The sequence below is a fragment of the Rattus rattus genome, chromosome 12 (assembly GCF_011064425.1).
Source record: "Rattus rattus isolate New Zealand chromosome 12, Rrattus_CSIRO_v1, whole genome shotgun sequence".
Classification (NCBI taxonomy): domain Eukaryota; kingdom Metazoa; phylum Chordata; class Mammalia; order Rodentia; family Muridae; genus Rattus; species Rattus rattus.
In genome coordinates, this window is record NC_046165.1 from 71869581 (window position 1) to 71939421 (window position 69841).

Genomic DNA, 69841 nt, shown 5'->3' on the forward strand with positions numbered 1-69841 from the left:
GGCTAAAGTCCCTGACTAGCATGGCAGCAGGCAGGCAGGCATGGCACTAGAGCTGCAGTTGAGGGCTTACATCTGATCCACAAGCAAGAGGCAGAGAGCTAACGAGGAAAGACATGAATCTTTTGAAACTTCAAAGTCATCCCCCAGGGACCCACCTCCTTCAACAAGGCCATACTGTTGTGTTTTATAGTGAGACAGGCACACCTGGCTGTTGCCGCTGGGTAACTGTGGGGCGGAGCCCAAGCTAAATGCCAACACATACTTCCTCGTCCTTCCCAAACAGTTCCACCAACCTGGCCAAGTGTTCAAACCAACAAGCTTATTGGGGCCATTCTCATTTGCAGGGTACCCAATACAGTGTCTGGCCTCCTTAGACATTGTATGCACACAGTACATAGGCTCACATGCAGGCAAACACACGCATAATTAAATCTAAAAAATGAAGTGGAAACTTAAGGGTTCTTTGGAAAGCTGTTGGATAGTGTTTTGCTGGGGCAAACATGTGAAGGAGTATTTTCCTGAAGCGGACACAGATGAAAGACTAAGACAGACTCGGGAAGGAACGTTTAGCTGAAGTAGACAGACACAGGTGAAAGGATGTTCTGCTAAAGCAAGCGTGTGAAGGGATAAGGGTGAAGGATTCTTTGCTAACAATAACAATATCAACACATGTATTGATCTGCCTTACACTGCGCAGTTGAACTGCACTGGTCGGGACTCCATAGAGAGAAATGCACCAAAAAAACTTCTGGTGATGTGCTGCAGTTTCTTGTGGATTTGGACTGAATGGCAGAGTGATGTCAGCTGAGACAGATGTGAGCCTGGCTTGCATATAGAGCTTGCCATGCAATGCTTATGGGTCTCACATCTTTGCTTCGCTGAGAGAGGCACAGCCTAGAACTTCTGCTGTTCCTCCTGGTCTCTCCTGCTAACTCGAGCCCAGCTGAGGTCTGGCTGTCTCTGCTATATTGTGCCACTACTCTGATTCACGTTTGTTATCCCAGACACTACAGAACTGGACTACTGGTGTATCCATGAAGTGTCCGCTGCTAACCTGTGAACTGAACTGCTGGTTTCCAGACAACACAGATGGGAGTTGCTCCAAAGAACCATTCTAAACAGGTCCACTTCCAAGTATCATTTCTTTCCCACTCCCTCTGGTGGATGATGGCCTAGAAGGGAGGTTAAAGCATTTAAGAGCCATTATTGAAAATAAGGTTTTGAGAAATATTTTTTTTTCTTTTTTTCGGAGCTGGGGACCGAACCCAGGGCCTTGCGCTTGCTAGGCAAGCGCTCTACCACTGAGCTAAATCCCCAACCCCGGTTTTGAGAAATACTAACGTTACAAGGAAATTAATCTTTAAAATGAAAAATGAGGAAGCATTGAGGGTGAAGAAGGAAAAGGTGTAGTAATAAGAAAAGTATGTGATGTATATGAAGTATAAGAAAGCATTCAATGTACTGGAGAGATGGCTCAGTGGTTAAGAGCACTGATTGCTCTTCCAGAGGTCCTGAGTTCAAATCCCTGCAACCACATGGCGGCTCACAACCATCTGTAATGAGATCTGATGCCCAATTCTGGTGAGCCTGAAGACAGCTACAGTGTATTATAAATAATAAATAGAAAAAGGAGAAAGCACTCCAATGCATGGGTGGAAAAGGTGGTGAAGCATGGTTTGTTGAGGCTGTGTGAAGACACATGCACGGCGGTCCTAAAAGCGAAGTGAGCAGTATACAGACAAAAGCCAAGGCATCCCCAGACATATGGGCAGATGTGGAAATGAAATAAACCGAAAATAAGAAATTAGAAGAATTCTTATGGAGTGGGCAGCTAGCACAGCTTCTCGGTGTTGAAAGGTGAAGTTCTCAATCTCTTTGGATCCAGCAAGCTTCCGAGGTGCTGGGAGGGGTGAGTTGGAGCTGTTCCTGGCTGAGTTGTGGCCTGTGGGGGAAGGGAGGGGCGTCAGCAAGTTCTTTCCTGGTAATTCCTTAGGATTCCGTACAACGCCACTGGGCCTGTTCCAGTGCAGCCAGTGCGGTGTGTGGGAGGCTTTCTCCTGGGCAGCTTAATTCAGCAAGAGCTCGGTTGTGGGTGTGTCCTGCTGTGCCCGACTCAGCCATCAGATGCTGGACAAAAGAAAAAGGTCAACATCTTTAACGAATGATACAGAGGAAACTGGATATTTACATACAGAAGAGCTAAAATAGGTCCCTCTTGCCCTGTACAAAACCAAATCGAATACTTATCAAAGCCCTTAGTGTAGGAACTGGGACTTGAGAAAACTGGAGGAGAACTGAAGAGCTAGCCATAGGCATGGTTGTGAATGGAGCTCCAACCGTTTCTGAAATAGCATAGGCATTGACAGAGGGCATCACATCAAACTTAAAAGCTTCTTGTAATGAAGAAAACAACTGCAGCCCTTTGAGTGGGAGGAAATCTTTGTCTGCTCTTCAACATTTAAGAACTGGAAACACTAAATACAAACAACAACAACAACAGCAACAGCAACAACAAAATGGCAAACAAGACAGTTCTCAAAAAAACTGGGTGTGGTAACAATGTATGTCTGCAATTTAAGAAACATAATCTGTTCCTAGGCCTGAAAGCACAAGTCTACAATGTAGCATCAGGGAGGCGGAAACAGAAGACTTAGAGGCCAGTCTAGTTACATGGTGATTTACAAGGCAGTCTTAGCTACATAGCAAAACCTTGTCTCAAACACAAAACCCAGGGCTAAGGAGATGGCTCAGTTGATAAAGTGCTTGCCACACAAGCATAAAGACTTGAGTTCAAATTCCCAGCACCCACATCAAAGACTGGACAAGGGCCTCTAATTCGAGTGCTGGAAAGGTGGGCACAGGAGGATTCCTGAGACACCCTACCCAGCCAGCCTAGCCAAACTGGTGAGTTCCAGTGAGAGGCCCTGTCTGACAAAACAAAGTGGAGGGCAATTGAAGGAGACACCAGATGCACCTCTGTCCTTCATACTCATACATGCACAGATGCACATACACACTAGAACACATATGCAAACAGCACACTCATTACCTACTACTATACCTAACAATTCTGCTTTTTAGGAATTCTTTTCAGAAATAGCCTTGAACATATACATGAAGAATTGGGAGGACCTGGAGGCCAGGTCCACTTTGAGATGTTAAATAGGTACCTCAGCCTTTTGTCCTGGGTTTAAAACTTAACACTTGGGGTTGGGGATTTAGCTCAGTGGTAGAGCACTTGCCTAGCAAGCGCAAGGCCCTGGGTTCGGTCCCCAGCTCCGAAAAAAAGAAAAAAAAAACACTTAATACTGTAGGTATAAATAACTTTATAGATTATTGAGTATTTTAATTTCTTTTTTGATAAATTTAACCTTTTTAAAAAAATACTTATTTTATTTATAAGTACACCGTCACCATCTTCAGACACACCAGAAGAGGGCATCAGATCCCATTACAGATGGTCGTGAGTCACCAATGCTGGGAATTGAACTCAGGACTTCTGGAAGAGCCATCTCTCCAGCCCCTCTTTTAAGCTTTTTAAAATGTGTTGTATGTAGAGGAGTGTTTTGCCTACCTCTATGTGCACCATGTGATTGCCCGGTGCCTGCAGAGACCCGAAGAGATCCTTGGATTCCCTAGAACTGCATCTAGGAAAGGTTGTGAGCCACCCACCACGTGGGTGCCCGGAAGTAGATCCAGGCTGTCTGTAGAACAGGTAATCCCAGAGCCACCTCTCCAGCCCCAGCTGCTGTACCCATTGTTCCCACTCTCATCAATAGAAGATTAGCTATCTCCTTGCTGTATGCTAGCCTTTGTCATCCCGCCTTACATAATCACTGGAGTGCGGGGTAGGTCTGTTGTTTGTGTTGTTGCTATCTCTTTTAAAGAATGTCTCAGAATGTAGCCTTGGCTAACCTGGAAACTGTGTTGACCAGGCTGGCCTTCAACACATGTTGATCCTCCTGCCTCTGCCTCCCAAGTGCCAGGGTTACAGGTGTGTGCCAACACCCCTTGGCCTTACTGAATTTTTTATTTGCATTTGTGAACTTTAATTCTTTTGGTGTGGGGAATCAAATGACTACTTATTTGATTGTTTATTTTGAGACATGGTCTCAGTATGTTGGCCAGGCTGGTCATGAAGTTAAGGGCTTTTTACATCAGCTTCCCCTGAGCCTGGATTACATACAGCCTGTGCCAGCATGAAGATTTAAGTGTGGAGTCTCCCGTGTTCACTACCACCACTAACCTTAGAAAGCCCTCATCCACTCCCAGATTACGTATTTTATCAACGCCTCTTATATCTTGTGGGTTTTTTTTTTTTCTTTTTTTTTTTCGGAGCTCGGGACCGAACCCAGTGCCTTGCACTTGCTAGGCAAGCGCTCTACCACTGAGCTAAATCCCCAACCCCATATCTTGTGGGTTTGATATTTCATTTAAACATCTAGAACTTGCTAGTGCAGGATTTGTGAGAGTGCCACTGGCTATTCCCACATGACTCATTACTTTTAAAAATGAACCTATCATTAACTGTAGGAAAGAGTTCCATTAAATGTATCAGAGCTCCTGTTGGATTCTGGTCGTTTTTCTTTTTTTTTGTTCTTTCAGTTTTTTGAAACAGGGTCTCACTTTGTAACTTTGTCTGCTTTGTCTGGCCTAGAACTTGCTACATAGACCAGACTGGTCTTAAACTCACAGATCTCCCTTTCCCTCCCTCTCCCTCTCCCCTCCCCCTCTCCCTCCCTCCCCTCTCCCTCCCCCCCCCCCTCTCCCTCCCTCCCTCCCTCCCTCTCCCTCCCTCTCCCTCTCCTCTCCCTCCCTCTCCCTCTTCCTCCCTCCCTCCCTCTCCCCCTCCCCTTTCCCTCTCCCCTCACCTCTCCTCTCTCTCTCATACACACACACACACACACACACACACATATACATATACATATATAATAGCCTGGCTATTCTGGAACTTGCTCCGTAGATATGACATATACCTATAACATATAGATAGATTTTTGTTTGATTTTGGTCAACTTGATGCAAGCTAGAGTCATTTGAGTGGAAACCTCAGTTGAGAAAAATGCCTAAATAAGATCAGTCTGTAGGCAAAACTGGAGGCATTGTCTTGAAGAATGGTTGTGTGGAAGGGTCCAGCTCACTGTGGGCGGTGCTACCCCTAGAAAGGTAGTCCTAAGTTACCTAAGAAAGCAGGCTGAGGAAGACATGGGGAGCAAGCCAGGGAGCAGCACTCCTCCATGGCCTCAGCTTCAGTTCCTGCCTCCAGGTTCCTGCCTTGAGTTCCTGCCCTGACTTACTTTCTAAGACACTGTTACTGGCTTGCTTTGTTTGATTCAATTGTTTTCCACTAACTGTTGAGAACAGGTTGAGCCTCGAAGCAGCTGTTAGGGCAACTGAGAGCTGGTAACATCCATCCATTCTAGTGAAGCTTTTCTGTCCTGATGCAACCAGCTGCTGCTTGAATATTTTTCTCTAGTGGTGTCACTATTACCAATGTTTAGGCATATTCTTTTTTTTTTTTTTTACTTTTCTATTTTTCGGAGCTGGGGACCGAACCCAGGGCCTTGCTCTTGCTAGGCAAGCGCTCTACCACTGAGCTAAATCCCAGCCTTTTTTTTTTTTTTTCTTTTTTATTTGTTTTATGTAAGTACACTCTGCTGTCTTCAGACACACCAGAAGGGGGTGTCAGATCTCATTACAGATGAGAGCCACCCTGTGGTTGCTGGGAATTAAACTTAGAACCTCTGGAAGAGTGGCCAGTGCTCTTAACCACTGAGCCATCTCTCCAGCCCCAGGCATATTCTTGATAATAGGATTTTACACAAGAATTTTTATTTGTTTTGTGTTTTAAGACGGAGTCTCTTTATTCCTTGCTGGTTGTCCTGGAACTCACTGTATGTAGACCAGCCTGGCCTCAAACTCACAGAGGTCTACTGCCTCCTTCTCCCAAGTCTGGTATTAAAGGAGTATATCACTATGCCTGACCATCTGAGGTATATGTCTAATACGGTTCTGTCTGAGTTTGTTTTACTATTATAAAATGCTGAGTAATCTATATAACAGTGATTTACTTCTCATTGTTCTGGAAGCTGGAGGACCCAAGATCAAGTAGCTGGCAGGCTGGGTGTCTGGTGTGGGCTTGCACTCTGCTTCCAAAATGACATCTTTTTGGTGTGTCTTCCAGAGAGGACGAACACTGTGTCCTCACATGGCAGAAGCAAAGAGAAGAAAAATATGGCTGCAGAGAGCTCCGTGGCTAAGCACCCATGTGGAGGGTCTCTGTTACTCTTTATAGCTTGTTCCAGGGAATCCCATACCCTCTTCTGGCCTCTTTGGACAGCAGGCACACACATCTACACATCATCACACACACACACACACACACACACACACACACACACACACACACACAGTACTCTCTTGGTTATCCTCCAGTGTGTGACAGTAAGGCCCTACTTCTGACAACACGACAGACTGGAGTCCTGGCAGAAAAATCAAGCTGGTACTGACCTTCAATTTTTTTAAAACATATTTATTTATTGTAAATGAGTACACTGTCTTCAGACACACCAGAAGAGGGCATCAGATCCCATTGCAGATGGTTGTGAGCCATCATGTGGGTGCTGGGAATTGAACTCAGGACCTCTGGAAGAGCAAGCAGTCAGTGCTTTTAACCATTGGGCCATCTCTCCAGCCCCTGACCTTGAAGTTTCATGGCTACAGCTTAGAAGCCAGAAGATGCTATCACCTCCTGGAGGAGGAAAATAATCCTCAGTCATATCCAGACATGAACCCTAGACAATAATGGCTGGCCTAGCAAAACATGCTCACTGATGTCATAGCGGCGTGAACATCAGGAGAGTAACCATCCACTTTCGGATCAGATTTAAGTCCTATTCCATCAGATGAAACCCATGCGTGGCACCACTATAAGGGCCAAGAACCCATGGCTAGGCAGATCACAAGCCTTAGGGGAGAACCTACTCTTATTACAGTGCTAAATGGACAATGTGTTTAATTGGCTCCTAATGACTTATCATTGTTCCTGCAAATGGATGCAGCTCTCACCTGAGAAGCTTCGATTTGCAGTATACAGTGACCAACACAGAGATGCCCAGTGACGAAGGCTCAGAACTGAGAGACCGCAGAATCCTCAGCTCTAAATGGAACATGCATACCTCTCTCCCTCCTCCCAAGATGCAGGGATCATTGCAGAAGAGAGGGCAAAAAGTGTGTAAGAACCAGAGCTGGTATATAACCACAGGGAGACATTATGTTCTCAATCCAGCAGGGCAACTGTACACACAAACACACGGTGGTTTCGACAGTATGAACGAAGCCTGTGCAAGCCCAACTAAAGTCCCAGCCAGAAGAGAGGAGGTCAGGCACACATACCACCCTAGCCAGGAGGCTATTGGCAATTACTAACTTCTGGGAGGGGGAGAAATAGTTCTCACTAAGCATATAGCCTCTGATAAGTTGATCACCGCCCAGTAAAAGACTATACAAGCAATTGGCTGGCACAAATTGGTCTTGATGGGTAAAGGAAGAAAAAGGATACAAACGTAGGTGGATATTGAAGTGGGTGGATTGGGGAATGGGGGATGGATGTCATCAAACCATGTGCGAAACTCTCAAAGAACTAATAAAAATCAGAAGTAATAGGTAAGCCAGGCATGATAGCACACACCTTTAGTACAGTACTGCCACATGGGTGCTGGGAATCAAACCGAGGTCCTCTGGAAGGGTATCAAGTCTTCTCAGTCGCTGGACCATCTCTCCATCTCTCTGGCCTTGAACTCTTTTTTTTTTTAAAGATTTATTCATTTACTATATATAAGTACACTGTAGCTGTCTTCAGACACACCAGAAGAGGGCATCAGATCTCATTACTGATGGTTGTGAGCCACCATGTGGTTGCTGGGAATTGAACTCAGGACCTGTGGAAGAGTAGTCAGTGCTCTTAACCGCTGAGCCATCTCTCCAGCCCTGGCCTTGAACTCTTAAAGGTTGGTGTGCACATGCTTTTAATCCCAGCCCTTGGGAGGCAGAAGCAGGTGGTCTAGCCTGGTCTGCAGAGAGGGTTGCAGGACAGCCAATGCTATGCAGAGAAACCCTGTCTCCCATAAAACCAGAACTAAATTAAAAATAAATAAAAGGTAAAGTTGGCACCGTCGAGCCAGCTTGAGCCATACACAAAGCTCCTGTCTCAAAATAAGCAAACAGTCCTTTGTTTCTGTCAGTACATAACGGGGAATTTTCATAAAATGCTGATTTAGGACTGTATATGGAACACCAAGGAGACTTGAATAACACAATCATGGTGGTACAAGAGGCCAAGGGAGCTTCCCCAAGAGGATGAGGGCTGAACAGATGGAAACTTGAAGGATAGAAAACAGCAACTGCTAACTGGCTAGGACTGGATACAACAGCTTGAGTAAGGCTGGAAAGTAAACATATATGCAAAGTGAGAATGTTTGAGTCAGCTATTTTGACATGATTTGACTTCCCACCAGTAATTTGTTTTAACATCTCAGTAACATAAGCAACAAATGGTCCTGACCCTACCTCAGACTGTGGCCAAGTCATTTCTGTTGTCAGCATCATCGCTGGGCTAATCAGGAGGGGAGGATGAGGTAGGGGTATTTGGTGTGTGTGTGTGTGTGTGTGTGTGGGTGTGTGTGTGTGTGGGTGTGTGTGTGTGTGATTTTTTTTAACATTTTAATTTTATTTTTATGAGTCCATTTGTGTGTTTGTGTGTTTGTCTGCCTATGAGTGAGGGCAGGAGCCACCAGAGATTGCTAGATCCCCTGGAGCTGGAAGCTAGAGATAATCGCAGTACCAGTGAGTTGCTGTGTGGGTGCTGGGAGCTGAGCAGGGGTCCTCTGTGAGAGAAATTCATGCTCTTAACCACTGAGCTATCTCTCTAGCACCCGATTTTTTTTTTTTTTTTAATGATTTAAGGTTCTACATTAATGTTACCTTCTTCAAGTCACCAGATTGTGACATGCAGGTAAAGGGACACAAGAGACGACGACGGAGGAAGTTAGGGGGGAGCCAGATCACAAAAGGCGGTGCCCCATTTTAAAACGGTTGAACTTGACTTTTTGGATGAGAGGGAGGACTAAAGGACTTTTAAGCATGGCCACACTTATGTTGGTAACGTGAAAGCATAGAAACCGGTCTAGAATTTTAATGCCGCAAGAGAGAAAAGCACAGCTTCCACAAGAGGAAAATGCTACAAAATGTGCTTGTGCTTGGCTATTGTACATGAAGGCACAGTGTGTAACACTGAGCTTGGTAACTAAGTTGCAAAAAAACTCAGGAGGAGGGACTGGCTCAGCAGTTAAGAGCACTTGCTGCTCTTGCAAAGGAGCTGGGTTTGATTATTAGCACCTACAAGAGGATGGAATGGTGGATAACTCCAGTTCTAGGAGAAGCAGTGCCCTCTTCCAGACTCTAGGTGCAGTAGGCGGGCATGCAGTACAGAATATATATATAATCCTAAAGGGGGGCAGGCAGGAACCAGAGAGCTGGACAGCGCTTAAGAGCACTGGCTGCTCTTCTAGAGGACCCATGTTCGATTCCCATTACCCAAATGACAGCTCTTTACTGTCTACAACTCCGGTTTTAGGGCACCAGATTCCCTTTTCTGCTCTCTATGTGCATTTCAGTCATGTGGTGTATTTTCAAGCAGGTGTACAAAACGTATACACAAAAACCAATAAAAATGTTAAATAAAAAAACCTTGAGGGCTGGAGAGATGGCTCAGTGATTAAGAGCACTGACTGCTCAATTCCCAGCAACCACATGGTGGCCCACAACCATCTATAATGGGATCTGAAGCCCTCTTCTGGTGTGTCTGAGGATAGCTACAGTGTACTCATATAAATAAAATAAATTAATAAATCTTTAAAAAAAAAAGAATGCTTTACTTTCAAAAAAACTTTGAAAGAGGTGAAGGAGGGACAGCAGCAACGCAAGGGAGAGAAGTGCAGACGTCTGGATGTGCCTTTGTTGTCTTGGATCTTCTGTTTGTCTCTCAAATACAAGGATCTTGAGAATGTTGACATCTTCCTTCTATCCTTCTAGGGCACTGCATTTCCAGGCAGGGTGGAGTGATTTTGCTCCTTTGGGGGCTAACCAGCAAAGTTTGGAAAACATTTTTTGGTTGTCATAGTAGTGGGGAGGTCAACTAGAGGTCAGGAATGAAGGGCAGGACGGAGCAGTCTTCTACAATAAAACCCCACATGATCCAAATACCAATAATGTCAGAATGAGTGTGGTGGTTTGAATAAGTATGGTGCCCGTAGATTCATGTGTTTGAAGGCTTAGCCATAGGAAGTGGCACTATTAGGAGGTGCTACCTTATTGGAGGAGGTATAGCCTTGTTAGAGGACGTTTGCCCCATTGTGGAGGTGGGCTTTGAGGTCTTAAATGCTCAAGCGACACCCAGTGTGAATAAAAATCAAGGCGTAGAACTCTCAGCTCCTTTTCCAATACCATGTTTGCCTGGATGACGTCATGCTTCCCAGCATGATAATAGTGGATCAAACCTCCACGTCCATAAGCCAGCCCCAATTACATGTTTTCTTTTATAAGGACTGCCTTGGTCATGATGTCTCTTCACAGCAACGAAACCCTAATCCATGAGAAACTCTGTTTTTGGAATCCCAGCCATCTTACATTATAATCCTGCCCGGGGTCATTCATTCAGATTAGAGAGTATGGGTGTATCAACTAAAACATATCAAACTGGAGAGATGACTCAGCAGCTAAGAGAACTCGATGCTCCCTCAGAGGAGCCGGATTTAGTTCTGTTCCCACGATCATCCACAAAGTCGCTCACAAACATCCATAATTCCAGTTCCAAGGGATCTGAAGGACTCTTCTGACCTCAGGCACCAGGCACAGGCATGGTACACATAGGCAAAACAGTCATACATATGAAATAAATAAATTTAAAAATGTAAAAATACATAATTTACACGTATCAATGTATATATATATATATATATGTATATATGTATATGTATATATTACAAGGGACTGGAGAGCTGGTTAGAGGTTAAGAGCCCTTGCAGCTCTTGCAGAACGGACAGGCGGATTTCTGTGAGTTTGAGGGCAGCTTGGTCTATATACAGAGTTCCAGGTCAGCCAGTAATACTATAGTGGGAAAACATCTTGAAAAAAATTACTAAGTACATGTGACGGGGCACACCTATAATTCTGGCACTCAGGAGACAGAGACGGGATGATCACTGTGAATTTGAGGACAGCCTGGTCTTCAGATTGAGTTTTGAGCCAGTGACAATTTTTTTTTAAATACAGATGTGATATGAATATCATTATATAAGCACCAACTGAAAATGCTTTCCCGCCCTCAGAAACCAAGTCACTGCACAATCGTCCTGCAGTCCAGCTTAGAGCAACCCCCCCCCCCCAGTCCTCTGGTGATAGACCTTAATCACTAGTTTGCAGACCCCTTTGTATTAACTGGCACTATAGACCACACCACTGCCATATCGCTCGGCACATCAACTGGATGTGGAATCTGCAGTAGTTGGGGCAGTCCAGATAGAGGTCACGATATAGAGCAACAATAAGCAAGCCTAGACAAGAAAATGACACCAGACACCACACGGATGATTTCTCACTAAGAGGAGAATCCTAGTTCTAGGCGAATTAATTAGGCCAAACAGGCAGGTCCACCTCCCGTTGCTGCTGGGCACACGGGTTTACTGATCTGATGGCTCCTAGCCAGGAATGTATAACAGACTGGAGAGGCCCAATGGGGTCTAGTGGCTCCTGTACCGCCCTCTATCAAGGCCAGGTTTCCCGGATGCTCAGTGACGCATTCGGTGGGGGGCGGGGCTTCACAAAGTGGAGCGGTAGATTCTTTGCTCTAACCAAGCCAGTCTCTAGTGCCATTTCTAGAAGACTTTTGTGATACCTCAACCGGGGCAACAAGAGGCCACGAGGTGGCAGCAGAGGACTCAGCCTGAGACTTAAACCCCGAGCCAAAAAAGCAGGTCGAGAAACGGAAGAGAATTCACTTGGGAAATATCGTCAGTTGTATTCAAAGTCAGAATAAATGACTGAATTTCAAAGAAACGAGATTAAAATTCACCAGAATGGGTTTTCCCCGCCCCAACTCTCACAGGCTTAAGCTGCATAGGAAGCCACCCAACGTGAACTGTCTTTTCCAAGAGAATAGAGGGGGTCGTGACCTTTAAAAACTGACGTCAGCAGGAGCCTTGTCACAATCTCTTTTTGTTAAGGTCTAATTGAAATAAAATGGGTGACCTCCATAGAGGCTGCCAGATTGGTGCAGAATGGGTCAGATGGAGTGGTCACTAGAAGCATGGTAGCAATGCAGAATTCTAGAGCGGCCAAGGACTCTGGCCAGTCAGTGTAGAGAGGGTAGTCATGAGAAACAGGTAAGACTCAGTTTTGGCTTGTAGCAGGCAAAAGGTAATGGCCAGAGGAGGAGTTCTCATAGCAATTTCCTGATTTAATGCTAATGCACCTGCCTTTCCACATTCCCTTACCAACCCCACTACCGCTGATCATCAAAACTCTCTTCCGGTATTGCAAATTATCCCTAGCAGGCAAAATGACCCTTTCCTGGAAAGCAGTGTCTAGAGGGATAACTTCATGTTTAGTCCCTCCAACACATTTCTTTTCACAAGAACTACATAGACCATACTCTATACCCCAAACCCCAAATTCTTCTAGTTGCTTTTTTGTTTTGTTTTGTTTTGGTTTTTTTTTTAAGATTTATTTATTTTATGCATATGAGTACACTATAGCTGTCTTCAGACACACCAGAAGAGGGCATCAGATCCCATTACAGATGGCTGTGAGCCATCATGTGGTTGCTGGGAGTTGAACTCACAACCTTTGGAAGAGCAGTCAGTGCTCTTACCACTGAGCCATCTCTCCAGCCCCTGATTTTTGGTTTTCAAAACAGAGTTTTCCCGTGTAGCCCCAGTCCTAGAACTAGCTCTGTAGACCAGGCTGGCCTTGAACTCCCAGTAATCCTCCTGCCTCTGCCTCCCAAGAGCTGGGATTCAACCCAAAGTTCTGACATATATTTGCATAATGCAGAACCTGACACTTCAGTCTACCGAACTATTGGCTGAATCTGACCCTTGAATTAAAACAAAATTCATTATTAATACTTTTAAAATCAGAGTGTTCTTCTTAGACAATTCATTTTCAACCTCTCAAGCACCTCGTAATTTTAAGAGTACTTTTTCGTGACTCTATTTTAGCCTTACGGTTCAGTAAGAAAATCAGGAGAAATCGGGTTTAATGGCTATGTGAAGCAAGTGTAGTTCAAAGTTTATGTGCTCAAGCAACAGAACCAGAATCTAGGTTTCCTGACACTGGGTGTGGTTTTTCTCCGATTAAGAATTTCACAGGGAAGTTCACTGAACTAAACAAGTAGAAATGGGGGATGTTCGCGAACCGACGAATTCCAACTACGGAGCAATTCAAGATTCTCCACAAATTCCTAACCTTTCCCTTAAACCATTGCCGCTTCCCCGTCTCCCCTCCCCCCATATTATCTTTCCCATGAAACTAAGTGCGGCTGTTATGACTTAATTTAACCACTGATTTGTGATGGAAGTTAACATGTATCCATTTGGGGAAGAGCACCGCAGAATTCATAACAATTCTTCATGCTTAGTTCACGATGTTGCGCGGGAGGCAAACTTCATGGTGACACAAGGTAAGGCTTGGTCAAGCACGGTGGGTGGCACATGCCTTTAACTCCAGTACTCACTCACAAACACGTGGATCATGGGCCTGACCTACATGGCGAGTTCCAGGCAGGCAAAGGTACATTGTGAGATCCCGTCTTTTAGAAAACAAAGGAAAAAAAAAAATTCGAACCTCAGCATCTTGGGGATCTTATTTACAACGAACAAAGCCCCTTGCTGGTTATTCTGGACACAAAGTAATGAGAAATAAAACCAGAGGTTTTGGCCCTGAGTGTTCAGCACTGTTAAAGAGACTCATTTATTCGGTCGTTGCGTTTCTCTTAAGATGCAGAATGCAATATCCAGGTTTCCGATTACAGCGGTAAAAGCTGGAAGACAGCTAATTGCTGGTTTCCCCCTATAGTTTCTTTGGCCACTAGGTCCTGACTTTGAAGAAAAATATTCTCTTCTCAGAGCCCTTCACACATGAGCCCTTCACTATTCCTGCAGTTTGATTGGGGGAGAGAAGAAATGGAGGAGGCCCAGATTGCGTTCTCTCCATTCCAGAGCCTGATCCCAGAACTGTCTCCACCCACTAATACTCACACGTAACTTTGTCATAGGGCGACTATTACCACTCCCAAGGTGTCACAAACAGAAAGGATCTGCAGCTGGCGCCACTGCAATGTCAAGGCAAGCCAGCCAGGCTGCGCTCTAACTTCACTGGTACCTGGGCTTGCCTGAGCCCGGAGAAGCAGCATTCTCTAGGGAAAAGAAGCCTTCTCAAGTGGGAACAAAAATGATGTGAGGCGAACACCCATCCCGGGCACTATGTGAATTTGGGGTGAGTTCTCTTAGGCCTAGTCAATCTCTACTTTTCAGCAGCCACTAAGCTGCCCCCTGGTGCTATTGGGATCCACCGTTTTCCTGGGCTTTTCCCCCAAACCACCCGAGTCTATCATCTTTGTACACTTGCAGAGGTCATAAGTGGTGTGGGCACAGTACAAAAAAGAGCTTCAGCGACCATTACCGCTGCAGGGATCAAAGGCCCGCCGAGGGCGGCCGAAAGGCTGAGCCTGCGCAGTCCTGCTCCCGCCTTGGGAAGGGTGGCGGCCACGCGGGCTGGGTCCACCAGCGTGCTCGCTAGAGGCGGGAAAGTCTTAGGTCGGTACCCCCGCCTGCCCAGCCAGCCTGTCCTCTCCAGCGCCCGGCCCAGGGGGGAGGGGGCGAGGAGGGCCGGCGCCTCTGACTCATCATCTCCAACCCCCTTCTCGCGCGCGCTCCAAGTCTCAGGACTCTGAACCTGGGCACTCGCGCGAGGGGCGCGGCGGCAGCACCTGGGGAAGCGCGGCTTGGCCAGGCGCCGACCCCCAGCCTTTGCCAGTACCCGAAGCTGCAGGCAAGAGGGCTAGAGACCCGCAGCCGGTGGCGGTGGCCTGGCCGCGGTGGCGGCGCCTCTGTGCGCGACGGCCCTCTCGGTGCCTCCCCGCACGCGGGGCCAGTGGTCGCGTCCGGGGAAACTCGGCTAGGCCCTGCTCCCAGCGCCTGGCGTCACTCAGCAGATGCACAGCGCCCCCACCGCCGAGGGAAGGCTCTTTATTTTGCAGTAGGTCACGGGGTAGCGGGGCATCCTGGGATTTGTAGTCTGGTAAATTAGGCAGGACCCGGATCCAAGGGAGACCTGGAGCACAACCGACGCAGAATCTGGGTTGGCTGGTGCAGCAGCCGGGCTTGGAGTGGATGGGATTGTGAAAGGTGAACAGTGAGATGAGGCAGATGTGAAGCTGGATGGAGAGGCAGGGAGGAAGAAGGCGAAGAATGCAAGGAAGGAAGCTGCTTGACAAGGAGTGAGGTGAGGGAGGTCTCTAGTCCAGAGATTATCTTCCTCTAATGGGGAAGAGAAGAGAAATGGGCCTGGTTTGAGGGGAAACTGAGGACACTCCTTTGGGCTTCATGCACATCTTGGGGGAGTCCAGTTATAGTCCAAGAGAGGTGCACGATGCAGAAGTGCCTGGAGATACTCCCCTTGGCGTAGGAGGACAGTGGCACCTGTCTTTCCCACTCACTCCTCCGTTCTATTTCCTGTGCTAGCCACCACGGGATCATTCTCCAAACCAGAAACCTCCTCCACCTCAGAGAGACCCTGAAAACAGATGTGAGCAAATTTTAGGGTCAGCAAAGGGGAAACCCTGGGTAGAAGCAAGTCCCTTCCAGTTTTTCCAGTCTTTGCAATGATACATTATGGCAGCTTCCTAATGTTTATGCACGGTGTAGCTCCAGTCATTAAATACCCAATTCCTTCACAAACCTCATTAGGGAACTAACGTCCAACGCCAGAAAGCCAATCAGTTTCAACCCTTCATTTCCTTACTGCGCCACTCTTGGCCCGTAAATGCACAGACTAGGCCAGCCGGATGAAAAGTTAGCTGGAAGCTAGCTGCTTCATGCTTTTCTCCCTGCACCCCTACCTCCTGTAGCTCCTGGTACTGCAGCCTTGACTTCTTGAAGGATCCAGGCTTCCTCTGGCTCAGCAAGAATAGGGCGTATGTTGAGAACAGCACTCCCCCTAGGGTGAAGGCCTCGGCGCTGAGCTCTAGCACCAGCAACCCTGTCGACTGCAGGTAGCAGGGTGAGGATGCTTTTCTGGGTTCAGCCCTTATTTTCTTCTGCCCTTTCTCCTTCATTTACCTGTACCTGGGAGGAGTCAGCAGAGGCAGTCCCCAAGGCTGTCTTGATCACCTCCATCACCACCGCGATGAAGCCCAAGATCAGGTTCAAGGTGTTGGATATCATCATGGCCCGCACCTACCAGTGAGCCAGCTCAGCCCTGACCGGCTTGGGAGACCCACTGCAAACTCAAACTCCACCTACACCCTAGCTGAAAACAGAACTCAGACACAGGACTCATGTAGGCCTGTAGTCCCTGACACTTGGGAGGCCCAGGCCGGAGGATCAAAAGTTCAAGGCCTGATTGGGCTATAGGATATGTTCAAGACCATCCTGAGCAACTTATGGGGGTGGGACTGAAGCTTTAGCCCAGGGCTAGTGTTTGCCTATTGTGTTGATGGGTTCAGTCCCCAGCACCATGCACACACAAAATGAACAAACAACTAACAGATTTCTGCTCCTCTTTTCCTGCCTTCAAGCAGGTTCATAAGCTTTCTAACATTCTCACTTTCTTGCTTCAGTCAGGGACAGACAGCTGAGAGGTTAAATCACTTTTGGGGTTGAGGGGCATGAGTGTGTGTGTATGTGTGTGTTTGCTTGTGTACTGGGAGAATGGGAGGACAGGCCTGCATTATCTTCTCTCACCTTCCAGATGCAAGGTGCTCTTCGAAATTCAAGGGTAACGATGCCAGTGAGGAGACCCTAAATGGTTAGGAGGGCTTGCTGAACCCTAGTTTTCTTAGAGAGGGGTCCCCAGGCCCTTCCTTTCACCCTTCCTTATGGTGGGTCTTACCGAGGCACCAGGCCAAAGTGGCAGCGCTGTGGCCAGGTGACAGGCAGAGTTCAAGCAGGAAACCGAGAGAGTAAAGGGGACCACAGCTATTGCCAGCCATAGTTGGCTCACCTGGAGGCCAGAGCAGGGCAGTTAGAGGGGACTATCGGAGACTTTCATCATTTAGATATCATTAATGGAGATAAATGCACGGTAGAGGAAAGTACCCAGGCTGGGGCAGTTTAAAAAGTGAAATTCAAAAACTAGATGCCGCTTTTTTTTCTTTCTGTCTCATTTTTATAGTTCACTTACCTTCACGTTTTCCCCAAAGGTAAAGAGGCAGGCTACTTGGAAATGAAGGGGTTTGCTTTGTTAATTTGTACATTTCTCCCGGCCTCCCACCAACCCCCATCCCCATCACAGTTTCTGGTGCATGGTATGTGCTCACTGAACATGAGTGGAGTTGAACTGTGTCCAGTCAGCTAAAACCTGAAGTGGGGCAACCCGGCCTCACCGCCAGCACCAGTAGATGTCCACTGTGCCTGCGTTTTGCCCAGTGTTGTAGTTTTTCCAGGCGAAGGCTGGGTTCCTCCTGCCTTGGCTCATCAACATTTTGATCCATCGCTCACTTGGCTGTAACGGGTATTTCCTGGATTGGAAAAACTCATTGTGGGACTTTTCAGGAAAGGGGGACACACAACATCTCTTTCATTGACCCCTCTGCCCACTCCTAATTCAGGGTTGAGGCCCAGAAACCTTACACCTACCTACTCTGAAGCAGTCACTCCAATGGGTTGGAACTCAGCGGGCTCACAGTATTCCTTAGGGGCCCGGTAGCTCAGAGCAGACAGTCCTTTCCTGGCACATACTCTGTCAGAGAGCTGAGGTGTGGTGGGGCAAAGGTCACCATGAGGGCCTAAAGATCCAGGGAGTTGCTTTACGTAGACATCTCGGCTCACTCCACTGGCCACTCAGCTTGCCTCAGTATTTCCACTTCCTATTACCCTATTCTACCCTTCTTCAGGGTTCTCTTACTTCATCGCTATGGACAAAATCATCCTAGACCTCTATCTCCCCTTCTTTCCATTCAGTCTTTGTTCTTTGGCTTCCTCCTCAAATTACTCACTCTGCCCTAGTGAGATTCTGTGTTGCTGTCTGGATTGCTCCACTGGGAACCCTGCTCCCAGGCCAGTTTTCATCCCCCCTCCCCTGGCTTTTCTGGGCAGTTTCTTCCCCTCACCTCTTTTTCTAAGGGTGACCCTAGGGATCCATCCCAGGGCTCTGTGAATGCTAGGCAAGCACCCACCACTGAGCTAAATCACCAGGCTTTTCTTTCTTGAAGGATCACCCCCCGCCACCCAGAACTGGACTTTGACTAGTTGATTACATGGAGGGAAAGTCTTGTATACTGGGGATTGTTTCTGACCCAGTGAAGACCAATACCTAGGTGCTAGTGTTAAAAGGATACTATACCAACAATATTTTTGAGATAAAAAAAAGATCCCCATAAACCTGGTCTAGAATCTTGGTTCTGTCACCTTTTCAGATCTATGACCCTGGCTACATTATTTTACCTAATTGAGCTCCATTTCATTCCCTGATAACCAGAACTAACAACAATATGTATGCCCCGGAAGGGAGGTTGACTCCAGGGTGAGTAGGGTGCTGAGGTCATACAGATGTGCTGTCCATATTACCACAGGGCTTACTCAGAAGCGAAGGTGAGAACATTTATTTCCACATTTAAGAAAGAGCCAGCTGGCCTGAATGTGTACTTTACAGAGCAAATATAAGAAAGGGCCTGAGGTCTCGAGATGATACTACCTGTGCGCGTCCCTGATCTATCTGGCTGACCCCAGTCAGTTACTTAATCTGTTTCCTTATCTGTAAAGGGAAATTAACAATACCGATTTCAAGGGTTGCCTTGAGCATGAAGGGAGAACGCAACGAATTAGCCTAGCCCAGTACACACCACATAAGGAGGTGGCCATTATTATTTATAACCACCGTAAATAAAAGAAACGGAGCCGGAAGATCCTTGGGAGTTGAGGCGCAGGAGGAAGGGAAGAAGCTTTCCTCATGAGCCACTTCTGCCCTACTCACTGCTGAGCCAACATCACTGGAGCACTGTATCCATGCTGATTTCCTGGGCCCCGGGAATCGAAGTTTAAAGGGAACCAGACAAATTGTTTGTGCCTGCTTCCTCTCAGTCACCACGAGAGTTGACTTTATTTTAATGGCAAGGTTGAGATATAGGCCTTGTGATGAGGACCCCTGAATTTGCAGGTCAGTGGAAGGAGAGACGTTGATCCTCCTTTTTCTGTAAATGGAGCTTATATTAGAGGATTACTGGAAAGATCTCATGCTGCTAAATACGTGAACAATCATCGGGTAAATATTGACTAAATCTGAGTATGCCACTTAGGAGTGTGCAACTACTGTTTGGGCTATAATCGTGTCGAGAGAAAGTAACAGATCCCCCTCCTCTCTGCATACCCCCAGTGTTGAGCACAGCGCCGGGTGCTTGGTAAGCACTCAGTAAATATTGTTGCATTGAAGAGCCATTAAAGTATCTTAAAGAACGGAAAATAAGAATTCGTGAAGCAGGAGCGAGAAGTGTTTATCAAGAACGGCAAAGGCGGAAGAGTAACTTTAATAATGTTTCTTGTACGGCAGACATTAACTATCTCTATAATCGCCCCTCCTCCTCTCCCAAAAGAGAGACAAATTGTAAGGGAGAGGCTTTGAGATAAAACCCCAGGAAGAACTTCCCGAGCCTGTGCATGTTGGGGCAGAAGCAGCGGCAGAGCCAACTCCTTCCCTGGTATGTCCGGGTCTAGGGTGGGAGGGGCAGCCTGCTTGGAGGCTGGGGGAAGGACAAGATGACCTTTCACAATCTCCTCCAGTCCCCTCGAGGAACGGTCTGCGCGCCCCACCCCCGCCCCCTCCTCCTCGCGCGACGCCCCCGGCCCCCCAAGGCCCGCACCCCCTGGCGGCCACCTCTTGCCGCTCCTGGGGGTCCCCCCCCGGAGCCCGAGCGCGTTGCCCGCCGCGCCGCCCCCCTGCATGCTAATGGCCGGGCCGCCTCCCGCCGCACACAATGCGGGCCGGGCCGGGGCGGAGGGCCGGGGAGGGGCGGGGCCGGGCCGGGGCGGGGGCCGGGGCCCGGCGCATCTCCCCGGCCCCACGTAACGCTGACGCCCGCGCCGCCGGCCCGCCGCCGCCGCCGCCCGCGCCGCCGCCCCGCCGGGGCTCGTGAGTAGTTGCTCCCCCGCCCCCCCCGCCGCCCTCCCCTCCCCCCTCCCGGAGGGGGCGCGCGGAGCAGGTGCAGGGGCGGGGGGGGGAGGGAGGCCGCGCGGCCCTGGCAAACTTCGCCCGCCGCTTCGGGGGCGGGGTGGGGCGGCAGGGGCGGGCGTGAGAGTTGGGGGGTCCGGGGGGGGGCCAGGTGGGGAGCCGGAGCCCCTCACGGAGGGGAGGGGAGCGGCGCGGGCGGGGCGCGCGGCTTTGTAGGGGCCGTGAGGCCGGGCGCCGCGGCCTGGGGTGCAGGGGGCCTGGGGGTGCGCGGTGGGAAAGCTGAGAACACAGTGGAGGTGCGCCCCCAGCCCAGGTGCAGCGGGGTGGGGTTGGGGGAAGGAGCCCTAACTCTCGGGGACCAGGCAGGGCTGGGGGGGAGGGGAGAGGATGGGGGTGCTTCTCTCTGTGTCCCAAACAAAGTGTCACAAAGAGCTCGGCCCGCGGCAGCCGCGGAGGCGGCTGTAACTCTGCTTTTGTTCTCCTGGCCCGGGGTAGCTGAGCTCTGGCCTCCCTATCTCCCAACCCTGCCCCCATTATCCTCCTGGATTATTTTCCACGGGTTGAGTGTGAGGTGTGCTGGTGGAGTCCCTCGTGTGAGATCACAGGGCCTGCTCTGCTTGCCTACCGGTTTTTAAGAGGGGTGTTTTCCCAGAAGGTCTCTCACCCACCTCCCAGCCTGAGAACTGAGGCTCATGCAGGCACTAACACTGACTTTTTTTTAGGGCCAGCTCTAGTCCTCTTTACCCCCCAATCGCAGGCTCCTCAGAACTTTCAGAATGGGGTCAAGTTAGGACATGCTAGAACATGGGTCTAGGATAAGAGTGTGTGTGTGTGTGTGTGTGTGTGTGTGTGTGTGTGTGTGTGTGTGTGTGCGCGCGCGCGCGCACGCGTGGTCGTCCCTCCCTCTCACCTCTTCAGTTATTTGGGGGCCAATGATGACTGAAATTTCATGTTGGGCCCCCACCTCCACCCCCCAGTCCTTTCCCAAGAACGCATTCTAAAAGGTGTCCAGGTTCAGTGTAGTGTGGATCTGAAACAGCTCTCAGAACGGCGAGGTTCAGAGAGGCGTAGAGAGACCTTACAAGTGAGTTGTTCTCATATATGTGTTCTCCAGGGGGTCTTGACTCTGAACTGTCTAATTTCCATTTGCTTTCATCTAGCGCTGTGGTTCATATTTCTTAGCTGATTTAGGAGAGGGGAGATTGCCAAGGAGAGGGGGGAAAATCATGTGTTGGGGATGACCAGAGACAGAGGCCTAATTACTGCTAGGCCCCAGAGACCCTGATCTTTTGCTACTGAATACTTGACCTTAAAAAAAAAAAATCACAAGATTTGGGGTGGGGAGGGGCTGTGTTCTTGATCCTTTATTTAGTGAATTCTTCTGTGAGTCTTTTCACCATCCGTTCATTCATCCTTGGTAAGATTTGGTGGTCCACACTTCTGCAACAGCATTCCTAGTATGCAAAAGTAATTGGCCTGTTGCTTTGGAAATATTTCTAATTTGTAACGCTGGTCCTGTATCCCTGCAAAATACAAACAGGAACAAGATAACCCCTGATTCCCACTGCGTGTGGAAAGTAGGTCAGTGCCACTTTCTGGCCAAGGCTCCGGGGCGGTGTTTAAGCCTTGAGTATAGAAAAATGTGAGGACCGTCCACAGACAATACATGTCTGACTTAGGTTCCAAACCAGGTCACAGACTCCGTCTCTGTCGGTACTTTGTCTTATTCAGAACGATTTATGAGCTCTGGTGCCTGAGACCTGGTTTGATGTAGGGATGACGGAAGCCATCTTGACTGGGCCTAAGAGGTCTCGGTGGATTTTACTGATTTTAGGCCACCTTCTGGGGAATTTCCCCTGAGGAGAAATTCGTCTTCAATTTGTGCCTTCTTCTGTGTCTGTGCTTTCCGCCCTGGAAACTGCTACATGCAGAAGTGTGGGGGTTCTTGTTTGGGTGAGGAAGCCTGGCCTTTTTCTCCTCTCTTTGCCTCAGATATTAGGCCATTCTCCTGTGACATGCTTTGCTTAGTGTTTTACAGGCAGTTTTAGAGGCCCTAGAATCTTCTCAGAATCAGAATATGTGCCCATAGGTTAGTCAGCTATGACCATGCAGTATTCACACACACACCCCTCCCAGCCATCTGCTTCCTCTGAATATACCAGATTGGCTGTACACCAGGATGTTCCGGGAATCCCCAGGAAAGCAACAGAATGTGATGGACTCAAATACGATGCCTCAGTAACCCATTCCAGGATGTACAAACTGTAACTGTTATGACATTCTGTATAGCTAATTAAATTTTTTCTAGGTGTGTGCATTTTCTATTTTCAATAAAAGGCCACAATAATTCCTCTGGTGGATATCCCTCCACTCCTGACATGGTTTCATTCATTCATATATCTACATATATGTAGATATATGAATGAATACACACACACACACACACACACACACACACTGTAATCCACTAGTTTCTGTCCTCGCTGGTGCTAAAATGGCCTACGTGGCCTCTCTAGCACTTCCTAGCTCTATCTGTGGTACTAAGGTAGCCAGAGGGCCATCTCTAGTAGCCCACTGCACTCTCCATGGTACTGAAGGAATGGCCATTTGTTTTAGCATCTCTTGGGGGCCAGAAGAGCCCCGTGACTTAAAAGCACACAACTTCATGTTGGCAGAAACTATAAGTGTAAATTCAGTATAACTCATTTCACAGACGGATTACTGAAGGCCTAGGCTTGCAATCCCAGCACTCCTTAGTTCTTCTATTCGAACTCACCTTTATGCACTTGTCAGTGAGCCTGCCCAGGCTGTTGGGCCCAGTAACAGTCTTATTTGGAAGACCCCCAAGCTAGGAAAGGGTGCCTGAGTTTGGACCCATAAAAACACACACATTAAGTGGCAGTGGTTTTCTACTGATGTTTGAACAGGACATCTTGCTAATTTATACTTAAAAGTCAGATTCTGCGTGTGACAGGTGTTTGTTTGCCCCTGCATAAAGTCTTGCTACATCCACTAAATATTGAAAATTAAAGAAGCTTTGGATCCCCAGTTTTTTCTTTGCTGATAAGCAGGGCTAACTCCTGGCCCAGTTCTCTTCAGTTAAAAATTTGTAAGTAAAGTAAAGCTTGAGTCCTCTTTGTTTTTCTTAGTAACCCATTTCAGTTTCATAATTCTCATTGTAAGGAAGTTCTTTATCGAGTATTATGTCTGAGGTTTAAAAAAAAAGAAGCTAGGCCCAAGTTCATCTAGCCTGAAAAGATACAGTTCAATATGGAAGAAGGAAGGTGGATAGAATGACTTCTGGTCATCCATCCACTGAAGCCTGAATTCCATGACCTTGCCAGCAGTTAAACAGCGGGAAAACCTCCATTACCATCCTCTTCCTCAACTCTCTTCTTCTCAGCCCCGTGCAGCGCTTGTCAGGGACAGGGAATTTTAGATGGAGAATTTTAACCCCTTCCTGCTCAGAGCTTGTGTGGATCCCCTATCTGTGCAGATGGCAAGGCCCCGCCCCCCATCCCTCACTCCAGCCTCTTGAGCTCAGAGCCAGTGTAATCCTCCTCTTGTGTGAGGAAGCCTCTCCCCTGCAGAGAGGAGGAAAGCCAGCTTCGGAACAGCTCTGGACAAAGGGGCTGAGATGCCCCGTCAAACCACAGGCTCCAAGGTTTGAAACGGGGTGAAACCTAAATGGGATTTGCAGTTTTTAACCCCTTCCCTAGGCCGGTAGTGCCCCTTAACTTCCAGGCCTCCCCCAACTCTTCATTCCCTCTGTAGCTGGCTCTCCCTTCATGCCCCTCCCCCTCTGTCTCCAGACTCTGCTGCTGGGAGGTGTTTCTCTCCCATGCATGAATGAGTCTCTGTAATGAATGGAAATGAATGGATCAGGAATCCAGGAAGGGGGAGGGGGAGGAGGAAAGACCAGAAGACTGGGTGCCGGCAGAAGCGAGGAGGAGGAACCTGGAGGGATTCTGGCTGGCTGGCCCTGGGTCTGAGAGGAGCTAGTACCGTTTGGATAACAGGAGTATGGCTAGCTCTCCACATTTGTTTATCCAGGGGCACAGCCCAACGCGAGTGGAAGAGGGGTATACTATGATGCCCTCCCACATTGTGTGCGTGTGCGTGTGCGTGTGCGCGTGCGTGTGTGTAGTGATGTTGGTTCTGGACTAGGTGTTGAAAACATCATTTGGGGGAGGAAGTCTGGATTCATCATACAAGTTGGCAGATCAAGGGATGCAAGTTTTGATATAGCAAGTAGGAAGCATGTGATACCTCAGGATCACAGTAGAAAGCAGGGATGGGCTTCAAGCATACAGGCTGCTAAGTGGGGTGACTTTACTGCTGAAAGCCAGGGCTCATCGTTCCTCCAATCACTGTCTTGTTTTAGCACCTCCGCACCTGTTGCCTTCATTAGCAGCTTTTCTTCCTCCTCCTTCCAATCCTCAGAACCAAAGAATGTGAAGGGGGTCCATGGAGGTGAGTGAAGTTCTTCCTTGACCTGCAAAGTACCTCCAACGGTACACCCTCTCCTGCCTCCAATTTTTTTTAAACTTCCTATTATTGTAACACACGTTATTATTATTAATTTGGCCCCCGTGTCTAACTTCCACTCATCCCACAGTTTCTGGAGGTGAGAGGCACCAGTGTACCTAGGTCCGGCCTCAACCTCCTAACCTACATACACACTCTTCTTTTGTTCTTCGTGCCCTTGATGCCTTTGCGTTTTCTACAAGTCGGTCCTTTCCACCCTGTCCTCTACGTGCCTCTTTCCCCACAGGGCTCACGTCCCCGCATCCTGGTCGGCCACCTAGAGCCTTCCCCACCAGCCTTCGACGGCGAGCTGGATCTTCAGCGCTACTCCAACGGACCAGGTGTCAGCGGGACCCCAGGACCTGGCTCTCCTGGGATGGGAGCAGTGGGCTGGTCTGAGACTCGTGCAGGCGAACGGCGCTTCCCCTGTCCTGTGTGCGGAAAGCGCTTCCGATTCAATTCCATCCTGGCATTGCACCTGAGAGCCCATCCGGGCGCCCAAGCCTTCCAGTGCCCACATTGCGGCCACCGCGCAGCTCAGCGGGCCCTGCTGCGCTCTCATCTCCGAACGCACCAGCCGGAGCGTCCACGCAGCCCTGCTGCACGGCTGTTGCTGGAGTTGGAGGAACGCGCCCTGCTTCGTGAAGCCCGACTCGGGAGAGCCAGAAGCTCAGGGGCTATGCAGTCCAGCCCTGCCGCAGAGGGCCTGGCGCGCCCTCAGGTTCCTTCCTCATCTGCCTTCCGTTGTCCTTTCTGCAAAGGCAAGTTTCGCACCTCGGCGGAGCGGGAACGCCACCTGCATATCCTGCACAGGCCCTGGAAGTGCAGCTTGTGCAGTTTTGGCTCCAGCCAGGAGGAGGAGTTGCTGCACCACAGTCTGACGGCCCACGGGGCTTCCGAGCGCCCCCTGGCGGCTACTGCTACACCTGAACCCCAGCCTCCACCCCAGCAAGAACCCAGATCTGCCCTTGAGCCTGAGCCTGAGCCTGAACCTAGGCCAGAGCCTGAACGTGAGGCAAACCCTGCCCCAACTCCTGCGCCTCCGGAGGAGCCCCCCGCGCCACCTGAGTTCCGTTGCCAGGTGTGTGGCCAGAGCTTTACACAGTCCTGGTTTCTCAAGGGTCACATGCGCAAGCACAAGGCCTCCTTTGATCATGCGTGCCCCGTATGTGGTCGCTGCTTCAAGGAGCCCTGGTTCCTTAAGAACCACATGAAGGTGCACACCAGCAAGCTGGGTCCTTTGCGTGCTCCAGGCCCCGGCTCTGCGCCTGCCAGGGCCCCTCAGCCTCCTGACCTGAGCCTACTGGCTTATGAGCCACTGGGCCCTGCGCTCCTCCTGGCCCCAGCACCCACTCCGGCTGAGCGCCGAGAGCCCCCGAGCCTCTTAGGCTACCTGAGTGTACGAGCTGGGGAAGTACGACCCAATGGTGAGGGTGCTGACCCTGGAGGTGGCCGAAGCTATGGAGGATTCCGCCCACTGCCTTCGGCTCTGCCCAACCGGGCCCGGCGACACCGTACAGAGGAACCAGAGGAGGAAGAAGAAGTGGTGGAGGCGGAAGAGGAGAGCTGGGCCCGAGGCAGGTCACTGGGCTCTCTGACTTCCCTACATCCCAACCCGGGTGAGGGGTCAGGACAGTCTGCACCTGCTGTGGGGGCCCAGGCAAGATCTACGGCCACCCAAGGTATGTACACACTATTTTCTCTGGGGATCGGTGGCATTTGGTTCTCGAAACTTTGTCCAACACTCCTTTTCAGAAGGCCTGCTTCGATTTCTCCTGGGCTTCTATCCCCCACCCCCACCCCGCACCTCTCTTTCTCCTACTGGAAACTTTGTGGTTTCCTAAGGGTATTATCTCTTTAACAAATCTGTTTCCCCAAACCTCCTTCCTCTTGGGCCCAAAGGATGGTGGGTATAATGGCCGGGACAAGGCAGGGAGACCCTATAACTTCCTTTTATCGTGTTGCAGAAGAGAACGGGCTGCTGGTTGGAGGGACACGATCTGAAGCGGGCCGTGGGGCCACTGGCAAGGACTGCCCCTTCTGTGGGAAGTCTTTCCGCTCGGCGCATCACCTCAAAGTGCATCTTCGCGTGCACACAGGTGAGGCCAGGCATTCTGCATAGGGGAGGGTCTAGGGGGAAGAGAGGTAAGAGCAACCAGAAGGCTGGAGGCCATGCTGGCCCCCTTTCAGATTGGAAAGATCATCTAAATCACCTCGTGGGGAGTCAGCATTTGCTCCCGGTCCTTGGGATGAAGTATGTAAATTGAGCAAAATACCAGTGTAGGTGTGCGAGTGACAGTGACCCCATGACCTACTCTAACCCACTCTTTACAGGTGAGCGTCCCTACAAGTGTCCACACTGCGACTATGCAGGTACCCAGTCGGGCTCGCTCAAGTATCACCTTCAGCGTCACCACCGTGAGCAGAGGAGCAGTGCGGGTCCTGGGCCTCCCCCAGAGCCCCCGCCACCTTCCCAGCGGGGCTCACTGCAGCCGCAGTCAGGAGCCAAGCCCACTCAGGCCTCTGCTACCTGGGTAGAGGGCACTGCAAGTACCCGGCCTACTTCGAGCAGCACCGGACCAGGGTCCCGCAGGAAGCCTGCCAGCCCTGGGAGGACCCTGCGCAACGGGCGAGGTGGTGAGGCCGAACCCCTGGACCTGTCCCTACGGGCAGGCCCGGGAGGTGAGGCCGGGTCAGGGGGTGCCCTTCACCGCTGCCTCTTCTGCCCCTTTGCCACTGGAGCTCCTGAGCTCATGGCCTTGCATCTGCAAGTACACCACAGCCGTCGTGCACGGGGCCGCCGGCAGCCCCGTGCTGACACTTCTCCACCCTATGTCCGGGCACCGTCAGGGGAGACCCCTCCCAGTCCTCCACTAGAAGAGGAGGGCAGCCCAGGGCTGTCTAGATCCGGAGAGGCAGGTCTTGGGGGTCAAGAACGGTAGGGAGCCCTCTTAGGAGTGATTAGCGTAGTAAGCTTACCCCGCGGGAGCGGGGAGTGCTAGAGGTAGTTGGGTAGAGCAGCCAGCAGGGAGCAGTGTGGGACCCGTATCCCAGCCCAAGGTGGACCAAGAGGTAAAGTGGGCAGTGGGTGAAGGAGAGTGGGCAAGCAGTACCCACCCAGCCCAGAGGAGTCACAGTGCCTTAGACGTGGCAGAGGTGAGGGTCAAAGAACGGGGTCCTAGGGCTGGTAGAGGATGTGCTCCTGATAAGGAGCCACTCTGCCAGTTTCTGCTGGTCCATAGGCATGAGAGTTTATTTTTGTATAAGGGGTGGGGGTGGGGGGCACTGTACCCTTCTAGCCCTGTCAGGGGCCCTGTAGACGTTGCTATTTTTGGTACGATTCCTGTCACCCCTGTTGAAGAGTCATGTCCCCAATAAACAGGTGTCTTGAGGCACAAGGCCCTGCGTGTCTGCGTGTCTGCCTGTGTTTCACCGTTCCTGGGCAGTGAGTTTGATACAGATGCAAAGCTTTGCTTTCCGCCCAGACTTTGGATTCCGTGACTCTGGATGCGGCCCCGAGAATTAGCATTGGTAATAAATAGCCTTGGGTTCTCTTGCAGTGCGGCCTGTGGACATCACTAGATAACGACTGCACTGTGCTGGGCCCATCTGATGGTCTCAGCCTCAAGGAGTGGGTGCAGAATGGAGGAGGAACTTCAGAGTTCATTGAGCTTCCTAGAGCCTGTGAGGGGGAGGCATTCTCCCACACTCACAGACTGTCAGTGTTGGGCCAGCAAGGGGAGGGACAGCTACTTCCTGGCCTTGGTTTTATCTTCTGAATCCTACTTAGTGGTTATAGGGAAGTACTGAAGTCAGTTCAAACACCTTAATCCAGAGGCCTGGGCTGGCTCCTGGGAGTCAAAGTGAGAGTAAATACATTTAATGTAACAATAGTATAATAACAGTAATTACATATAAAGTCTGCAATGCCCACCCCATCTCCTTCAGTGGCTTAGAACACTTCATTTCCCGTGATACCCCAGAATGGACTTCCATTCAGCCTGGCAGAGATGAGTCTTCTGGGGAGAATAGTGGGTCGTCATCAGAGCAGTGTCCCAGGGGTGTGCAGTTGCATAGCAAGAGGGACATTTCCCTGTCCCCAGTGCATAAAGGCAAGCAAACAGGGTCACTTTGGTTCCTGCAGCAAAAGGCACCAAGCAGGGAAGAGCTAGACAGTGGTGGCAGGGGAAGCTCTGGTCCCCGCCCTCCTCTCTGTCCCAGGAAACAGAGGGAGGGAACCTGTGAGCTTAGGTCCTCCATTTTGTCCCAGTGGCATCCCAGCCAAGAATGTGCTGAGAAGGGGCTGCAAAGCTGGATCTTCTCTGGAAGCCAGGAGAGAAGAGGGTAGATGGGTTGGGAGAGGCAAGAAGCTGACTTCCAAGCACCCGAGGTCAGGAAGGAAGGTCCTTAGAATAAGGAATGTGGGGAAAATGGGGTGTTGACTCACCTAGCTCACAGAGGCGTGGTGGGGTCACTCAGGGCTCGGGAATGACTCTGAGGACACAGAAATTGCAGTGTTTAGATATGGTCTCTATTGAGAGTGTCTCTCCCTGCTCCTCAAGATTCTTTTTTGACCTCTGACCTTGATGCCTCTCAGCCAGGCCTAGAGGAGAGGAGAAAGGCAGACTGGATAGCAAATCCAATCTGAGCATCTGCTGAGAGTTTAATATTTGCTTCCTCTACTCCCCAATTTGTCAAATGGTTAGAAAAGCCCATCGAGACAGAGACCACCTGTTCCCAGTCTTACTGCAGGGACTCACCTGCCTGGATAGCCCTAAGATCCCGCCACTGCTCAGAGCAGGAGTACTGCTCCCAGGGTTGGGGGACTGCAGGCTGGGACTGTTTCTTGGTCCTGGGGACACATCTCCAGAAGAGTCAAGTGTTTCTGAGGCTGGAGGGGAAGCTAGGGTGAGAATAGGTATGAAACCCTTCCATATTACCTTAACCAAGCTCCTCTGGCGAGGAAGAAAAAGCTCCATAGCAACAGGAAGCTGTGAGTCACCATAGCAACCCAGTTGCAAGAGAACCCCCCTACCAAGAGGCAGGAAATTGTCAGCAGCATCATTAGAGCAACCAGGGAAGAAGCGACAGGAAACTAAGAATTGCCGTGGTGAACCAGGAGGGTACAACAGGAAGCTGAGGCAGTTTCCATAGAAACTCAAGGAGAGCTAGAGAGAAAGGTACAGAAGTGCTTCTTAGCAAAAGCCTGCTGTAAGCATCTCCCTAGCAACCAGATGGAAGGCTCGTTTAGCAATGGGGAAGCTGTATGTAGTTGTCATGGCAACCGGGCTACTTGGCTAGAAAAAGGAATTGCTCAGCAATAGGCAGCCTGAACACCATGACCCAGCGGTCGGGGGCCACCCCTTGAGAGGTGCCTCACCCAGGGAAATCTGCTTGACGTCCAGATCCCAGGCCTCCTCCTCGACGCGGGCAGGCAGGGAGCAGGCTCCCGGTGAGAGGCCGGGAAGGGACGGGCCAGCATGCTCAAAGGATGACACGGCTACGGAGGCCCGGGTTCGGGCGGCTGCAGAGAGTGGGGAGTTGGGGTGGTGGGGTGCTGGTGTGGAAAAGTCGTCCTGGCTCCGTGGAACAGCTCACAGAGGGCTTCCCAGGGAGTCCCACATTTTGGGAAGAGATGCCCACTTGGCACCTCAGTATCCTTCCTGGGGTCTCCCCATTGATTTTGTATCTAGGTCTGACTCTCGGAACATCCCCCTCCCCCCAGCACTCTGGACCTCACCTCTTCCAGTGAGCAGGGCACTCAGTGTCCGTTCCCCAAGGGCTTTAATGTCCAGGAAAGGTTTATTCCCAATGCCCATGGAAACCATCTGCTGCACTCGGAGCTCTAGGGAACAGAGACCCTGTTTGTTACTTTCTCTTGGCCCTCCTGCCTCGGTGTCCGCACAACCCTGTTCACTCTCTGGTCTCTTTCTCAACTCTCACACCTCTCTTCTTTCTTTTGACTGTCAAGGCATGGACTGGGATAGTAAGTAACCTTTCATTTACTTCTTTTAGTCATCTGTTCTCTTCTGTATATTTCATCCTGCCCATTTGGCTTCCTCACCACCTGATTTTGTGCGTGCGTGCATGTGCGTGTGTCCCTCTGTGTGTATGCACGTGTGTGTGTGTGTGTGTGTGTGTGTGTGTGTGTGTGGTTAGAGGACTCGCTTCTGGAGGAAATTCCCGTCTTAGCCTCCCATCTCTGTAGGAGTGATGAGATCACGATGTTCCTGTTACTACATCTGCAGTGCTGCTGACTTTTATGTGGGCCCTGGGGATTTGAACACAGGTCCTCACACACACTTGCATGACAAGTACTTTTACCCAGTGAGCCCTCTTCCTGGCCCCTGACTTTACAGGTAACACTCAGCTTGCCTTTAGCATGGATATTAAGAGCAAGAGTTGTTGTTGTTTTTTTTTTTTTTTTGCACATCTGTGTGGTTTATAAAGTGCTTCCATGCGTGTCAACCTACTCTGTCTTCCTCATCACTTTAAGCTGATGGAAGTACTATGCAGTTTTCAGATGAATAGAATGATTCAGAGAATCAACACACACACAAAAAACACAAATTGAAACCCAGTACTAACCTACAATAAAGAAAAGATAATTAGTCCAGGTCACACAGTAAGCAAGGAACAGCAGTTCTTAGACCCCAGTCCACTGAGTAGTTCTGCACCTCTTTTGTGGAGACGTTTGCTCTTGTTCCTTGGAAGTTTCTAGCTTTCTCTTTTGTCTTAGCAATATCTTTTAAATCAAACTTTGAATCTGCACCCTCTCTCTTTGGTTCTTAAAGACAGATTTTCTCTGTGTAGCCCAGGCTGTCCTGGAACTCATTCTGTAGACCAGGCTGGCACTGACCTCAGAGGTCCACCTGCTTCTGCCTCCCAAGTGTTGGGATTAAAGGTGTGGGCCATCACTGCCTGGCTGAAACTTAAGAAATCTTTTCTATCTCCTATATGATTTCCCAAGCCATCTCCACGCTCTCCAGAAAACCTTCTCCTGTAACTCTGATTCCAAGCAGAACATCCCTATGGCCTGCCCGTTACCCTTGTTGTGGGCTGCCTGTCTCCACAGAAGCTGGGCAATAGAACTTGTCCACTTGAGTTTAGTCTCTGGCGAAGTGGCCTGCAAAGTGTATGCTTCTCGTGCACGCCGTCGCCGAAACCACAGTTCGAAACAGAGTCCACTGTCCCCGATGTTTTCTGTCAGCCCCATGTCAGCGGTCTGAGGAAGGGCAGAAGAGACCGGGTTATGAGGACGGAGGCGTCTCTCACTGGGTGGCACCACACTGGCAAGTGCTATGTTTAGCTTGGTTGATGTTCGGTAAACATTTGCTCAACGTTTGTCAGATACCAGGCAGGCAACGCTGCTTAACAGGCCTAAATGTACAGCGGGGAAAGTGAGGCTCACTCAGAGACACGAAGCGACATTCTCCAGAGTGTAGTAGTATTAGCATGACTATGCTATTCCACCAGGGTGTGTGTGTGTGTGTGTGTGTGTGTGTGTGTGTGTGTGTGTGTGTGTCTTTTTCCTCATACACCAGGGACCAACTCAAAAGACATGAGTATACTCTCTTTTTTTTTCCCTAGACAGGGTTCCCCTGTGTAGCCCTGGGTGTCCTGGATCTCACTCTACAGACCTCAGGCTGGCCTCAGGCTCAGAGATCCGCCTCCCAAATGCTGGGATTAAAGAGCACACCGCCACCCACCCCGGCAGATGTGTGTTCTTAACAGGAAGGTGTTTTTCCATCCTATTTAAAAATGCCTCCTTAGGGGGGCTGGAGAGATGGCTTAGTGGTTAAGAGCACTGACAGCTCTTCCAGAGGTCCTGAGTTCAAATCCCAGCAACCACATGGTGGCTCACAACCATCTGTAATGAGATCTGGTGCCCTCTTCTGGGGTGTCTGAAGACAGCTACAGTGTACTCATACATAATAAATAAATAAACCTTAAAAAATGCCTCCTTAGTCTTCTGTAGGAATTATATAAAGACCCAAAGGGGTTCACCAACGATGGGGGTCTCTTTCACCTCCTAGCACCCCGAAGGTGATGACTGGAGGCCAAAACCTATTTTAGGTGATGAAGATTCTGAACCTGGTCTGAGGTTGAAGTTACAGAGCATTCTGAGTTCTCAAGGACCCACTCCGTGCGGCATACCTTGAAAGCCTGCTTGTAAACAAAGGTCTCGGATCCTCCTTCAGAACCCTTCAACTTGCTGAATAAGAGCAGGTCCTCAAAGAGAAAGACATGGCGTAGGCACTTTTTCCGGCCACAGATGACAGTGAAAGGGTCCCGATGCAGGAGCTGTCCCTGTTCTCTCAGATCTATCTGGAGAGAGAGAAGGAACGGTCAGTCTAGGGGGCCTTCTTTGTGACGTTATGGTATGTAAAGGATTTAGAGGGAAGGGGCCTAACGGACTGTCTGCTGGCATGGTCAGGAAGTCAGCAAGGGCTTCCAGACCCTATCCACTGTCTCTCCTGCACACAAGTCTAGTGGCACAGTCATTCTTACAAAGATAAAAAAATGCACTGCAGAGTCGGTGCCCAGCCTGCCATGGGGAAGTCCGTGCACACCGGAGATGCAGAAGGAGAACCAGCAAAGAGCATGGGTGGGTCCACCTAGAGCGGCGGTTCTCAACCTTCTAACACTTCGACACTTTGATACAGTTCCTCGTGTTGTGGTGCCTCCCCACCCACAAACGATAAAATGATTTTTTTTTCTGGAGCTGGGGACCGAACCCAGGGCCTTGCGCTTGCTAGGCAAGCGCTTTACCACTGAGCTAAATCCCCAACCCCGATAAAACGATCTTTGTTGTTACTTCCTAACTGTAATTTTTGCTACAGTTATATACATCATAGTGTAAATGTCCGTGTCTTCTGATGGTCTTAGGCGACCCCTAAGGGTCTTTGGATCCTCCAAAGGGTAGAGACCCACAGGTTGAGAACTGCTGATCTAGAGGGCGTTCTGGATCTGGAATCAGTATGGGAAAGAGATTAGGTCGAGGAAACTACGGTAGGCCAGAGAGGTAGAGCAGACAGGGAATGAGGAGGATTAGGGATAGGACAGAAGAGCGCTGTGCAGATAGAAGAGCAGAGGATGTTGGCTGAACTTCTTATTTATAGACAAGGCAACAAAGGGCTAGCCAGAGCCTAGGGCCACTGACCTCGGCTCTGGCTCTGTGGCCACCAGCCCACACTTTCTAGGGGTGCAGAGTCACACAGTGTGAGGAAGCAGAGCTGGAGCCCAGGACCTTACCTCACAGCCCCGCACAGCTTCCACAGCGAGCAGATCTCTGCCTCGGGCCTCTTGTTCCTGGAGCAACTGTACAGCAGCCCTGAGGGCCTGGCGTTCGGAGCTTAGCTCAGGCCCAGCTTCCCTCAGGAGCTCCTCCAGGAGCTGTGCATACCGAGCTAGCTGTTCCAGAGGCTGCTGCAGGGCCCGGGGCAAGCAAGGGCTGCCCTCCATAGAACCCTAGGGTAGGACCAGAGCGGGGGATGAGAAGAAGGGTTGGGGCTGGTAGGAGCCAAAGTCCGAGGATAAGAGTGTGAGAGGCTGGGTACAGGCTTTGGGAAACAGAGGACCAAATACTCTTAAAGGTAAAGAAAGGGGCCTGCAAGACTCAGTGGGTAACGGGGCTTCTTAGCCTGACAGCCTGAGTTTCATTCTCAGGATCCACACTTCAGAAAGAACTGACGCATGCAGGTTGTCCTTGGCCTCTACATCTCTACATGGACACCACAGTGCATATGTGTGTGTGTGTGTGTGTGTGTGTGTACATCTGTATATGTGTGTGTGCACATGTGTACACACATGTTCCAATAATAAAAATGTAAAAAAAAGTTTTTTCCTTTTCCGTTTCTTTTTTACTAAGAGAAAGAAAAAAGTAGAGGTAAGAGAGACAGCCCAGAACCTAGGGGAACTTGCCGGGCTGGAGAGAAGGCTCAGTGGTTAAGAGCACTGACTGCTCTTCTAGAAGTCCTGAGTTCAAGTCCCAGCAACCACATGGTGGCTCACAACCATCTGTAATCAGATCTGATGCCCTCTTCTGGAGTGTCTGAAGACAGCTACAGTGTACTCATATAGAATAAATAAAAAAATCTTAAAAAAAAAAAAAGAAAGGAACTTGCCACCAAGCTTGGGAATCAAGTTCCATCCCTGGGACCCAGGTAGTGGAAAGAGAACCAACTCCTGTGAGTTGTCCTGTGACTTCCCCACCTGTGACTTGCAGCTCTCCTGTGCTGGAGGAGATCCCAGGTCATAGCAACGTAAGCCCTCTGGCTTTTACAGCCCTTTTCACATCTTTTCATATGAAACCCTTCGGTCCTTTTGCTTACGGTTGGACACGGTGCATACTGCCCTTGCTTATCACATGCAGAAACAGAGAGGCCTAGGGGCTGGAGGGATGGCTCTGCGGTTAAGAGCACTTACAGCTCTCGCAGAGGACCCGGTTCAGTTCCCAGCACCCACAGTGGCTCACGACCACCTGGGACTCCTGTTTCAGGGGATCTGTGTTCTCTTCTGGCCTCCTTGTGCACTGGGCACAGTCATAAAACACATACATACCTGCAGGCGAATAGTTACACACATAAAATAAAAGTAAATAAATCTTAAAACAAGTGAGCAAGCAAACAAACAAAAACCCAACAACAAAACAAACAAAAAACAGAGGCCCAAGGAATCAAGTTCCGCCCAGATTCCTTCCAGTGGGGGTTCTGGGTAAGAGCCCGGCCTCTTCTGTGTCTCAGTGCAATGCTAGGAGACCCTCTTGGTTCCCAGACAGCGGTCTAGGAGGTTACCGGAGATTCCTGGAGAATGTTCCTGGGTTTATCCACGGAAGATTGTTTTCCCTGAGAGTTCAAGGTGAGGTGAGTTCTTAGGTCTTCCTGGTCCTTTCTCCTAAAAACATTTTCTCATTCTACTTATATTTTGTCTGTGTGTGTGTGTGTGTGTGTGTGTGTGTGTGTGTGTGTCGACATAAACATACTTGCAGTCAGTCAGAGGACAACTAACCATCAGGAGTCAGTGCTCGCATTTTAGCGCGTTGCTTCTGGAACTCAATTATTGGTCTTGGTGGCAAGTGTCCTTACCTACTAAGCCATCCTGCCGACCTACTTTTCTAAGAGCTGAAGGAAAGTTTACCTTGACCGAGGGGGTGAGCGCAGTCAGACCACTCTCCAGTTTATGCCTGTGCTTCACGAACTGTGCATAGAGGTTGAACTGGTCCCCCTGTGCCAGCAAGGAAGAGATAGTGAGTGTCGCTGGCTGGCGACGGATCTAAATGTCTTCTCCCATCCCCACTAACCAAGGAGGGAGAAGCAGAAGGCACTCTGCCTGCCAAGGACTAGAACGGTCCTTTGAAGAGACAGTGAAGTCCACACAACACTTGAGGACAAGTAACACAGGGCCAAGGTAAGGAACGGGGCCCTCGGGACTTCTCAAGTGGGAGAGGGTAGCGGGCAGCAGCAGTGGCGGGATGGTGGCTAGGGCAGAACACCGGAAGTGGCGCATTGCTCACATGGCGAAGAAAGCAGGCCCCAATGCGCAGAGGATGGGCGGTGCAGCCCTGAAGCTCTTGTAGAAAATGGGTCCCGTGGAAGCTGCGAAGCCTCTCTCGGACACTCAGGGCTGCAGCCCAGGTGCAGCGAAGCCCAGGAGTTAGCTCAGGCCCAGGCGGTGGCACTGGCTCATTCAGGGTGGTTATGTATTCCTGTTCACAGTCAATCAGTTCAGACACTAGGCGCTGCTGGGCACTGTGGGTACAGCCAGAGTAGCAGAGGTGTCACTGGCATGGGAAGGAATCACTAACCCCAATAGTGTAATGTCCTTTCCGCCTGCCTGTTAGAAACAATTGGTCTGAACTCTCACCTGATGCTTCGTTTGCGTTCCATTCGAGGGGTACCTATTCCCCAGGGTCCATCTGGCCCTCCAGCCCGGCCCAATAGCACGTGTTCTCGGGGTGAACATGTCCTATCTACCACTTCAGTACTGGTGACCTCCAGTCCTCGGATCAGCACAGCCCTTGGGGGTCTTCCATCTGCTTCTGGAGCTAACTCAAGAACTTCTTCCTCATAGTCCTCTCCACATGGGGTCAGAGAGCAATGTGATGGGGCTGCCCGTGGCCCAGGGCTGTTGGGAAGCAGGAGGGAACTGAGGCTGGGCGAAGGACTATGGGCTCCGTGCTGGGCCCCTGCGCTGCTGGCACTGTCTGCCCGACGTCGTCGGTGGCTTCTAGGACTGGCTTCCTCTCCCAGCTGCTGCTGAATCCTCCTTTCCAGCTCTTGGCAGCGTGCCCGACATCGGCCCCACTCTCGAAGGGCTGCGGGGCTACCCAAGTCTAGGGCCAGGGCTCGCATCTCTTGGAAGGTGCCTGCACTGGGCTCTGGGGCCCTCCGCAGGGCTAGGGCTGCCAGCACAGCTTCACGGCCAGGCCCAGCTCCTGCCAGCCGAGCAGAGCCTTCATCTACCCATTCGTGTGCCTACAAAAACCGAACAAGTCGGAGGTAGAGAAAAAAGGTGAGGACACACCCTCACGTCCAAACACATATTCCATTCCCAATGGCTTCCCAGGAGCAACACCTTCCCGCTCTTCCCCTGCCCCAGCATCCCAGTATACGCATGTTATTTGGAGATGGCATGGGCACAGAGCATGGAGTCAGGTTTGTACTAAGCCGTTGCAAGTAGGGCTTTATCTAACTTTCACAGCAGATGTGTAAATGCCTACAGAGGACCTTCCTCAGGGTTAAGGTCATTCAGCCTGGGTAGGCTAAAAGTCCAAGCTGAGAAGATGGGCTTCCAAGGTACCACTCTTCTCTCTCTCTCTCTCTCTCTCTCTCTCTCTCTCTCTCTCTCTCTTCTTAAGATTTATTTATTATGAATACAGTGTTTTGCCTGCATGTGTGCCTGCAGTCCAGAAGAGGGCACCAGATCCCATTACAGATGGGTGTGAGCCACCACGTGGTTGCTGGGATTTGAACTCAGGACCTCTGGAAGAGCAGCGGGTGCTCTTAACCACTGAGCCGTCTCTCCAGCCCCACGTTACCACTCTTAACAACTGCCTGACCAACCACTCCAAGCTGAAGAGACAGAGCCAGCTCAGAAGGGTGTTCCGTACCCACCTGCTGGAAGAAACGCTGTAGCCTCAGGGCCCGATGGAGGCCACTCTCCACCTGCTCCAGCCGTTGTTCAAAGATATCTAGAATTTTCTGGGACGTGATGTCTTCCTCCAGAGCCAATGCTTCCCGGGCTTGGACTAGGCGCTCCTGAAGAAAGGCTGTGTTCACACTTGAGTTTTTTTTCCCCAGTGACACCTCCACTCCCATCTCCTCTCCGTCCTTACCTGCACCTCAGTGCTAAACGCTCGGAATCGAAGTTCTGTCTCTTGTAAGACTGACAGCGAGTTCCCAGGTATGGTGAAGCTGGCCAGCTGCTCTTCCCCTGGGCCAGACAGCCACTGCAACACCTGAGACAGAGAAGAAGTCTGTGAGGATGGGGGGAGTCCGGGTGGTGGTCAGGCTAAGGCTCACTCGGCCGATACCACCCTGAGTGTGGTCATCTTGGTCTCACTGGTGCTGCGGGATTGATAACAACGGATGATAACTGTTCGTTCCCTCAGGATTAAATGAGAAACTGGTATGTCATCTCTGGTAAAACGCCACAAGAAGCAGAGCTTGCGGCAAGATGAGGAGACAGATAAAACTGATACGAACGAAAGGCAGGAGGATGAAAGTTCCTTGGATAACAGGACCAAGAGGAATTCCACAGTCACTGAACCCGACTGAGGAGTGGGCAGGAGACCTAGGCTCCAAGCCCGAAGGACAGCCCAGGAGATGGTGCGTATGTGTGAGTGGGTGTCCGGTTCCACCTTCTTATGTAGAACTGGGTGGAATCTCCGACTTGTTCTGAAACGTTTGGCTAATTCTTTCCTCTGAAGAAAGTCTGGAAGTTGGGGTGGAGCAGCTGGAAGATGAGAAGTCTCAGAACGTTCCAAAAGGCCGGTGCCAACAACAGCCACTTCTGAGCTCTGTGCTGAATTCACTTCTCATCCTGCCCACCTGGGTGCTGTACTTAACTGTCACTCAGCAGCAGCGTCTCTGGCCTAGCAGAGCTAGATCTCAAAGCTAAGCACTTTAAACCCTAAAATTCTGTTCTTAAAATAGGGTTTTAAATGGGTGGAGACGGCTAATCAATAGAGACGCCCCACCCCCCACCCCGATAGAACAGCAGAAGCTGAGAGGCAACTTCTCCAGAACACAAGGCCCTGGCTCCCCTGTAGCGCTGACTTTGAGATGACCCTTCTCACTCTAGGAGCGGGAGGACGGAAGCTGGAAGGGTGCGCGGTCCATGCTTAGTACGAACAGGGATGCTCATAAGCAGAGGCTAGGCTCCCAGGCTGTGTCAGGGAGATGGGGGTCTCCTCACCTGCTGGACTTGGCGTAGGCGTTGGCGTTGTTCCTGCTGCTGCACCCGTAGGTTGGACAGACGCACGAGCTGGTGAATGGCCTCATCTACTTCCTGGTATAGCATAGCTGGGCCTGGGCCCTCTAGCCTGGGGAAAGCAAGGTGATTGAGCCTCTGCCCTGGCCAGGCTTTCAGTTCCGTCTTTGTACCCTCAGGGATGCAAACATCAGAGGTGTCATGGCACTGGGAATCAGACTCGTACTGTAACCTCCCTTACTGAATTAGCCTGGCTGAGATATTTAGCATCTTTCGTCCTCCGCGTCCTCATTTCTAATCATAACTAACACACGGGGAAGTTGTGGGGGTTATGAGCGTAAAGGCACCGTATCGTGTCCGGCTCAATTAGAGTAAGGATTATCTGTCACTTAAGGTTTAAGACGGCTCTCTGCGGACTCCCTCCCACTTGCTTCTGCACACCCATCTCTCTCACTTGCTGCTATGCGTGGAGCGCAGGCGCATCAGGATGGCCCCTCCGTTCCTCTGTAGCGCCGTCAGCCGAGGATCTGCCAGCACCTTTTGCAGGGGCTCAGGCATTCCCACCGCCTCCTGGGGACAATGAAACCTTTTGAGCTCCACCAGAGAGTGCCCACCCCAGTCCCTTTTACATTCCCCCGTTATTCCACGTCACTCCTTACCTCTTCTTTGGCTTCTGCCGCTCCCTCTAGCTCCTCAATGGCCTGCCGAACAGAGGTCAGCACACCTTGGCACAAGGTGCACAGCCTTGCCACCTCCTGAAACCCACATAGAGAGACAGAGTTAAGGGATGGGGTCCAGGGTAAGAAATATACTGGTGTGACCCAGGCTTTTAATCCCAGTACTCAGAAGCTCTATGAGTTTGATGCTAGTCCGGTCTACAAAGTGAGGTCCAGGACGACTAGGGCTATGAAGAGAGACCCTGTCTCAAAACCAACCAACCAACCAAAAAAAACAAACAAACAAGAAAATGGAAGCAAGCAAGCTGGCCACAGGATGGAGATGGGAATCCTGGAGACTTGTGTGGAAATAACGCTGGGGTCAGTTGCTGGTTTTCTTGCTTTCAAGTTATATAGTATTGAGCAAGCTTATAAACCCTACAACTCATTTTACTCAATAGCAAAGTGTAGGTTTTGTTAACTTTAAGGAAATGATGTTGGCCTGGTACCAAGCACGGCTGGGGCAATACAGCTCTGTGTGAGCTTCTCCCACGTCTCTTGCCTCTGCTTTCCCTCTGATACACATCCACGCTAAGAAACCCTGTTTGTATCCATCTGTTCTTGTGTTCATTCTCCTTCTATTCTGAAATACTCACATTTGGAATCATGGGAGCGTGAAGGTGAATACAGAGGCCACCTAGAGACCATGCACAATTGGTCTATCATTTGACGGTGAAAGATCCTGCACGCTGTGGATACTGGTGTAGTGAGCAGGCACAGAAAGGGGCACCGTCTCCGGAAGTGAGGTAAAGAGACTTGCAAGGCCACATGGAACCAACTTCTCAACTCTCAGAACTTTCTAGAAGCCCACGGAACTATCGCAAACACCTTTCTACTTGTTTCATGATATCTTGGTATCTCCCACTAGCAAGCATACATTACATAATGTCAAGTTAAGAATTTGATGTACCTGTCGGGGGTAGGGAGCTGGAGAGATGGCCCAGTAGTTATGAGCATGTGTTGCTCTACAAGAGGACCCAAGTTTGATTCCCAGCACTCACAAGTAGCTGACAACTGCCTGTAACTCCAGATTCACGGGCTCTAATGCTTCTGGCCTTCAAGGACACCCACACACATGGCATCCACTCAAATAGACACACACACACACACACACACACACACACACACACACACTTAAAAATAAAATAAATCTTTAAAAAAATTTAAAAAGAATTTAAAAGTTTGGGTGGTAGCTGGAAAGGTGGTTCATGCATTAAGAGCCCTTGTTGTAACTGGGTGGTGGCAGCCCATGGCTTTAATCTCAGCGCTCGGAGGCAGAGGCAAGTAGATCTTTATAAGTTCGAGGCCAGCCTGCTCTACAGAGCTAGTTCTAGGAGGCAGCCAGGTCTACACAGAGAAATTCTGTCGAAGAAGGAGGAGGAGGAGCAGCAGGGGGGAAACTTGTTGCCCTTGTAGAGGCCCATATCTTTTTTTTTTTTTTAAGATTTATTTATTTATTATATATAAGTACACTGTAGTTATCTTCAGACACACCAGAAGAGGGCATCGGATCCCATTACAGATGGTTATGAGCCACCATGTGGTTGCTGGGAATTGAATTCAGGACCTCGGGAAGAGCAGTTGGTGCTCTTAACCGCTGAGCCATCTCTCCAGCCCCCTAGAGGCCCATATCTTATGACTTCTGTAATTCCAGGGGATCTGATTCTTCTTTTAACTTCCAGGGCAACACACACAAGTGCAAAGTACACACATACATTCAGGAAAAACATTAATATGCAATAAATAAAAAAAATCAACAATTCTTTTCCATCTTCCCAATGGCCAACATTTGTTCCCAGTTCACGAGTCAGAACTCTTTTCTGAGCCGAATGGAACTGCATCTTTCCCAGCCCCATGGTTATGTTTGTGTCTGTCTCTTCTCCTAGACTGTCCTGAGCTGGGTCCTTTCCAGCTCCCAGGACCCTAGGTGCTGAAAGAGTTTACCTGATGTATCTCTGCCCAGTGGTTGGGGGAGAGGTCCCTGTGACCTCCTAAGTCCCACTGTAGCTCCTCTGGCTTGGCCACTCTTTTCAGATCCTTCTCTGACAGCAACTCAGCTCCCTACAGACACGAAAACAGGAGTTTTCTGCACGGGTGATTCAGACCAATCTGCGAGATCAGCAAGGTTTTCCTCCCCTCTCCATCACTGATAGGTGGGAGACAACCGACCTGGAAGCCACAGAGTTCTTCTGGAGGGTCTTCATGAGTGAGGATCAGCAGTCTCTGAATGAACGGAGGGTCGCCTGAGTCCTAAGGGCAAAGAAGAATATCCCTACACTTGGACAGTTGAATGACCTGGAACGGCTGCCACTGGGGAAAAGTGAGAATCTAGGGGACAAGACTCACTCAAGTAGTTGGTTACCTGAAGCTGACTCAAGGCAGGAAGAAGTGCTGGAGGCAATGGGGGCGCCTTGCGAAGGTCAAGGAGGATGGTCAGCCCCAATAATTGCAGATCAGGCCTGTGGAGGCAAGGATAGCCAAAAGTGTGTGTGTGTGTGTGCGTGTGTGTGTGTGTGTGTGTGCGCGCGCGCGCATGTGTGTGTGTGTGCACGCACGCGCGCACATGCATGAGACAACGAAGAGAAACCAAAGAAGAATACAGATCTTGGGGTACAGAGCTAAACAAAACATTCTCCGCAGAGGATTATCAAATGGCCAAATAGCCAAATAGCACCTAAAGAAATGCTCAACATCCTTAGTCATCAGGGAAATGCAAATCAAAACAACCCTGAGATTCCACCTCATACCAGTCAGAATGGCTAAGATCAAAAACTCAGGTGACAGCAGATGCTGGCAAGGATGTGGAGAAAGAGGAACACTCCTCCATTGTTGGTGGGGTTGCAGACTGCTACAACCATTCTGGAAATCAGTCTGGAGGTTCCTCAGAAAATTGGACATTGAACTACCTGAGGACCCAGCTATACCTCTCTTGGGCATATACCCAAAAGATGCTCCAACATAAAACAAAGACACGTGCTCCACTATGTTCATCGCAGCCTTATTTATAATAGCCAGAAGCTGGAAAGAACCCAGATGCCCTTCAACAGAGGAATGGATTAAAAAAATGTGGTGCATCTACACAATGGAGTACTATTCAGCTATCAAAAACAATGACTTCATGAAATTCATAGGCAAATGGAATGAATTAGAAAATATCATCCTGAGTGAGGTAACCCAATCACAGAAAAACACACTTGGTATGTACTCATTGATAAGTGGATATTGACCAAACCCTCGAATTCCCCAAGATGCAATCTACAGATCTCAGGAAACTCAAGAAGAAGGATGACCAAAGTGCAGATGCTCCCACTCCTTCTTAAAAGGGGAAAAAAATATCCATAGGAGGGGATATGGAAGCAAAGTTTAGAGCAGCTACTGAAGGAATGACCATTCAGAGCCTGCCCCACATGTGGCTCATATATATACACAGCCACCAAAACTAGATAAGATTGATGAAGCTAAAAAGTGCATGCTGAAAGGGACTGGATATAGATCTCTCCTGAGAGACACAGCCAGAGCATGTCCAATACAGAGGTCAATGCTAGCAGCAAACCACTGAACTGAGAATAGGACCCCCTTGGGGGGGAATTAGAGGAAGGATTGAAAGAGTTGAAGGAGCTTACTATCCCATAAAAACAACAATGCCAACCAACCAGAGCTTCCAGGGACTAAACCACTACCAAAAGACTATACATGGACTGACCCAGGGCTCCAACTGCATATGTATCAGAGAATAGCCTTGTTGGGGCACCAGTGGAAGGAGAAGCTCTTGGTCCTGCCAAGGTTGGATCCCCAGTGTCGGGGAATATGGGGGGCAGTAAGGGGAGTGTATGGGGAGAATACCTGTATGGGGAAGGGGGAGGGGAGGGGATGGCGGCTTATGGACAGGAAACTGGGAAGGGGAATAACATTTGAAATGTAATAAAAGAAATATATCTAATAAAAATATTAAAAAAATACAGATCTTCTGGTTAGCACTAACAGGCTTTGGAAGTTAGTACCACCATATTTGGGAAGCAGTGAGCAAACAGTCAATGTCTGGGCCACATGCCCAATAGGCAAGCTAACAATCAAGAGCCTACACTGACATGGCTATTGGGTCAGGGGGCTAGAACTCTATGTGCTATAATGGTATAGATTCAAGGCCATAGCATTTGTCAATAAGTACTCAATGTACACAAAGTGTTTGTTGGATAAATAGATATAGAGAATCAGCAGGGTTGACTTTGAAGGTCATAAAAGATATCTTAAAAGTCAGATTTGAAAGGCCAAGGTCAAGGGCTTGAAAATCTGAGGGTTGAAATAGCAGGCCAAGGTCTTTCAAAGGGAAGCAGGTCATCCTGACTCTGCACATGAATGCCCAGGGTACCCACGCCTGTGATGCTTACCTGAGCAGTGAGTGGAGGTAGCGAAGAGCAGTGCTCAGTGTCTCTTGGGAGGGTGAGGGCTCCTCAGGAAGGCATGGAGGTGGAGGCGTAATCCTCAGCAGAGCTCTCCCAGTCTGATCTACCCCTCCTGAAGACAGAAAGTGGCCAGGCTGTCCTGGCTGGGATCAATCTTTGACCACTTTCCCTCCCTTCCACCTTTCCCTTCCTCCCAAGTCCACTTCACTTTTCCAAAGCCCCTTCCCACCTACCCTGCGTGTGTGTTTAACATGTCCTTGTTTGTGCGTATACATGTATACACGCATGTAGAGGCCAGAGGTCATTGTAAGATGTCTTTCTCAATCACCCCTTCCCCATTTTTTGTTTTTGTTTTTTTTCAAGACAGGATCTTTCTGTGTAGCTTTGGCTGTCCTGGAACTTACTCTGTAGACTATGCTGGCCTCGAACTCAGAGATCTGCCTGCCTCTACTTCTTGAGTGCTGGGATTAAAGGTGTTGTTCATCCCCTCCCCACCACTGCCCAGCTACCACCTTTTCATTTTTTTTAAAGACACAGTTTCTCACTGGATCTGGAAAAGCTCTGGTTCAGCTAGACTGGCTGGCCAATGAGTACAAGACATCCACCGGTCTCAGCCTTCCCTTTCTTCCCAGTTTTGGGGTTACTGGGTCCACTCTTTTTTTTTTCTTTCTTTCTTTTTTTCGGAGCTGGGGACCGAACCCAGGACCTTGCGCTTGCTAGGCAAGCGCTCTACCACTGAGCTAAATCCCCAACCCCACTGGGTCCACTCTTATGTGGACGCCAAGGATCTGAACTCAGTCCTGGAGCTTACGAATCAGGCACTTTGCCGACTGAGTCGTCTGCCCAGCCCCTTCTATTCACGGATGCTCACTGACCAGTCAAAATGAAGAATCCAGATGACATCAAGTCCCAAGCTATAAGTGGGTCATCCGAAGCAGAAACTGGGGGAGTTTCTTCTGGGATGCTGTCTCCTTTTACGTCCTGCATAGTCTCCAGGGGCTGTGTTGGAGGCTCAGATGGGAACCATTCAGGACCTGTGGATCCTGTGCAGACAGATGTAGGGTTACTCTGCTCCGTTCCCAGTCTACTCCAGTCCCCTCCCTTGGTCCTTGCCCCTGGATCTCACCTGCCGTACACTCCGGGGGCAACTCCTCTTTCTCACTCTCTCTATTCCCCTCTTCTGGAGGCTCGTAGTCTTCTGGGGGTGCAGGCTCTTTTTCATCTGCTGGCTTGAGTTCCTCTTTTGATTCAGACTCTGGCTTCCCAGAATCCTCTTTCTCCTTAACCAGGCTGCATTCTACAGGTTCCTGTTCACTGGGTGAGGGCAGACTAAGGACTTCCGGCTGTCTAGTCTCTTCTTTGTCCCGGGGGCTGAGTGGGGTACTCTCCCCTCCCCGGCTTACAGCACCTCTGCCCGCAGCTCGCTTCTTCCTTCTGTTTCCTTTGCCGGTTCTTCGAGGGGTATCAGGTGGTCCTTCAGTCCCCTGGCCCACTCCTCCCACAGCCTCCCCTGACAGAAGGCAGGATTCAGAGGCTTCTCCTGGAGCCTCTGCCGGGGGCTCAGGTGCCTCGAGGACTGCTGCATCTGGGTCTGCCTCAGCCCCTGAAGGGGAGTCCGAAGAGGCTCCCGTACTACTACCCTCACCAGGTGGGCGTGTCCCATCCTGATCCCGAGACCCCGGGCCTTTCTGATTCATCCATGCCCTGTGTCTCCGGTGCCGACCCTTCCCTCCAGTGGTCTTACGAGCGGGTACTGTGCGAGTCCTGGAGAGGCCTGAGGCCTCAGCATCTATGGGGCTTCCCCTCACAGGCAGCGTCACCTCTAACAGCTCCACGTATTCACCCTCTGGACCTTCTGCAGGAGCATTGTGTCCATCTCCAGGACTCCGGGTACCAAGTACCTCCTCAGGGAGTGGAGAGCTAGGAAGCCCCGGAGGTCCAGAGGGCAGTTCCGGAGGCAACGTGCTTGGCTGATGTCCCACCATGAGGCCCTCTTTGTGCACAAATCTTGGGCAGACGAGCTCAGCCCAGGGTAGTCGTTGAATTCCAGAGGGTGTAGACAGAAGGCAGGTGCTGAGACGCCCTGTTGGCCGGTCCTTGTTAATGCCTTGTAGCCACTCGGGTGTGAATAGGTAGGCACAGGCTTCATTGGGCACTGGGAGCTCCTGTACCCGCCCACCTCCTGGCGCCAGACATTTCAGTGCCAGACGGGGTGCTTGGGCTGCAGAAGGCACTACCTGCAGGTAGAAGTCTCCAGGACGCAGCAGCTGCCAGGGAAGGGCTGCTAGCTGCACCACCACTTGCTCGTGCAAGCAGAGTGGCCAGCCCTCGTGGAAGAAGAGGAATCCACTATACTGGGCCTGGAGAGAGAAGAGAGAGGCTGAAGAAAACCAGCAGGAGGGGGCTGTGAGAAGAATCCCACAGTAGGCAGGACTGGCCTTCCGTCAGGTGGGTTAAAACCCCCAGGGGACAGGAAAGGAAGACCAGACGAAAGACCCGGATGCTTTGGTGGAAGAAGCTTTCCTAGAAAGCTAGTTTGTCTGTGTGGGAAGGTAAGGACCCCAGTCATCACAGAGATCTGCTCAATCTATGCCACTGCCTTGGCGGAATCAAAGACAGTTACGCTGGTCTTTCTATCTGTAGAAATGGAGAATCTTTTCTGAATCGCAGCGTCTGAGTCTGAGGCAGTGTTTTAAGATATCCGCGAGGAGACAATATTTGAAACTTGTTCTGGAAAAGTCAGGGACTCTTAGGGGGAGTCAATATGTGTTAGGAGGCAATATTAAAGGGAAATGAATGCCCCTGAATATTGTTAGTATTTGAGTAGTCACAATCACGAGAGGTCAGCAAATGAGACCTAAGGGCTCCTGTGGAGAACATCATTGGGAAGACTGTGTCTCTAACTGGGAGGAAATTAGCCTGGCAGAAAAGGGTGGACGGCCACTCACACAGGCTTCCTGCTGGACCTTGGCAAGCAGGTGCTTAGCGGGTACCAGGAAGTCCAGCGTGTACCTCAGCGCATCCTCCTGATATGTCCTCTCCACCACCTGGAACACCTGGCCCAACAGGGTTGGGGCTGTGGCTTCAAAGGGTGGGTACAAGGCAGCGAGCGTGCTCTGCACACAGTCCTCCACTGGTTCAGGCTCCTGGTAGAGACAATACCAAGCTATAGACACCTAGACATTCTAAGCATGGCTCCTTGGGAGGTGCCTGGTCTGCAGACAGCTTTGTCCCATGTCGTATGTGCGCAGTGAGTAATCACAAAACGCTGGCTGGATGAGGCAAAGGCTAGCAAGGAGGGGCCTGGCCAGTGAGTACACAGGGGCTTACTGTGGCTGCGGGTTTAAGCTTTGAGACCTTGGCTTTAGTGATCCAGGAAGAATTTATTATAAATGACTCAGTTCAGGGTTGTGAATTGAGGTGACTGGACTCCAGGAGAAAAGAGGCTGGGCCTGTCTGATGATTAAGAATTCCGGGTTGGGGATTTAGCTCAGTGGTAGAGTGCTTGCCTTAGCAAGCGCAAGGCCCTAAGTTCGGTCCTCAGCTCCAAAAAAAAAAAAAAAAAAAAAAAAAAAAAAAAGAATTCCGATACATGGGGTGGGGTATGGGGCTTCTACACAGCCATCTTGCCAATAGATCGTCCCAGAGCTCACCATCCAGATACCTTTATTATAAGTGAAGGTACACCCACTCACAGACTACTGCATCCTAGAGGTGGTTGGCTGGTGGGTGGGAAGAAAGAAGACTGTGGCTATCTCGGGTCTTTATAGCATCTCTTTCTTCCATTCCCAGAACCTGTGGGATTGGCCACAATGGATTGGGCGGAGCCATTTGAAAGAAGATAAAGACATACCCAAAATTCTTGGAGAGGAGAGGATGTGGTCTGATGCTATGTATTCCTGCTGGTTTCTTTTTCTAGTTCCAGAAGGTTCTGTCTGATAAGCTGGACCCGCTGTCCGAAAGACTAAGCCGTGTCCCATTCTGACCAACTCCCTAAGTGAATCATTCACGGGCTACCTTTCTTCACCTCGCTTCCTAAACAACAGCTCTTGGGGTCTATTTCTTTGCAAGTACATATATGCCTCAAGATGGCTTTTTTTTAAGTTCCTTTTACCAGAAGTCTGGAGTAAATGAGGAAAGTACTCTGTAGTATTTACCTCTCTACCTCTCTTTGCATTTATTATTAGTTCTCTACCCATTGTAGACGGTCCTGCTTTCACCCCAAGACAAAAATTACTTATTTTACTCTCAAATCTCTCCAGCCAGAGTTGCTTAATCCAGGCTGTTTGGGAAGATTAGGATATTCAGACACCCCAGAGACCAGCATTCTGTGTTATCAGCGCACAGACTTGGCTCCAAGGTGTGGGCGAGCAGACAGACCCTCAGTGTTCTCAGGACTGTGTACGTGGGTGGGAAGAAGGGTAGGGGTGAGGTTGAGTGGGCCCGAGCTCTGAAGTTAGGATCCGGGGAGCTACTGCTTGAGCAGCGAAGCAGCTGCAACCCATTAGGGGCGGTGAGCTCATGGCTGAACAAGAGTCGCAGCCACAGGAAACGGCCTCGGCAGGAGGGGAGGAGGGGTCTGGAGCAGGCGGAGGTGGGCAGGAGCCCAAGACACCAGGCCTCTGGTCGGCTGGGACCAAAAGGCGAGTGAGACTGAGTCAGCGCTCACTGGCCTAGTTCCTGTCTTGCTTCCAGCCCTCTGAGCAGGGTGATGCTTCCCAGGCTCTCCGTAGGCATTGCCCTGGCAGGGCCTCTCCCCCTCCTCCACGCTGCAATGAGCATTATAGGCTGCACCCGCCTGGGCAGTGGGCGCCCTCGCCGCAGTACTCCAGCGTACTTCTGGCCGGAAAGTTCCCGGCTGAGTGTTCACTCGCGTTGACACGGGCTTCTGGTACCCTGAGTTGCTGCTCTCGGAGCCTCTACTTCGTGCACGGGATTCCACCCAGCCCCCTCCCTGCAGCCGTAGTGCTCTGAGGCAGGCTTTAGTTCCCTGCAGCTGCCTTGGGGAACTTTGTCCCAAAAACTATGGTTTTGGCTCTGGCAACGTCACGCCCAATTGGCACAGCGGAACACCCCCTACCCACCCTCAAACAGCCCCCTTTCTGTGAGGGAATTTCCCTTTGGACATGCCCTTTGGCCCTAGCCCAGCCACAGCTGTGGCTAGTCCCCCAGGGCCGGATGGGTGGGCCCATCTCACCGGGTTTGGGGACAGGGATGGAAAATGGTGGTTCCAGGCAGGTCAGTTCTCATGACCCAGGACAGTGCCCTTTCCAGGGCTGCCGCCAGACCAACTCTCAGAGGGTCTCCAGGAGTAAAAAACTGGGATAGGGAGGGGGAGAGAAAACTCAGCAAAAGAAGACTGAGCAGGACCAAGAAGACCGGGGATGGGATGTGTGCAAAGACCATCGAAGGATGGGGAGGTGGCACAGAAGAAAGAAAGGGTCACGGTAGGGACTGGGCAGGCAGCAGGACTGCAGATCGAAGAAAAGAAGAGGGGGGATGGGAGGGTGGAGAGTCTCCGAAGCGCCGAGCAGCTCTAGGCGGGCACAGGAGGCACGGGGCTGGGGGCCCGGAGCGGGCTGCGCGAAGGCCGAGGGGACACCGGGGTGATTCGCGGGACTCACCATGGCTCGGCGTCCGGAGGTGTCCCACTCTTGGGCGGGCGGGGCGGGTGAGCCACCGCCTCCCTCCGGGCGCTCAGTCTCGCCGGGTCTAGCTGCAGGACAGCTCGCGCTGCGACCGCGGCTCTCCCCGCTCGCTCGGGAGCCCAGGCCGCGGGGCCCCGCCAGGGAGGGCCGAGACGGCCGCCTGCACCGCCCCGCCCAGCCCGGGACCCCAGCCGAGACACCCCCCCCCGTCCCCCGCCGCAAGCCTCGCCTCCGCTCCCCTAGCTGTCTGCGGCCAGCCCGCCCCGCCCCCTCCGAGAACCGCCCAGCCGAGGACGCCCCGGGTTTCCCGCGTCTTCTTCGCTCTGCGGGATCAGTTCAGTCTCAGCTCGGGACCCTGCAGGGGACCCGCCTAGGTCCCAGGTTGCCCGGCGGCCAAAAGGCTTCTTCTATCTCTAGAGTCCATGACACTTCTCCCGTGTGTGGCCCGGCTTGGCAAGGTCCTGGGCCCAGATCTACCCACAGGCTTGGGTTCCCTTTAGGAAGAGCTGAAGGCCGGGGAAATTAGGGTATTCCCCCAAGGCTTGGGCGTTTGCCCGCCCTTCTTCCCCTTCCACCTCCTTGGGTCTCAAACCTCCAGGCGACTACAATGGGCTCCTGTGTGCAGCCTGGGGAGGGCGGGGGATAGGGGGGAATTACGAAGTAAAGGCTTGGCATAGGGGGTATGTGTCATGGCTAAGAGGCCTGGGCCCGGGGATCCGGATCCGTCTGTTGGGTCTGGGGACGTTTGCGAAGCTGCTCCACGCTGCCTTTACCTTTTTCTGTACCTTATACCCCGGTTGCTCTTCCGCTAGAGGAGGGGAGGCAGCAGTTCCCAGATTGGACCCCACAGTTGGTACTGATGCCAGATCTTTCCTTCTTGTTGCAGGGCGATAGTGGCCCATATGCTAGGGCTCTTGGCGGTGACTATTATCTAACACTTCAGACAAAAGGGGCTAGGTTCCTTTAAAAACATTTTTTTTAGCCTCAACCCTTTCGCCCCACCTACAAACTGAGAATATCACTTCTACACGGAAAATGAAGGCCGGGTGGGGTCTCTCAGAAGGGCTTGAGGAGGTTTGACCTGCCCACCTCTGAGTCACAGTCAGTTCCAAAAGGTGGACATTTGGGAGGCGATCTGAAAGGTACCCAGTTCCCAGAGAGGTCGTGAAGGTGTAATTGCAGTTAGAGGGTAAAGTTTATTTAGAAGCCGTGGATACAGTCGATGAGGCTTGGAGCAGAAGGAGAGGGAAGGGCCTCGGGGATGAACTCTCTTCACCTTAGGATGCTACATTCTGCCCTTTCTCCTGTGGGTCTGGAGAAGGGAGAAACTTAGGTCCTAGGAATGAGAAGAGCCGTCTGGTTCATAGGATCAAAAAAGAATCTCAAGCAGGGAAACCCTGTGACCAACCGGCTAGAGCGGTGGAGCTATTCCCAACCTTCCAGTTAAGGTAGACTCTTCAGTCTCCTTGCCATGAATGACCAGAGGTCAAGACAATGAGATTTTACTACCCCCTGGTGTCTGCCCATAAATACTGTCTGTACTGGAGAGGCCTTCTAGGGAAGGATTTTCAGAGGATGGTCTATGAATCTTACTCATCAAATCTAGTTTCCCACACGGTCTGGAACCATTGAACCTTTTCCTATCGGAACTTAACATTCCTTATACTCAAATCATTTGGTAGAATCCAGGTTTGCCCCCAGCTAGGCAGTGGGATATAAACATGTGGCATGGGAAAAAGGTACATTCAAAGGTTTCGAACTGGCGGAGTGAAGGAGTTAGGGTTTAGGTTGCAGGATACAAGTTACCCCCTCTTTCCGGGAGTTTCAGTACATGACCTGTTAATACAGGGGGTTAATAGCCCTTTCTCCATAGGCATCCCTTAGCTACTGGTGTGCATACACTGCAATCTGAGGGTGTGTGCTCTTTGATAGGTGATAAGCTTAAAGTCAGAGACAGAGATGACCAGGCTAACAGTCCCTCTCCTGCATTACAGATACTTTTCAATGTGGTTTATGTATTTCGAGTTCTTTGGAGCCTAACAAATTTCTACTTATTTCGTAGAAGAAGAAATTTCATCTTATTGAAATTATGTAACTTTCCATACGTTGTACAGGAAACGGGAAAGCCAGGGCTTGTGCCCAGCTGTCTGACGCCAGGGTCTTCACTCCTAACCAAGTTGTAAGTTATAGTACTTAGCTGTCCAAGTTCATAAAGGAACTTTATGGTACCGCCTTTTCTACCACCTCGAGATCCCATCAATATATTAACGTTGCTTTTGTAATAGTCAGTGCTGAGTGATGAGTGTGTCTGTGTGGGCCAAAGGAGAGAGAAAGTCTACTTCTACCTAGATTTGGTATAGAAGAATAGTTAGATTAACTCCTAAGAAATATTCTGTATGGTTGCAATGGAGAAACTGCGCATAGTGTTATCCTAACGTGGGGAAGGCAGAGGAAACGGCTGCGTGTGTGATGTGTATTGTCTAGTTGGTGAGCTGCAGCACAACGGCCACGCCCTAGAGGATTGGTGCTTTGGCTGCTCACTAATCCTTGGTCACCCAGAGAGAAGCTGTGGTAAGGGTCCAGCTTCAGTTCTGTACCCCAGTCAAGAGGAAATTGAAGGACCGTAAAGGAGAATTTTAGGATCAAATCTGAAGGAATGTGTTCTTGCTAGCAGCACCTTGCAAGGAAACTAGGTATCAAATTTAAGTTGCTTTGGATAAGAATAAATACATATTATATCTGCTCTATTTGGTGTGATTTTCCATTACTTTTACTTTTATTTGATTGATAACATTTCTTTTTTAAAAATTTTTTATTCGTCATTTTATTTATTTATACTTCAAATGTTATCCCCCTACCTGGCTTCCCCTCCACAATTCCCCTATCCTATCTCCCCTTCCCCCCTGCTTCTATGAGGGTGCTCCCTCACCTGCCCTACTGCCCTCGAATTCCCCTAAGCTGGGGCATTGAGCCTTCATAGGATCAAGGGCCTCCCCTCCCACTGATGCCTGACAAGGCCATCCTCTGCAGCATATGCAGCTGGAGCCATGGGTCCCTCCATGTGTACTCTTTGGTTGGTGGTTTAGTCCCTGGGAGCTCTGGGGTGGGTGTGGGGGAGGCTCTGGTTGGTTGATAATGTTGATCTTCCTATAGGGTTGCAAATACCATCAGCTCCTTCAGTCCTTCCCCTAATTCTTCCATTGGATTCTCCGTGTTCAGTCTGCTGGTTGGCTGCAAGCATCTGCATTTGTATCGGTAAGGCTCTGACAGAGCCTCTCAGGAGACCGTTATATCAAGCTCATGTCAGCAAGCACTTCTTGGCGGATTGATAACATTTCTTTAAAAGTTTATAACTCGTGGGGCTGGAGAGATGGCTCAAGAGTTAAGAGCACTCAGGCCTGGATTCAGTTCCCAGAATGGCGGGCGCGCACGCGCGCGCGCGCGCGCACGCACACACACACACACACACACACACACACACACACACATACACTAAATAAATAAATCTATTACGATTTTTTTCTGACTGACAAGCCATCAAAGCACACCACCAACTAATGCCAGGCACATCCGTTCTTTACTGGCCTGATGCCTCTACTCTGACCTGATAGGTCAGTCTGCACTCTGAGTGAGAAGTCAGTAAAGGTGCTCGCTGCCTCCTGACCACCTGAACTCTGTCCCCGAGGCCCACGTGGTGTGGAAGGAGTGAACCAACCTCTGCAAGCCCCTGACCTCCACACGTGCACCATGATGCACACACACACACACACACACACACACACACACACACACACACACATAAATAAATAAATAAAAGTAAGAAAATAATTACTATGAATCTGGAGGGTAAGAATGTAACTTGCCTAGCACACACAAAGCCCTGAATTTTATACCCAGTTTGATAGAGACTAAGTAAAAATCCAAGTCCGATCTTGACAACCCCTTCCAACGGTTCCAAGTGTTATTGGTAACGTGTTTACAACCTCTCTACCCTCTTCTCTACTCCCCCTCTCCTCAGGGTGGTCAGCCACTAGTGACCCTCCAGCCACAGTCATTTTCCAGGTCTTTAAGCATGACTTGCTCTCCCTTTCGTTTTGTGTGGACTCTAGTTTTCAAAAAGTCTAGTGGTTGGCTCTCATCCTTTGGTGCTGTATTAAAGTGTTGCTGTCTCGAAGCTCTTCCCTGGTAGCAGTCTGACTCGGTCTCCTACTGTTTTATTATTCACACTATTCATATCTTATCTATCTATATATTTATTTTTTTCTTTCTTTCTTTTTTTTTTCGGAGCTGGGGACCGAACCCAGGGCCTTCTGCTTGCTAGGCAAGCGCTCTACCACTGAGCTAAATCCCCAACCTTATATATTTATTTTTCTACTTATTCTCTGCCTCTTGCTGTAGACCCGCCCCCTTACATGTGTTATAAAAATAAACTTTGTAACGTTAGGAATTGTATTCGATTTCTGACTGATCCTTCCTAACCAGTGTCTGATCGGCCCTTCAAAGACACAGGTGCAGACCGTAAGGAGACAAGGCCCCCACGGAACAGGGATAGAGGTGGGAACATGGGAGAGGTAGAAACTGGTTAGGAATGGGACTTGGGGTTTGTTGCAGATCTTTCCCACTTCCCTGAGTTTGACCTTCACTGTTTTGTCTTCTTGAAGTTATTTGCAAACAAAAGATACACAGGACAGAATTAAAAAACAAAAAGGGTACATCTGCTAGCCAGATGTCATTGTTTTATAAGGGTTGGAGAAGGCATGTCTTAAAGGCTGGCCTTGATCTCAGAGATCCGCTTGCCTCTGCCTCCCGAGTGCTGGGATTAAAGGTGTGTGACACTACCGCCCAGCTGAGGAGAGGATTCTGAAAAGACTGCAGATCTAGTTATGGCTTTGATTAATATGTGAGCACATGGACCCTTTTATATAGCTGTACTCCGCTTAGAAATATAAGTTTATTAAATTAATTTATTTTTATGTATTTGGGTGTCTCGCGTGTGTGTGAATCTGTGAATCACATCCATGCTTGGTGTCTGTGGAGTTCAGAAGGTCAATCCTGTTGGTCTGAGGCTGTACGTGTTTGTGAACCACCATGTAGGGCCTCTGGAAGGGCAGTCAGTGTGCTTTCAATGCTGAGCTATGTCTCCAGCCCTATCTATGCTCTGTTTCTTCGTGTAGAATTGCTCATACATATTCCCATGTACTAGGGTAACTTTTTTTTTTTTTGACTAAAAGAGCTGATGATTTTATTTTCATATTTCACAATGTAAGTGAAAACTGTACTTTCGTTGTATCACTTCTCCCTCCAGAAGCGTTCTCTCTGTTAGGAAGGGAAGTTCTTTGTTGAGCATCTAGTAAGCACTCAGGCTCAGCACCAAGATCTCCTGGTGAAACAAGAAATACAAAAGGATAAAGAGTGCTTCTGCTCTTATCTGTCTGGTGGGGTCATGCCAGGCTGTGTGGGCACCATCACAGGGAGGGCAGGAGGTCTCCTCACTGAAGGCTCGGGCATCAAGGGCGTGTGGCCTCCCATAGGTGGTCTCCTCCCAGGAGCTGGTCCCACAGGCATCATCCCAGGAGGAGGAGGGCCCATCCTTGGCATCATGGGAAGGCCTCCCATGTGGGGTGCAGGCATCATGCCAGACCCAGGAGGACCGGGAGACTGGGGGGAGATGGGATCATGGCCCCTGCAGGCGGAGGAGCGAGAAGGGAGCTGGAGGGATCTTTCCTGTTGAAATGTAGCCTGGGCCTGTTCCTCCACCCATTTCTGGTAACAGTCTTTCACATTCTCTTTGTGTTTCCGACCACTGCAGTGCGTCTTCCTCACAGACAGAATCGTGGGTAAGATACGTATCACAGTAGTCACAATAAAACTTAGGCATGTTGCTCCACAGGCCGTTGGCTACCTGGGTAGGGTAACTTTCAATTCAGCTGTGATAGCACAGACCTATAATCCCAGCGCTCAGGCGGTAGAAAACTCATAGTTCTGAGGCCAGCCTCAGCTACATGGCAGATTAAGGCCAACCTGTGCTACATAGGAAAGCCTGCCTCCAAGGAAACAAGATGCTGACTTCAGTAGAAGCATCAAGTAGGTGCCCATCATCTCTTTAGTTGGTTTCAGCTTTTGAGAATTTGTATTATTTTAAGTTTTCCACTTGTTCAAAGGAAAGTATAACAGAAATTGTATAAATTTACTCTTTACTTTGAGCTATTCCTACCGGGTGTATTTGACAAACTGGAATTACTGGGTCAGACAGTAGGAGCCGTCTTATAGGTCATGGTGATGGTTCATCGTGGTTGTCACCTTGAACCAATGTGGGATCAACTAAAGCACACTCATGGCAGGGATGTTCTTCATCTGAGTATTTAAACAGAGAGACCTGCTCTAGCTGTAGGTGGCATCTCATGGTGCCAGCCCGGATAAAAGGATGCAGAAGGGGGAAACTGTGTTTTGCACGTTTGCTTTCACTCCTGGATGATCCTATCCTGTTGCTGTGGTGTCCCTTTGGTGATGTCAGAACCATCTTCTTCAGGCTTCCAACACAGACTGAAGACCAGTGGCTCTAAGGGAATCCCTGGGGCCTTCAGTGCCGGATGGGAAAAGCTGAGACTTGAAGCCTCTGTGGCTGAGTAGCTCTGGGATTCCCGGCTTCTCCAGTGTGAGACAGCCATTGCTGAACTAGGAAGAGCATGTCCTGTAAGCCAGCTTCATGACTCCCCCCGTGTACTCCTTCTAGTGAGTCTCTTCCTCTAGAGAACCCTGTCTTACTGCCAGATAAGGCAACATTGGAGGTCAGGGGTCATGAGAACGCTTCAAATATTAAAGGTTGGCTGTGAGGAATGAGACTTATTCTGAGTGGCCCAAAGTGGTCGTGCATCCGCGAATTGTTGCCATTAAGTGGAGAAATTGGTTAGGTTCCATTTAAGGGAGCCATTACCATTTAGAAATGCCAGAAATGGCACAGTATGTCCTTAAGTGGTAATTTCCCCTCAGTCAACACTTTTAATCATAGTGAAAGAGTTTTTAGAGAAACTATGTCACAAGCTTTTCAGATTTGTCATCTATTTTCCTAGTCCGATTCTTCTGTTCCAGGAATAAATTTTGTTAAAGGAGCATATATTAAAGTGGAAAAGGTGGCTAGGCATGGGGGCAAACACCTTTCATCCCAGTACTACAGAGGCAGAGGCAGGCAGATCTCTGTGAGTTCAAGGCCAGCCTGGTCTACATAGTTCCAGGCCAGGTAAATCAGAACACTGGCGGTAGCATCCTTGAGCCTTCACTGCAAACTAGAGTCTGACTCCCTTGGGCAGGTAATCTGGAGAAGAGACCATCAAGAACCAACACATCTGGGTTGGGGATTTAGCTCAGTGGTAGAGTGCTTCCCTAGGAAGCGCAAGGCCCTGGGTTTGGTTCCCAGCTCCGAAAAAAAAAAAACCAAAAAAAAAAAAAAAAAAAAGAACCAACACATCCCCATCTTCAGAATTGCCAAAAAGATAGGTAGGTTCAAGTTTACTCTAGTTCCTTTTTTTATCTTTTTCTTTCTTTTCTGTGACACAGTCTAGTATCTAGATACATAGCTCCAAATGGTTTCTAAATCATGGTCTTGCCTCTACTTTTAACAGAGTCTTGGGGCTGTTATAGGAGTGTCCAGCTGTACGTGGTAAAATTGGGAGATGTTTATTCCTCTGAGGATGCTAATTCGCTGCCATTTTGTTTGGGACAGGATGTCACTATGTGTCTCTATTTGCTTGGTATAACCTAGGGTACCCTCAAACTTACTGCAATCCTCCTGCTTCAACCTCCCAAGCACTGGGATCCTCCAGTTCCCTGAGACTGACTTTTCTATGTCCATTGCCTACCTCCAGGTCTGTCTCAGTTACTTGTCTATCACTGTGACAAAACACCATGACCAAGGCAACTTATAAAAGAAAACAGTCAATCTGGTGGCTAGAGGTTCTAGAACATTCAAGTTCATGTCGTGAAGGGAATATGGCAGCAGGTAGGCATGACACTAGATCAGTAGCTGAAAGCTTACATGTGATCCACATGTATAGGATGGGGGAGGGTAACTGGGAATGCCGAGGGCTGTGACACATCTCTTCCAATAAGGCACACCCCCTAATCCTTCCCAAACAGTTCTACCAACTGGAAACCAAACACGCAAGTATATGAGCCTATAGGGGCCATTCTTATTCAAACCACCACAAGGTCTGTGCCATGTTGTGCTTACTCACCAGACCTTTATTGTAAGGCTCCTATATTATATTAATTATTATATTTATATTATATTTAATTTATAATTATGTATAATTACTTTTATAATTATATAATTATTATTTTATTATTCTATGCTGTTTATTATTATAAGCTGCATCAAGCTGTTTGTTGCTCCAAAGCCATCACTAGTACCTAAGTGGTCAATTCCAAGAACTATTACATTATGCTGTTTGTTTTTTTCTGTCAAAAGGCATTTGCATTTCCAATGAGAGTCTGAACCCTAAGGAACCTGTAGTTGGTTGAATACTGAACACTTACTGTTTTAGTCAGGGTTCTCTAGAGTCACAGAATTCATGGGTAGTCTCTACATAGTAAGGGAATTTGTTGATGACTTACAGTACAACTCCCCAACAATGATCAGCAGCAGCTGTGAATGGAAATCCAAGGGTTTAGCAGTGGCTCAGTCCCACAAGGCAGGCAGGTGAAAAAGAGACTCTTCCTTCTTCCAAAGTCCTTATGTCATCTCCAGCAGAAGGTGTGGCCCAGATTAAAGGTGTGCACCACCATGCCTGGATCTGGGACTTGCTTTGTCCCAGGTGACCTTGAACTCAGAGATCTCCTCAGTCTCCTTAAAGGTGTGTACCACCTTGCCTTGGCCTAAGTTTTTTAGCCACTTTGCCTCAAGATCTCCATGCCAAGATCCAGGTCAGAAATTTTTATCTCCCAGACTCAAGATCAGGATCAAAGGTGAGCCCTCCAATTCTGGGTTGTAGTTCATTCCAGATATAGTCAAGTTGACAACCAGGAATAGCCATTACACTTACTCTCATTAATATAAATGTACTTACACACAGACAGACAGACAGACACACACACATACACACACACACAGAGAGAGAGAGAGAGAGAGAGAGAGAGAGAACACTCTAGGTAGACATTCTGATTTATGGAAAGAACTGATTGCTTAATAATCTGTTATGGGTTTTGTCTGTTTGTGCCACACCCAACAAAACCTCAAATTTGGTTGGGGCAGAGCTCAGTGGATAGAGTTCTTGCCTGGCTGTGAATTTCATTCCCAGGACCATGTAAATCCACATACATTTAGGAGGTCAAGGCAGGATGGTCAAATGTTTAAGGTCATCCTTAGGTACAAAGTTCAAGCTTACAGACCTCTAAAACAAGAACTTCAGTTTGGCCAAGGAGAAAAAGCCCCTATCGAGGATGGCGACTCCATCCGAGGCTGAGTTCTAATTTTCTTAGAGTGTTTTGTTTTTTGTTTTTTTGTTTTTTTTTTTACTTTTACCACTACCTCAAAGAAGGCCTGCTTCCCTTTCCCAACTCTTCCAGGAGTCAACAGGAGACTGTCTTTGACCCAAAATAACTCACCAGAGGCAGCACAGTGAGGAGAAAGAAGAGTTCTCAGGGCAAGCCAGGGTTCACTTCTGGTCTCATCGTTATCCACTGGATGGCCTTGATCGTCAGCTGCTGCTCCAGCATCCCCAGTGGTCTCTCTCCTGACTTAATCGGTGGTCTGTGGCTGTGAAGAAGCATCGTGATCACGGCAACTCTTACAAAGGAAAACATTTGACTGGGGATGGCTTACGATTTCTGAGATTTAGTCCATTAGTCATGGCGGGAAGCACAGGGAGGTGTGATGCTAGAGAAGGAGCTGAGAGAGAGTTCCGTATCTGGATTGGCAGGCGGCAGGAAGAGAGAGTGATCTGCTGGGCCTGACTTGAGGTTCTGAGACCTCGAAGCCCACCCCAGTGACACACTTCCTCCGGTCAGGCCATACCTACTCCAACAAGGCCACCTGTCCTTTCAAACAATGCCACTCCCTATGAACCTACGGGACCACTTTTCATTCCAACCACCACACCTCCCTTCTAAAGTGGCCAGAGAAAACAAGAACGGAAAGAATAGAAAGTACAATCAGGGAGCCAACCGTATAGAACAGCTGAAAACAACTCATGAGATGGACTGATTTTGTGAGGTTTTTTTTGTTTTCTTGTTTTTGAAGACAGGGTGTCTCTGTGTAGCCCTGGCTGTCCTAAAACTCACTCTGTGGACCAGGCTGGCCTTGAACTTGGAGTGATACACCTGCCTCTGCCTCCCAAGGGCTGGGAGTAAAGGAGGGCACCACTACCTATCAGTTTTGTGAGTTCTTAAAATGTCCCTTTTGGCGGACGGAAGAACGGGGTTTTCATCTTTCCCATTGAAAAGACAGTCCTGGGGGTTGGGATTTAGCTCAGTGGTAGAGCACTTGCCTAGCATATGCAAGGCCCTGGGTTCAGTCCCCAGCTCCGAAAAAAAGAAAAGACAGTCCTGTATGCTTAACCTTCCTGGTTTCTCTGCAGATCTGTGAGTAAAAGGACCTTCCTGCTGTGCTCCCAACACAAGCAACACAAACAACAGAAAACATTTAAAATGCCCCCCCTTTTTTTTTTGCCTAGCAAGGAATATTTAGAGATCCACTTGATTAAAAAAAAAAAAGACGTCCTCTGAGTCTTGGAGATGCTTCAGTGGGTAAAAGACCTGTCCCCAAGCCTGATGGCAATTCTACCACCAGGACCCACGTGGTGGAAGGAGGAAATAGAGGCCGCTGCTTTCCTCTGACCTCCTCACACACGCTATGGCACACATGCACACATGCACACATGCACACATGCACACATGCACACCACATACAATAAATAAATGAAATGTAAGAAAAGCTTTTTTAAAATTCATGTTCCCAGGCCTCAGTGAAACAGCTCATTAGCAAAGGTGTTTGCTGTCAAGCCTAAGGACTTGAGTTTAATTCCAGAGAGAGAGAGAGAGAGAGAGAGAGAGAGAGAGAGAGAGAGAGAGAGAGAGAGAGGCTGCTGTTGTCCTCTGGCCTCTCTGACCTTCACACCAGTATCATAACACGTGTGTGACCCCATGCATACAAAAAACTGTAAAAAAAAAAACCATAATTAACAAATAAATAAAGTTTGGTGTAGTGGTGTATACCTTTAATCTCAGCATTTGAGAGGCAGAGGCAGGTAGACCTCCACGAGTCTGAGACCAGCCTGGTCTACAGAGTGAGTTCTAGGCCAGGCAGGACTATAGAATAAAACTTGTCTCAGTAAAAAACAAAGTTCATGCTAGGCTGGCAAGATGACTCAGGGTGTGAAGAAGTTCACCAAATTAACCTAATTACCTGAGTCCAAGTCCTAGATACCACTGTGGGTAGAAAGAACCAAATCCTGAAAGTTGTCTGACCTCCACACACATGCTATGACATGCACACACCCGTGCTACACACACACACACACACACACACACACACACACAACAACAACAACAATAATAGTGATAGTAATAATAAATTAGATCCTAATACTAAAGCTGCAGATGAGAAGGCTGGTTTTCCTTTCTGTGTTTATGTTTGGCTTGCAAACTAATTCTAAAAGTCATCCTAAAAACAGTGATCGGTGACTACCAATTTTTCCTATTTATGAACATAGCTAATGAAAGTTTAGACAATAAAGGATTAAAAGTATATTTTTAAGCAAAAATTTCTAACGATGTACTTTATTTACATTGTGGGTATGTGTGCCTGGTACCCTTGGAGACCAGAAAAAAGCGTCGGATACTCTAGATCTGACGTTACAGGTGTTTCTAGGTCTCCAGATGTGAATTCCACTACATGCAAGGAAGAACAGCAAGCAGTTGTCGATGTTGTCGTGGTCATCTCCTGCCTCTCTCCCTCCTCCCCTCCTCCTCCTCCTCCCCCTCCCCTCCTCCCCCTCCTCTTCCTCCCCTCCTCCCTCCCCCTCCTCCCCTCCTCCTCCTCCTTGAACAAGAGAAAGCTTATTCTGGGTGACTGTGACCTGGGAACACAGATGTAGGTTACCTAAACTTCCATGTTCCAATTTGAAAGCAGTTTCATGAAGTTTTATAGTTTTACAGAACAAAGAAAGTCTTAAATCAAGGCAAGTTTAAATCACATTAGTTGGACAGCAGGGAGACGGGGACAGAGAGATGGGGGAGCTTTCCAACAGGCCCAAGATGCACCTGATGGCATTCTTAGTTTTTGGATTGGTGGACTCTAGTCATCTGCTAAGTCAATAGATTCCAAACAGTGTCTATCCATTGAGTCATAAGGTGTTGGTTCTAACACAGAGGAGGGCAAGAAATGCTGTTCCACAGGGCTAGGACTAGCCCAAGATAAGGTAATTAGCTTCTAAACCAACAAAATTATAGTGTCTCCACAGTAATGGAATTGCATCCTGCAGACATGGTTTTATTTCAAGAAGCTGTGTTCACAGACAGACAGCTATTTCCAGGAGTTTTGTTCACGGTTCCCTCTATTGGCCAATCAGCTGCTTTCATATGGGGCCACATGCTGTTTATTAAACACTTTAAGACCATTCCTGGGTTGGGATTTAGCTCAGTGGTAGAGCGCTTGCCTAGCAGCGTAAGGCCCTGGGTTCGGTCCCCAACTCAAAAAAAAAAAAAAAAAAAAAAAAAAAATAAGACCATTCCTCCTAGGGTCTGAGGTACACAAGGCTGGGTAGGGACAGGACGTCATTCTTCAGGAAAGAGGAATATCTGGCAAAACCATTATGAAAGAAACTCCTGGATCACAGCAATGCTACTGGCTGTCATCAACTGGATCTGATTTTTCTTTTCTTTTCTTTCTTTCCTTTCTTTTTTAAAACATTCTCTGTATTTGCCATAACATTTACTTGTGTTATAGATTGCTATAACTAAAATTAAAAAATTAAGAATATAGGGCTGGGGATTTAGCTCAGTGGTAGAGCGCTTACCTAGGAAGCGCAAGGCCCTGGGTTCGGTCCCCAGCTCCGAAAAAAAGAACCAAAAAAAAAAAAGAATATAGTTTGGCCTAATGGCATAAAGATTACAGACGAAAGAAACACATCTAAAATAACTATAATTTACATATTTTTAATGAAATCAACTACATAGTTCCTCCTGTATATATAGTTAATAGTACTCGATGGACCATTTTATATTTAAACAGTTGGAAATGAAACCTCTGAAGGAGTTGCTTAAGTACTGTCTCTCTTTTAAAATACAGGTGTTGCTTGATTAGTTTTTTAATTCCCTGATAATTGTACCATAGGATATTTTAGAAACTAATTATATCAAGAAACATAAATACTTAAGGTATAAGTCATCATGGACATTGTTGTTATTAGATATTGATGTCCGTTGTAAACTCTGGATAAGAATTAACCCAAGGGTTGGAGAGATGGCTCAGCGGTTAAAAGCACTGACTGCTCTTCCAGAGGTCCTGAGTTCAAATCACAGCAACCACATGGTGACTCACAACCATCTTTAACAGGATCTGATGCTTCTTCCGGTGTGTCTGAAGACAGCAACAATGTACTCACATACATAAAATAAATAAATCTTAAAAAAAAAAAAGAATTAACCCAAATCTCTAACTCGAGTAGACGGAGGAGTTTAATTTAAAGACAAGATTGGGGGAGGGGAATCAAAATTATACTAAGTAAGGAATATAGATGTGTGTACATTTGTAAAGAAAATGAAAAACTTGAATATTTCAAATATTAGTTTTGAGTAAGGTAGGGGTTTAGAGTAAGCAAACCATTATAACAAAAGGGTATGACCAAGTGAAAGGACATAATGTTTTCATTTGTAACTTCTTAAAACCAAGATTAATATTTTATCTCCGGCAGTGGTGGCTCATGTCTTTAACTTCAGTACTTAGGAGGCAGGGGCTGGCAGTGAGTTCAAAGTCAGCTTGGTCTACACAGGAGTTCCAGGACAGCTAGCACTATGTGGAGAAACCTTCTCTTGGGAAAAAAAAATCATTTAAAAATATATTAGGTAGACTGCTAGATATCATAAATAATTTTTAAAGTCTAATCGCAAAAACATTTAATAAGCATAAGCAGCGAGAGGCCCATTTGTTTATTTGGGGAACTCGATGGTTGGTGGTGCTGGTGATGACGGTCAGCCAGCGTTTTCCAAGTCTGAATGAATGTGCTCTCAGATGATGGAAGAAAGTCCAGCATCTCCTAGAAGTGAGTTAGAAGTACCTGGAGACAGATGATCCTCATCTTTAAATCAGAATGAAGTCTCTGATGTGATGTCTCTCTGTTAGTGAAATCATCTGGTTTTTGTCTTTCGAAGAAGATGGTGTGACTAATTTTGAACTTATAGTTAAAAGTCTTTTACAATATCCTGTGTTATTTGTTTATCTGGTAGACAAAACTTTATAAACAGATGTCAATATTTGTCCATAAAACACATTTTGTAATCACAATTTAATTTAGTAAAGATGTCTTAAGGAAGCATATTATTGCACGTAGCTTTTGCTATCCCACCTAAGCTCCAGGAATGGAGGGCTATCAGCTCCCACACAGCTTCTCTTGAGTCTACAGATGAAAAACACAGACACATACTTTGCTCAATTTCAACTTGCCTTATAAACACAGTTGCTGGGCACTACTTGTCTCCCACCCTTATCAATACTCTTAGCTCTACCCCTCTCTACTTGGCCTCAACTTTAGTTGCTCAGTTACATGGAGTCCCAGCCAAATATCAACTGCCTGTCTGTAGAAGTGGCCATTTCACCTGAGATCTCACATGGATGCTTGGCTTTTCTTCTCTCTCTGAAGCATGGTGAACTCTTTCTTCCTCTCTCTTCTACATCTGTCTCCTGCCTCCCAGGGACCTGGAAATCCCACCTATTCCTTCTAACCAGCAATTGGCCCATTTCTTTACTGATGGATCAAGAACCAATTGGGGAACAGGACCTTAGTAGCAGAACTACCCTTACACCAGCATCACTAACTAAAACAGATTTTATTTTTAGTGGTTAAAGCAATGACTGACAATCCAAAAAGCAAATACTTTGTTCAATGGGAAAACAAAACAACCACAAAAATTTAATAATAGACTTTAAACATTTTTTTAGTAAAAGGACCCTAAGAACAGATCAATACTTAAGAAAATACTGTAGAAAGATGGACGATAGTGATGCATGCCCTTAATTCCAGCACTCGGGAGGCAGAGGCAGGCAGATTTCTGAGTATGAGGCCAGCTGGTTTACAGAGTAAGTTCTAAGATAGCTAGGACTACACAGAGAAACCCTGTCTCTAAAAAAACAAACAGCAACAAAAAAAGTTGTAGAAAAGTAAGCATTAATTTTATATCAGGGTATAGAATTAAACTTAAAAAGTGTTATAACCAAAAGGCAATGGTAGTGCAGCCCTTTAATCCCAGCACTTGGGAGGCAGAGGCAGGTGGATCTCTGTGAGTTTGAGGTCAGCCTGGTCTACAGAGTGCGTTCCAGGACAGCCAGAGCTACACAGAGAAACCATGTCTCAAAAAATTATAATCTTTATAGTATCTTAACTTAGTTATAACCATATTTTTTGTACACATGACAGACATTTTATTAAGTTTCTTCTACACAAGACAATAAGATCAAATTGTTAGGCCAAACGGATCCAAGGAAGATAAAAATTAAATACTTAAATCAATCAAAAGGCACTACGACACCACCTAAAACCCACTCAGAGGCAGCGGGTTAAGGAAAATGGTGCTATAGCAAGTTACCTAATGTCAATGTTAACAGTTACATAGCAAGAAGCAAGTCTGTCTTACAGAGGATTTTATAACAATGATCACGGAGTCCAAGATATTTGGCTAAGAAGGGATCAAGATAGCTGAAGGTGGATCCAGCAGGAAAGGAAGAGGTGTAGAGAATCCAAGCTACAGAGAGTTAAACAGATTGCAATGGATCAGGCTTCTTCCTCTCCAAAATTAATTACTGCATTGAGCTACCCTGCCATACAGGGTGCTCAACAGCTGAACTCTGTTTAAGGATGCACAGGGAACTTGCTGCAGTGTAGCATAGACCTCTGAAAATGTATCACACAAGGGCTGGCTTTGTTGCTAGCTATTCTGAATGAAGAAAACTCCAAAGCCTTCACAGGCAATGGAGTATAAACTCTGTCAATCCTGTCCTAAGGACCTTGGGGAATACTCTCTCTTTTAACCGTCTATGCGTCTTTCAACAGCGGAGCTCAACTTAAAGCTGCAAGGCTCGAAAAATAAACAAGAAAGCCAGGATGCAACAAGGCAGGTAGGGTGTCCTAGCAGTTAATAGCAGTCTGTCTTTCTCCAATGTAGGATACATTCTAATGTAGCTAACACAGGTTGTAGAAAGCTATACTGAATTTTTAACAACGTTTACAACATACTTTAATCTTAACATTGTCATTGTCAATACAAAATTTAGGAAACAATTTTAATGAGGTAAAAAATAAAAGCTCAAAGGCTCCATCTAAGCCACAAAAATATATGTATTTTTGATATCTAATAGTTAAACACAGTAAAGTATATTAATAATTTGTTTTCTTAATGAAATTTAAATTAAATACTTGTTAGAAATTTAAGTTATCATAATAGGTACCTTGAAATGGCTCTTTGCTTAGAAAAAACATTTACTTTTTATTTGTTTGTGGGCATCCAAAGTTTGGCAGCAATGATGGTGATGGTGGTGATGATGATGATGACGATGATTTTGGTTTATTGAGACAAGGTTTCTCTTTGTAAGCCTTGGCTGTCCTGGAACTTGCTTTGTTGTCCAGGCTGGACTTGAACTCATGGAGCTCTGCCTGCTTCTGCCTCCTGATTGATTGGATTAAAGGCATGTGCCATCACCACCCAGTATATTATTATTTTATTTATTTAATGATATATTTCAATATATCATTACAGTGTAACAAATTAAGATGATCTGTAAACTCTAAGATATCTGTGTAAGCTTCAAAGTAGGTTTTCAAAATGATAATTTAGAAATACTTAAGATTGGGCTGGAGAGATGGTTCAGTGGTTAAGGGCACTGACTGCTCTTCCAGAGGTCCTGAGTTCAAATCCCAGCAACCACATGGTGGCTCACAACCATCTGTAATGAGATCTGATGATGCCCTCTTCTGGTGTGTCTGAAGACAGATATGGTGTACTCATATACATGAAATAAAGAAATATACGAGAGAGAGAGAGAGAGAGAGAGAGAGAGAGAGAGAGAGAGAGCCAAGCTGACGGCTTCAGTTTACACGAGCACTTACGTAGGAGCCAATTTGGCAGTAAATACAGTATGTAAAAATAACACACAACCACATGGAGACCAAGTTTATATACGTAAACATGCATAAGGTGTATTTTAATGATTTGTTTTTGCTTTATGTGCATTGATGTTTTGCCTGCACGTCTGTCTGTCTGAGGGTGTCAGATCCCCTGCAACTGGAAGAGCTGGCACGTGAGTCCTGGGAATTGAATCCAGGATCCTCTGGAAGAGCAGCCAGTGCCCTTAACTACTGAGCCATCTCTCCAGCCCAAGACATATTTTAATAAAGCAAGACTTTGTTAGGATTGTAAATGCATACATTTATAATACATACACATATGCATTAAAAGTATTTATATATACAAACAGATATCTAAATAAATACGTATATATATATACATATAGGTGTATGTATACATACAAGCAAATATATACATAAATATTTATGTGTTCGTTTGTTTTTTGAGACAGTTTCTTTTCATAGCTTTAGCTGACCTGGAACTCACTTTGTAGACCAGGCTGGCCTTGAACTCACAGCGATCCACCTGCCTCTGCTTCTCTCCCAAGTGCTGCAGTTAAAGGCATGTGGTACCAATGCCTGACCAAGGATCATATTTTTTTATAACCCTTGTGTGCAAATGTTAAATTCTGTACCCCATGATCTGGTTGCTCCAAGACAGGAGGATCCTATGCACACCAGTCTTTGTTGTGTGACATTGCCCTCCAATTTTAAACAATTAGCTGAATAAAACCAGTGGCAGCCAATGAGTGGGGGGGGGAATGGAGAGAGGTGGAGTTTGAGTTACTGAGATGTGGTTGCATGTAGGAGAGGAAGGAGAGAGAAGAGGAGGTCTCCAGGAGTCATGATGGACCAGCGGCACATGCCAGAGTGAAATGCTTCCCCAGGACGCCAGACTGCTGGAGCAGAGATAGCCCAGAGAATTTCAAACAGCAAGTTGAGGTAGTAGCTAGACTAGCATTAGAGATTTAGAATAGAGGTAGTTCCCCGGTAATTGCACATATGAGTTAATAAATAAATATCATAGTTTAAGTCTTATTCATTTGAAGCTAGACAGGGATAAGCACAATTCATAATTCTTCTAGAGAGAGCATTGACAGGCTGGAGAGATGGCTCAACGGTTAAAAGCACTGGCCGGTCTTTCAGAGGTCCTGAGTTCAAATCCCGGCAACCACATGGTGGCTCACAACCATCTGTAATGGGATCTGATGCCCTCTGCTGGTGTGTCTGAAGACAGCTACAGTGTACTCATATAGAATAAATAAATAAATTTTAAAAAAAGAAAGAGCATTAACATCTTCAGTTAACATATGTATTAATCTATGTATGTTCAAACATGAATAAAAAGATCTACATTCAACAGTTTTATATTAGGAATATTTTGAAGAATCATATGAATTTTATGATTATATATTTATATTATATAAGAGAATCTGTTTTGGAATGAAATCTTATCAAAGTCTATGCATATAACACTAAAGGCTTATGAAACATTCAGCATTCCCAAAGATGTCGTTTTTCCAGGTCCTGGGTGCCACTAAGTTGAGTGAGTGAGTGGTGGAGATGAAAGAGAAAGAGAAACAGAAGGATGTGTACAATGAAGACAGCGGGACCTGGAGACTCGAGGGTGGTGAGGAACGGCCTGGCGTGAGTAGTCTGCAATGCCACCTGGGACCGTGTCTGGATTCAAAGCCATGCATCAGTCTGTGTGACGTCTCCAGCCGTGTTATTACCACAGGCCATGCAGACGTCTCCGGTCTGGGCTGTTGCCTGGGGCCATGTTGACGTCTGAGGGCTGTGCAGAGTTGGCTCCACCTCTCACTGGTTGTGACACTCAGGTGAGCTGCCCTCCTTACAGCTCTGGTGGTGAGCATGGGAGAGCTGTCAGGCTGACCAACTCGGCTACCAGACCCAGGGATTTGAGTTGGCCCCGACATCCCCTATCTGTGAACTGCGGGAGCACATGAAGGGACTGGTCCTCCAAAACCAAAGCTGCAGGATCCCCATGGCACAGGGCAACAACAGGCTATCCCAGAGGAGTCCAGTGAGGATGCAGTATTGATAATGGAGCAGAAGCCGGAGGCCTCGAACTGGACCAATGACTCACTGCAATGAACATTTGCAAGAAGAGCTGTTTGGGCAGAAGGGAGTACTGTAGGATGCACACCACGTCTCCCACAGTGAAAGGTTTTGGTTTGTTCTTTGTTTTCTTTTAGTGGGGAGGTTGCAAGGATGGAAGGTGGATATGGAGGGATGGGGAGATGAGTGGGATTGGGGTGCATGATGTGAAATTTACAAAGAACTAATAAGTTTTGTTTTAAAAGTAGTAAGTTTACTGT

General features: G+C 48.5%; 3 protein-coding genes and 1 pseudogene across 11 annotated transcripts; 1 reads left to right on the top strand and 3 right to left on the bottom strand.

Moving 5' to 3' along the window:
• Positions 1–14367: 14367 nt before the first annotated feature.
• Znf219 (zinc finger protein 219) lies at positions 14368–28371 on the top strand. 9 transcript variants are annotated; one of them, XM_032918394.1, is made up of 5 exons: positions 14368–14556; positions 24830–24918; positions 25220–26654; positions 26940–27071; positions 27307–28371. In XM_032918394.1, the coding sequence occupies exons 2-5, from the start codon at positions 24913–24915 to the stop codon at positions 27912–27914; spliced, it is 2181 nt and encodes a 726-aa protein (XP_032774285.1). In that variant the 5' UTR covers positions 14368–14556; positions 24830–24912; the 3' UTR covers positions 27915–28371. The 9 variants fall into 9 exon arrangements, with proteins under 9 accessions (XP_032774285.1, XP_032774292.1, XP_032774284.1 ...); XM_032918393.1 differs by lacking the exon at positions 14368–14556 and adding an exon at positions 19828–19975; XM_032918398.1 differs by lacking the exon at positions 14368–14556 and adding an exon at positions 20004–20072.
• Positions 15293–18033, bottom strand: Tmem253 (transmembrane protein 253). Its single transcript, XM_032918403.1, has 6 exons — positions 17666–18033; positions 17173–17283; positions 17025–17081; positions 16407–16517; positions 16181–16327; positions 15293–15855 (listed from the first exon to the last, which is right to left on the bottom strand). Exons 1-6 carry the CDS (start codon positions 17771–17773, stop codon positions 15775–15777), a joined length of 615 nt encoding a protein of 204 aa, XP_032774294.1. The 5' UTR covers positions 17774–18033; the 3' UTR covers positions 15293–15774.
• Positions 28372–28784: 413 nt separating the features above from the next.
• Positions 28785–50254, bottom strand: Arhgef40 (Rho guanine nucleotide exchange factor 40). Its single transcript, XM_032918402.1, has 24 exons — positions 50149–50254; positions 47473–47670; positions 45651–46884; positions 45400–45567; positions 44510–44636; positions 42484–42580; positions 42291–42371; positions 42066–42182; positions 40065–40160; positions 39860–39975; positions 39391–39517; positions 38309–38431; positions 38088–38231; positions 36838–37448; positions 36488–36722; positions 36112–36198; positions 34228–34443; positions 33130–33300; positions 32020–32197; positions 30713–30817; positions 30353–30496; positions 29733–29863; positions 29420–29466; positions 28785–29294 (listed from the first exon to the last, which is right to left on the bottom strand). The coding sequence occupies exons 1-23, from the start codon at positions 50149–50151 to the stop codon at positions 29425–29427; spliced, it is 4551 nt and encodes a 1516-aa protein (XP_032774293.1). The 5' UTR covers positions 50152–50254; the 3' UTR covers positions 28785–29294; positions 29420–29424.
• Positions 50255–55596: 5342 nt separating this feature from the next.
• LOC116913076 lies at positions 55597–56050 on the bottom strand (annotated as a pseudogene).
• Positions 56051–69841: the final 13791 nt, after the last annotated feature.

Bases quoted from the DNA above. Each gene is read 5' to 3' on its own strand.
- Tmem253 (XM_032918403.1), bottom strand. From the start codon at position 17,773: ATGGATCAAAATGTTGATGAGCCAAGGCAGGAGGAACCCAGCCTTCGC. The intron at 17,082-17,172 runs GTAAGACCCACC...CTAACCATTTAG, and splicing joins CACTTTGGCCTGGTGCCTCG to GGTCTCCTCACTGGCATCGT. The intron at 15,856-16,180 runs GTAGGGGTGCAG...ATCTGTTTTCAG, and splicing joins AGTACCAGGAGCTACAGGAG to GGTCTCTCTGAGGTGGAGGA.
- Znf219 (XM_032918394.1), top strand. The intron at 26,655-26,939 runs GTATGTACACAC...ATCGTGTTGCAG, and splicing joins AAGATCTACGGCCACCCAAG to AAGAGAACGGGCTGCTGGTT. The intron at 27,072-27,306 runs GTGAGGCCAGGC...CACTCTTTACAG, and splicing joins GCATCTTCGCGTGCACACAG to GTGAGCGTCCCTACAAGTGT.
- Arhgef40 (XM_032918402.1), bottom strand. The intron at 44,637-45,399 runs GTCAGTGAGCAT...TTCTGTCTTCAG, and splicing joins TGGATTCTTCATTTTGACTG to GAGGGGTAGATCAGACTGGG. The intron at 38,232-38,308 runs GTAAGGACGGAG...GCCTTTCTTCAG, and splicing joins CGTTTAGCACTGAGGTGCAG to GAGCGCCTAGTCCAAGCCCG.